The 72,089-nt window shown below is 36.1% G+C and overlaps 7 protein-coding genes and 1 pseudogene across 7 annotated transcripts; 7 read left to right on the forward strand and 1 right to left on the reverse strand.

Annotated features, from left to right (window-relative positions):
- The first annotated feature begins 2,282 nt into the window (after positions 1 to 2,282).
- On the forward strand, positions 2,283 to 5,426 carry LOC109150424. The gene is made up of 9 exons (XM_019298352.1): positions 2,283 to 2,435; positions 2,513 to 2,780; positions 2,870 to 2,966; positions 3,964 to 4,088; positions 4,163 to 4,247; positions 4,325 to 4,454; positions 4,541 to 4,825; positions 4,947 to 5,171; positions 5,256 to 5,426. Exons 1-9 carry the CDS (start codon positions 2,283 to 2,285, stop codon positions 5,424 to 5,426), a joined length of 1,539 nt encoding a protein of 512 aa, XP_019153897.1.
- Positions 5,427 to 10,371: 4,945 nt separating this feature from the next.
- Positions 10,372 to 12,951, forward strand: LOC109150501. Its single transcript, XM_019298461.1, has 4 exons — positions 10,372 to 10,472; positions 10,568 to 11,493; positions 11,603 to 12,820; positions 12,905 to 12,951. Exons 1-4 carry the CDS (start codon positions 10,372 to 10,374, stop codon positions 12,949 to 12,951), a joined length of 2,292 nt encoding a protein of 763 aa, XP_019154006.1.
- A 1-nt stretch (position 12,952) lies between these two features.
- LOC109150585 (ATP-dependent DNA helicase pif1-like) lies at positions 12,953 to 15,293 on the forward strand. The gene is made up of 3 exons (XM_019298570.1): positions 12,953 to 14,258; positions 14,453 to 14,484; positions 15,012 to 15,293. The coding sequence occupies exons 1-3, from the start codon at positions 12,953 to 12,955 to the stop codon at positions 15,291 to 15,293; spliced, it is 1,620 nt and encodes a 539-aa protein (XP_019154115.1).
- LOC109191692 lies at positions 14,779 to 18,780 on the forward strand. Its single transcript, XM_019342368.1, has 11 exons — positions 14,779 to 14,958; positions 15,205 to 15,440; positions 16,081 to 16,148; positions 16,295 to 16,346; positions 16,546 to 16,698; positions 16,996 to 17,062; positions 17,199 to 17,263; positions 17,463 to 17,615; positions 17,856 to 17,948; positions 18,147 to 18,484; positions 18,570 to 18,780. Exons 2-11 carry the CDS (start codon positions 15,297 to 15,299, stop codon positions 18,589 to 18,591), a joined length of 1,155 nt encoding a protein of 384 aa, XP_019197913.1. The 5' UTR covers positions 14,779 to 14,958; positions 15,205 to 15,296; the 3' UTR covers positions 18,592 to 18,780.
- A 956-nt stretch (positions 18,781 to 19,736) lies between these two features.
- LOC109150667 lies at positions 19,737 to 20,760 on the forward strand (annotated as a pseudogene).
- Positions 20,761 to 24,515: 3,755 nt separating this feature from the next.
- LOC109191772 (cinnamoyl-CoA reductase 1-like) lies at positions 24,516 to 47,551 on the forward strand. Its single transcript, XM_019342469.1, has 8 exons — positions 24,516 to 24,519; positions 41,024 to 41,035; positions 44,084 to 44,228; positions 44,344 to 44,498; positions 45,194 to 45,379; positions 45,834 to 46,186; positions 46,836 to 47,235; positions 47,296 to 47,551. Exons 3-7 carry the CDS (start codon positions 44,108 to 44,110, stop codon positions 47,017 to 47,019), a joined length of 999 nt encoding a protein of 332 aa, XP_019198014.1. The 5' UTR covers positions 24,516 to 24,519; positions 41,024 to 41,035; positions 44,084 to 44,107; the 3' UTR covers positions 47,020 to 47,235; positions 47,296 to 47,551.
- Positions 25,485 to 28,521, reverse strand: LOC109150749. The gene is made up of 4 exons (XM_019298759.1): positions 28,160 to 28,521; positions 27,199 to 28,016; positions 26,497 to 27,111; positions 25,485 to 26,185 (listed from the first exon to the last, which is right to left on the reverse strand). Exons 1-4 carry the CDS (start codon positions 28,519 to 28,521, stop codon positions 25,485 to 25,487), a joined length of 2,496 nt encoding a protein of 831 aa, XP_019154304.1.
- Positions 47,552 to 52,750: 5,199 nt separating the features above from the next.
- Positions 52,751 to 53,313, forward strand: LOC109150824 (protein phosphatase 2C 37-like). The gene is made up of 3 exons (XM_019298820.1): positions 52,751 to 52,792; positions 52,843 to 53,178; positions 53,266 to 53,313. Exons 1-3 carry the CDS (start codon positions 52,751 to 52,753, stop codon positions 53,296 to 53,298), a joined length of 411 nt encoding a protein of 136 aa, XP_019154365.1. The 3' UTR covers positions 53,299 to 53,313.
- The last annotated feature ends 18,776 nt before the right edge of the window (positions 53,314 to 72,089 follow it).

Below are 72,089 nucleotides of genomic sequence, written 5' to 3' on the forward strand. Positions count from 1 at the left end.
CAATAATATTACACAATATAGTACATCAAACCATAATTATGTCATAAATCTTTCACAATTTTAAAAATGGAACAGAAATATTTCAATAATAATATTTTACATCATCAAGTAAACGTAAATTAAAAATGAAAAGGAAATATTTAAATAATAATATTCTACATCATCAATAATAAAGGCATATTCTAATCAATAATAAAGTTAAATTAAAAATGCAATGAAAATTAAAAATGAAACGGAAATATTTTAATAATAATATTCTACATCATCAATTAAAAATGGAACGAAAATTGGGTAAAATATCACTACATCTGATATTCTAATTGACCAATTGACTGAAAATAAAAAAGAATAATTGGCTGAAAATGAATATGATATTATTAATTAACTGAAAATATAAAATGAAATGAATATTAATAGTTGACTGCAAATAAAAAATGATCTATAATTAACTAATATGAAAAAAATAAATGGTTAGATCATTGCATTTTAATTAAAAATTGATGAAAACTAAAATTTGACGGAAATATTTCAACAATAATATTCTACATCATAGATAATAAAGGCATATTTTAAACAATAATAAAGTTAAATTAAAAATGCAACGGAAATATTTCAATAATATTATTATACATAATCAATTAAAACTCGAACGAAAATTAGGTAAAAATATCATTGCATATGATATTCTAATTGACTAATTGATTAAAAATAAAAAAGAATAATTGGCTGAAAATGAATATGATATTACAAACTAACTTAAAATATAAAAAAATCCCTAATTGACTAATATTCTACCATTATATATTTTGACTCGAGTCACCCATCATGATGGACTGAAGGTGTTAGCTATAGACGATGATGGACAAGATTGTGTTGCTACTACCAATGTCGAAAGATGTTTCAATAATGTGTACATACAATCGTTGATATTTTTTTTTAAATGACAAATTTGCTATATATCTAGACAAAAAAATATATATCTTCCATACAAATGAATTAAGATAGTAATTCATTCCTATAACTGAGTTGCTTGAGAATGAGCACATTTGACTAATTTATAAAAAAAAAAAAAACTAAACAATGATAAATAAAATCTCCAAAATTACAGCACCGCATGCGTACATCTACACATTAGCTATTAATTTGAGCAATCATTTGCTCAAATTTAAGCAATGATAATATCAAACCACATAGATAATCCAAACCATATGTTCAATTGCACTATATAATATTTGATGTTCTAATTTAAATAATTATATATTGATCCAAATATTCTTAATATATTACAACAAATTCATTCTGTGCATCGAATGGGTGAAAATACTATTATTCTAATAATTTTTCTTTCCTTCTTTTGTGTAATTACCAGGACTATGTGGTCCAATGGTATCCGGGTTGGACTTCAATTTGAAAGGTTGTGAGTTCGAGCCTCAGTGGAGGCGTTATTAGCTCTTTGTGTTTCAGTAGGTTGAGAAAGTATATGAACAGATACTACAATGTAATAGAGCTAGTAGCATTCAAAAAAAAAAAAAAATATTGAAAGAGAATTCTATAAAAAGGATTCTTAACTCACTAAAATTCTATATTATTCTTAAAAACAAAACCCCCATTTTTTACTTACCCGCCCAAACAATAAAAAAAAATTACCAATTAATCTCTCTATATATTAAAGCCATAAGATTTCGGCCAATGAAATGGCTCCATTTTCCCGCTCAAACTATACTACGTCGTTTTGGTTGAATCTCGGTATCAGAAAAAAGAAATAAAAAAATAAAGAATACAAAAAATCATTTCAGTTTGTATCTTAATTGAAGAATAAGTAATCTATATCAATAAATATCTATAAATCTATGATTACAATCAATTTTTTAAAGTCCCAATTATCTTGGAATGTGGTCAGTCGCATTTTATATTAATGCGGCGGCCAACAATTGAATTCCAACCATTATAAACAAATAAATAATAGAAGAAATACAATACGATACAAATACAAATACATACAATGATGATCTACATATAACGGATACAGGATATATATATGAAGGGTAATTGCATTTTCCCAAGTGTCGTTTGTTCTTCCAATGTGCAGTCTCATTTAGGAGGCAACCGAGAGATCACGGCTCATTTGAAACTTCTCTACCACCTTCTATAAAACCTTGGTATTTAGTTGTTTGCTTTCTACCATTGTTCTCTTGCGTTTTCTACCATTGTTATTTTCTTCAGTCTAACTTGGCCATTCATCTTTTTCTTCATTGCTTTCAAAATTCTGGCCGAAACCTGCAATGGCTCCTGTTTTTATTCTAGGCAAAGACATCAAATTGTCTACTTACAAAAAAGCTATCAGGCTACGGTTGATTCGTACCTATACGGTACCCGAAGGTCGCAACAGTTCGGATAGCATCAAGAGCCAGGAATGTGTCTTTCATGATTTTGAGGTAAGTTCTCTTTCGATTTCAATTGCCTGCAAAAAATGTAAAATTTTACAGTCAATATATATGTTCTTTGTTGATAGGGTACATACATTCATGGAAACATCCCTAAAGAGTGTGTTGAAAAGTATTCTAAACTTTTGAAAGAAGGGAAGGTTTATGCCATCAAAGATTTTGCAGTTATATCCCACTACTACCAATACAAAACTACTGATCATAGCTATATGATCAGATTTAGTCATGAGACTACTGTTGAGAGGCACAGGCGCAAGGGGTTTCCCTTACTAATGTTTCAGCTTAAGTCTTATATTGACTTAATGAGTGGCAATGTATCTGAAAAGCATCTCATTGGTATGATTTCTAATTGCTCTTTTCTCTATATTATATATCCTATATCCTATGTTTTAATTTTAATTTGTTTTGTTCTATTCACATTTTAGATGTGATTGGTAGAGTGGTGGAGTACTACACTCCCAAAGAGATTCTTATAGCTGGATTTCCCTCCAAATTGGTGGATTTTCTCATAGAAGATGGCCAGTAAGTATGCTTACTTTTCTAAGTTTATTTCCATATAAAACTGCATAAGATTTACAGTTTTTTTCCTAATTCTAATATGCTTAGAAAATGGACATGTGTGTTAAATATTTTTGTCACCAATACAGTAAACATAGACCTTAAAACTTTCTATCAATAAGCTTTCACTTACCTATTGCATATGTGTAACATTACTTGATGAATTCAAGTTTCTGGGCTGCCACTATATAGTTGTGCGAATCTCAATCCATTTTTTATGGATTCAATCTGTGGTGAGATAAGAAATCTGCTATTATTTAGTTTCAATTAAATTTTAAAACTGAAATCAGTAAATAATTGAAGTTTCAATAAACTATATTTAACTTAGCTCTTACATATTGTTATTAGGATTGGGACTGATTGAACCCAATTTTCTGCTCTCCCAAGATATATTTCTGCCAAACTCCAACCACTGTATAATTGTGCCAATCTCACATCATGCTATTATGTATTCAAGCTGTGATTAAATCGAAAATTGCCTATTAAGCAGATTCAAATAAAATTTAAAACTCAAATAAGGAACTAATTCAACTGGTAATCATTGAGCTTTAATTTACAAGCAATTAGCTTTAGCTTACCTCTTACATATCTGTATTATCCCTTTAATGAACCCAAGGTTCTGATCTCCCACTGTATATTTTTGCCCATCTCAAACTATTTTCAACAACCAACTCAATATAAATGTACATCCTGTATCTCAAATAAAGTAAATCATGCTAAAGTAAACTGTGCATATGAAGTGATTAAGCTAAAACATATATTATTCAAAAATACTTATCTTGGTCATTTTCTGACTATACTGCTTACAGACTTCTTTATATATCACTCAGACTTATAGTTCAGTTTCACCTGCATTTAATGAACTGTTATATAATAAAAAAGCATTAAACAATCAACTCAATATAAAGTTAATCAGTAGAATATATTCTATCTACTTACAATCTATTTTACTAATTTTTAGGGGCAATCGTCTGAAGTGTACTGTCTGGGATCAACATGTGGATACAGCCATGCATTATTTCAAGACTCATGTGGAAGGTCCTTTGATTGTTTTACTCCAACTCTGTCGAGCAAAGAAAGTGGATAGTAAGTTCATGATAATATATTCTTTAACATCTGTATTAATTAGTTCTAATCAAATTTGTGTTTGTAATATGTAGATGAATTCAGGATTTCAAGCTCATACAACGCTACACAACTATGGTTTAATCACCCTTGCAAGGAATTCCAGGAATTTAAAGACAGGTAATTCCAAATAATTTGTATTTCTAATCACTTTTCCTAGATCAATGATGAATTAATCTTAATTCTTTACCTTGCAGTTTGAAAGTTGATACCAGGCCACCTCTAAGTGTACAGACTGTGTCTCACATGTCTCATGGCAATGCTGCTGATAGTTCAAAAACTCCTATTAAAGTAACTACAATCGAGGATCTTTATGAAAGAGCCGAGGTACATTGTAACTTACTTTAACCTTAACATTCTATTTTCATTTTTTTAATCCTAACTTAACAATTTTATTTAATTTGAACCACCAGGAGGGCTACTACTGGGTTCCTGGAAGGATTGTTGCTGTGGAGAGTATTACCAATTGGTTTTACCATTCATGTAGAAGTGAGGGATGCTTTAGGAAATTGCACTTGAAGAATGGGGCTTTGCAATGCCTAAAATGTGCCACAAGCTGGCAAGAGGGAAACTTAAGGTACAGGCTCACTGTGAGGGTAGGTGATAAGACCACAAATGCTCCTTTTCTGTTGTGGGACAAGGAGGGCTGCGAGATAATTGGAAAGACTGCATTCGACCTAAGGAGCAAATACTCAGTGGTATTTTATTAAACCTTGAGTCAAAAAAGGACTACTACACATTTTTCTAAATGTTGTTTTTTTTTTATGAAATACTTTTCTAACCTTTGAAAGCTGTCTAAACACTTTTGTTTTTTTTCAGGATGGGTCTCCTCTGCCAACCGGTATGGAAGAAGTCCGTAATAAGGCTATGGTCTTCAAGATTTCTGCTAAGAGTGATCACTTCAGGAACCGAGCAATAGCGATACCTGTGGTTGGAATAGCACAGGATGAAGATTTAATTGATCACTACTGTCCCTGTTTAAGTGATGAACAAGATCAGCAATCAAGGATGGTAAATGAAGAAGAACCAGAAGTCGAGTCTGATGTAAGTATTTAACTAATGGTCACTTGATTCAATAAACTAACTACTTCATGGTAAAACTAATTTTTTTTTTCTTATTTGTAACAGGAGTCTGAATCGGGTGATGAGGCAACCAGTCCCAATCCTATTCAAGCTAAGAAGCAAAAGCTGGATGAACAAGATGAACCATTGGAAGCAGTGTCATCAAAAAGGAATCTACTTGATAAGTTTTCATCAAGTAGAGATGTTAAGAAAGCAAAAGCTGTTTTGGTTAAATAGGAGTAAAATTAAGTTTGTGTTTTGTGGTTCAATGATGGACAATGTGATACTGGTGACTTGGGTGCTCATTTGTTTTTGTAATATGGATTTTGATAATATGTACTACTGAGTACATATTATGTTTGATTGTTGATGTTTTGACAAGGATACTATGCACTGTCTATTAGTGCTTTCTTTTACAGTGCATTATCAATGGTTTTTATATGTTTTTATGCTGTGGTTTGTCTATTTCCTAACTCATTGCAGGTATGAACAGGCAGATATCAAGTGGCAGGCACAAGAAATAGATTTGCAAGAAACATGAGTGGCTGAAATTTAAAATGACTTATCTGTGAGGCATAGTATCTTTATTGTTTTGGCCTTGAACTTCCAATACACCTGAAATAGAGGAATTTGTTCATTCATCAGTTGCATTATGTATTTTGATCCAACTGTTGAAGTTTTTTAACTGAACAATAAAGCTATGATTATCATTTGTTTCATTTCTCACCTATTTTACTTCAATGGCACCTTTTTGGCTGTGTTCTTTTTTTTTTTTTTCCATGAGTTCAGTTTTGTCAACATCTGAACTTGGCTTCACACTCTTTTCATGACATTCTAAAATACTAAACTACTTTATAGATCATATACAAAGTCAATAAACATTTGAAATTTAACCAAATCAAGAATATCATACAAAACATAAAGAATATCAAATTGAAATATCATGGCTTAATCATATATAAACATTAAGTAGTTTAAATATCTAAAAAACAGCTTAATAGTCAAGTACTTTCAATAAAGGACTACAACTTAATAGTCAAGTACTTTTAAGAACTAAAAAATAGGTTCTTCTCTATGAATAAATGTAATAAATATTTCAATAACGGACTACAGCTTAAATTAAAGTCCAAGTATATTGAGAAAAACATAGTAAACAATCAAAATAGTCATGTACTTTTAAATAAAATCTATATTCAAGTACTTTTAATAGTCATGGAAAACAGCTTAATAGTCAAGGACTACAGCTTAATAGTCAAGTACTTTTAATAGCTAAAAAATAGCTTCTTCTCAATCAAAATCAGCAAAGTATGTAATTAATACAAATATACTTTCGTATGCCTATTCTCTCTCTATATTAAAGCCATAATGTTTCTTCCAAATAAGGACTACAACAAAATTCCAAATCAAACATTCATTTATCAAAACATTTCTCCCAATCAAAACAGTCAAGTAGTAAATACTTAAGTCTAAACAAAGTCTTAGAACATACAATTTCAAACAAAAACAATGATTTTGATTTTGTATATTCAGACAAACATAGTAAACAATCAAAATAGGATTGTACTTTATAAATAAATCTATAGTCAAGTTGTGAAATCTTGAAGACTCGGTGCGCCAGGTAAGTAAGTATAACATGACGCCTTCCTTTGTTGTATTTGCCCTGAGTGGAATGCAATAGATCACCTTAAATTAAACTTCAAATATAGTAATATGGTATATCGTAACTCTGAAATGTAATGGCATCAGAAATTATTATCATCATGTGCCATTTCCTTGAAAACAAATGTTAGAATCTGAATAAATTAAGACAAACAGAATTGTGAACTATTTTCAAAAACAGAAAATAATAAACATATCAAACTGGTAATCAAAAACAGTACTGGATCTAAAATTTTGAAACAAAATACACATATACTAATTAGGTGACTGTTGACATCAAAATTAAATTTAATCAGTAATGTTGTAAAGCTAGAAACCATAATAACTGTTTTGACACCAACATATGCCAGGATAAAGAATGGGAATAAATACTACCTTTTCAAGGTGTGTCTTTTCTGCTTCCCAAAAGAAGTAATCATTAATGAATTCCAGCCAAATTCTAGGGAGTTTCATTGGGCTTTTATGTTTTAAACTCAGTTACAATCAGATAATCACATTTAAATGGAGAGTACACAATTCATTCTCAACTAAACACACTACTTACAGAGAAACACTTTCCAAACATTGAGCAGATCAAGCAAATGAGGAAGTTAACTAAATCAACTGTCATTGGGTCCAAAAGGAAGGACACAATTTCAAACAAAGGTACATTGAACATTTATCTTAACTTCTACTATTCTCATAGCTTTTGCGTCTTTCTTATTTTCTGTCTATAAACCTTCTCCTATGAAATTTGATTTTTTTCTTTCTTGCAATTATCAACTGTATAAACATTTTTTACAAATCATTTCTGTTTAAAAAGCATAAATTTTCATAGGAGCGCAAGGATAACACTATAGTATCCCCATATTCAAAAAACAATTTTCTGGGTAAATATAGGAAAGCTTAACGTTAGAAAATGCAAATCAATATAAATCAAGTGCAACATACAACACTCGGTCGCTAAATTAGTCAGGTTCAAACCCTAATTATACAAATATACATTTTAGCAAGGATAGAGAGATTAAGTAAGAATGAGTACCTTACAGTCTTACAAGTAACCACCTTGAGTGTATCCGTACAAACAAACAACCATCTCAGTAGATCTTCCTTCAAATAAAAGAGTATTTAAAACCCCAAACACAAATTTAGGGTTTCCCTAAAATCGGCCTCTTCTATCTATCTCTCGAAGCAAATCGCAGTATAGTCTGCGATTGGATCAAGAATGTCTTTTGTGTATAATGGCCGATACAAAATTCAGACGCCATTAACGCTTAAGACGTCTGGATTACAGAGATAGATTGAGAGCGATAGAGAGAGATAGACGGAGTGAGAAATCGTAGGGAGAAGAGGGAAGTAGACAAGTGTGAATTAGGATCGGGTTGTGTCCAGAAGTCTCACTTCTGGACACTCCTTTATATTTTTTTTTATTAAATAAATAAATAAATAAACACACACACACACACACACACACACACACACACACACACACACACACACATATATATATATATATATATATATATATATATATATATATATATATATATATATATATATAAAATGCGCAGTAGATAACATGTATATATATGTGTATAATATATAGTATGCCTATCTATTATTAGTAGCTACTATATATGTGGTGGAATAAATTATCTTAATATGGTTATTTTATTCATTTTTGTTAAATTAGTATTATATATGGTGTTTATTATGATTCATATATTGTATTTCAATTTTGGAACGACATATATGTTTTAATGTTTGTTCAGTCGAATTGTTAATTTTATGTAATCGTTGTATTATTTAATTCAAAATCATAAATTATATTCATGCTTATTTATCTTATTGGTTATAAAATCTTTATTTTTTCATGATAGAAAATGAGTGTACGGAAAGTGGAACATTCAACACACCGAAACGAACTACGATTGCTGGTAATTCCTTTATTTCTAATTGCAATATAGGTATTATTTTATAGTACATTTATTTGTGATATTCATATTATATTATAGGGATATTAATGTTAGCTTTTTGTACTTTTTTTTTTTGCTTAGAGTGCTCAATGGCAGTCGAAGTGTCAAATGATAGATCTCAGCTTACATTTGTTACTGAAATATCTCAAAATAAGAGGCGTTTTATTGGGACACGGTGTGGGGGTCTTTCTACACAACATTTAAACGTATACAATGGTATGAGATGTTATGGTTACTGATGGTTAATCAGCCATAATTATACATGCGCTTATTTATATAGGAACCTTTGGTGTGGTGTTTATTGTTTTTTAATTTAGGAATGTTACATATATAGCATTTGTTTTTTTGGGGTAAATTTGTTTATTTAATGTGATAATCTATAGGGTGCAATATAGATTTATTGTCTTTTATTAGTACATACAACACCATTGTATTCTTTCGTAAGATTTATTAGTAATTCTTTATTTTATTATCTAATTGTACAGAAAATGCAACATTCAACACACCAAAAGTAACTGTAATGGATGGTTAGTCCTCTTATTTTAATCAATATTGTCGGTAATATGGTATAATAAATTTTATTTTATTTGTTTATATTATAGAGATTAATGTTAGATTTTTTGAAATTCTTTGTTTAGAGTGTTCAATTGCACTACAATTGGCAAGTGATAGAGAGAAGATTACACATGTTAATAATAGCCGTTTTTTGGGTGGACAAAGTGGAGGTATTAATAGTCAAATTTCTATTATAAATTATATATCTATATATAATTACTATATTATTTTTGGATTTTTTTTTGGTCCATTAAAATTGATTTTTTTTTCCTAATAGTTTTACAAAATATGACTCAATCAATGACATTGCAATCTAACGTGCTCGAAACTACCCCTATGGTGTCCCACGAAAGGCGAGGGCCTTTGTCAAATCTAACAAATGGTAAAGTTGCGCAATTAAGTAAATCCTTTTTAAAAATATAAATGTATAGTGTTTAGTTTATGAATAATAACGTTTTTTATCATCTTATAGTAGGAACAACAAGATCGTGCGTTGTGGATGACAATAGCTCAACACCAAAGGCGTCAATGCAATTTAATTTGTTGTCCGCTTTTGATAGTGTGGTCCATGATACACCGTCAAACTCGGCAAATGTTAATGGTGAGTATAGGTACGAGTAATAACCTTTATTATTTTTTTTAGGTAAGAGTAATAACATTTGGTTTCTTCTAGATTATTACAGTGATATTGGTGATCAAACGTACTCATGCAATCATTGTGGAGCTATGTTTTGGTTAGAGGAGCGAGTAAATAAATCTAGCGGTGTTCGGAATCCCAAATATTCACTATGTTGCGGTCATGGAAAGATAAAGTTGCCGCATCCTAATATTCCACCAATGGCAATCAGGCAGTTGTTCTTTAACCTAGATCAAAAGAGTAACCATTTCCTAAAGAACATTCGGTGCTTTAACAATATGTTTTGCTTTACTTCCATGGGTGGAAAAATTGACAGAACGGTCAACAATGGTAGTGCACCACCGACTTTTAGGTTACATGGTCAAATTTTCACTTGATGGGTAGTTTGCTCCCACAATCTGGCGAGAGACCAAAGTTTGCTCAATTGTATATTTATGACACTCAAAACGAGATCACAAATCGTATAACGGCACTTGGGTAAGTTATGTACGTTTATTTATTTTAAATAGATTAACATCATTTTTGTAACAATATACATTATAAAATTGTATGGGTTTTTATATTCCAAACAGGGAAGATGAGTCAAACATTACAATCCATCGTGAAATTGTTAAAGACATTAAAGATGCACTGGATGAAAATAATGTTTTGGTTCAGAGTTTTAGAATGGCCAAAACAGAGATGGAAAGTAACCATAGAGCTGATATTAAAATCAAACTCATCGGTAAGAGGACCAAGGATGCAAGGACATATAACTTGCCGCAGGTGGGGGAGGTGGCTGCATTGATTGTTGGTGATTTAGACCCAAACATGGGAGAAAGAGATATATTGGTGGAGTCCAAAGCTGGACATTTTCAAAGAATAACTGAATTAAATCCGGCATATCTCCCACTGCAGTACCCATTACTCTTTCCTTATGGTGAAGACGGATACAGAGACGACATACAATTTACTACTCTTGAAGGCAGGAGTTCAAATGCAAGGAGTAAACTTAGTCCCAGGGAGTATTTCTCATTCCGTTTGCAAGATAGGTTCAATGAAATGTCAACTTTGCTTTATGCTAGGCGGTTGTTCCAACAATATTTGGTTGATGCTTATACCATGGTAGAATCAGGACGCTTGGTTTATATTAGGTCTCATCAAAAGTCACTTCGATGTGAATCATACAAATGTTTGACAGATGCGTTAACACGTGGCGAAGTAGATCCTACTGCCCAAGGAAAACGCATAATTTTGCCATCAAGTTTTACCGGGGGGGCAAGATATATGGTGCAGAATTACCAAGATGCAATGACTATTTGTAGATGGATCGGTTATCCAAGTCTATTTATTACATTCACATGTAATCCTAAGTGGCCAGAGATTGAAAGATTTTTACAACCAAGGAAACTCAAAGCTGAAGATAGGCCGGATATAGTATGCCGTGTGTTTAAACTGAAATTAAATGCACTAATTAAAGACATTCAGAAAAAGAAATTTTTTGGAGTGGTAGATGCATGTAATTTATGTCATTTCATCAATATATTTGATTATTTTTGGTTGTTACATATCTTTTAAAATTTTCAACGATTTTAAACATCCATGTGCATATTGTTTGTTTCTTGCAGTAATTTACACCATTGAATTTCAAAAAAGGGGACTGCCACATGCTCACATTCTGATATTCTTGAGCAAGAGTAACCCTTACCCTAATCCTAAAGATATTGACCGGATCATATCTGCCGAGATTCCAAGCCCACTGTGCGAACCCGAGTATTATCAAGCTGTAGCAGAATTTATGATTCACGGTCCATGTGGTGCAGTTAGGAAGAATTCACCTTGCATGATAAAAGGTATGTGTTCTAAATTCTTTCCCAAAAAATTTGTGGAAAACTCAACAGTGGATTTTGATGGATATCCAATATATCGGCGTAGAGATAATGGTCGTACAGTTCGGAGGAATGGGATTGACCTTGATAGTAGATATGTTGTTCCACACAATCGACATTTGCTTATGAAGTACAGGGCTCATATTAATGTGGAGTGGTGCAACCAATCTAGGTCAATAAAGTACTTATTCAAGTACGTCAACAAGGGTAATGATAGGGTCACGGCTGAATTCTACAACAGTGGGGTGGAAGAATCTACTGGAAAGATTATAGATGAAATCAAGATGTACTATGACTGTAGATATATTTCACCCCCTGAGGCCGCGTGGAGGATTTTTGCGTTTGACATACAATTCAGGAATCCATCGGTTGAGCGGTTGAGTTTTCATCTCCCCAATGAGCAATCAATAATATTTCATGACGACGATTTGGTCAATGATGTTGTAAATAGACCGACAGTAGCTCAAAGCATGTTTACTGCTTGGTTTGAGGCTAATAAAAAGTACGCTGCAGGGAGGCAGTTGACTTACTCACAGATGCCAACCAAATTTGTTTGGAAAAATGATAAAAGAGAATGGCAACCTAGGCAGAGAAATTGGGCAATTGGTCGAATCTTTTATGTGCCACCAAATACTGGTGAGATTTTTTATCTTAGATGTTTACTTAATATAGTTCGTGGACCGACTTCATTTGATGAGATTAAACAAGTAGATGGTGTTCAATACAATTCATTTAGAGATGCATGTTATGCACGCGGATTAATCGAAGATGATAAAGAGTATGTTGATGCAATCACTGAGGCAGCATCTTGGTCTTTACCCCATTCTCTACGTAAGTTGTTTGTTACACTTCTGACATCCAATTCAATGTCCAAGCCAGAAAATGTTTGGGAGATGGTTTGGCAATACTTATCAGATGATGCTCAATATATTTGTAGAAGGAACCTCTCAGTCCCAGGTAACATTTATTGTTATATTATTAATTATTCATATCCATTCTTTAAAGCATTACATCTTACGGTTTTTTCTTCTTATATTGTAGATTTAAGTCTAAATGAATCTCAACAAAAAAAATTTTGCTTTGATTGAAATGGAGAAGTTGTTGAATGCTTGGAACAAATCTCTATCAGATTATCCACCTATGCCAATGCCAGATGAAAACAACGATTTGTTTTCCGGTAACAGGTTATTGTTCGAGGAGATGTCATATGATAGGGAAGCTCTATTGCATCAACATAATTCGTTGCATCCGAAACTAACCGATGAACAGTTAGTCATATACAATAAGGTGATGGCAGATGTTGAGACAGAGAAAGGTGGAATGTATTTCGTTTATGGTTATGGTGGGACAGGAAAAACATTTTTGTGGAGGACTATTTCAGCAGCTGTACGGTCCAAGGGCGAGATAGTTCTAAATGTAGCATCAAGCGGTATAGCTTCGTTGCTGCTGCCTGGTGGTAGGACTGCACATTCCAGGTTTGCTATACCAATTGCTGTTAATGAGGACTCCACTTGCAACATCAAGCAAGGCAGTGCGCTTGCTGAATTGATAATCAAATGCAAACTCATAATTTGGGATGAAGCTCCGATGATGCACAAACATTGTTTTGAAGCATTGGACCGAACAATGAGAGATTTAATGCGTTTCAAGAACTCAAGGAGCTCATCAATGACATTTGGCGGGAAAACAGTGGTGTTGGGTGGAGACTTTAGACAAATTTTACCCGTTATCCCAAAAGGTACTAGACAAGATATTGTTCAAGCCAGTATTAATTCATCTTACTTGTGGAATAATTGTGAAGTTCTGCGTCTAACCAAGAATTTAAGATTGCAAGGGCTTACTAATGAAGATGATGTTCAAAAGTTAGATAGTTTTGCCAAATGGATTGCGGATTTAGGTGATGGTAATCTTGGTGAAGACAATGGTGTTGATTGCAATATAATGATACCGTCTTCATTTGTATTAGAAAACGAGGTTGATCCTATTAGGCAAATTGTTGAAAGCACATTTCCTGACTACCGTACTGGGAACATGGATGAAAGTCAACTGGAGAATAGAGCTATATTAGCTCCAACCTTAGATGTAGTTGATGAGGTCAATGAATACATGAATGGTATTAATCAAGCTGCTTCAATGACATACTTGAGTTGTGATTCTGTTTGCAAGGCAGATTCAAACTTTGATATGCAATCCCAAGTACACACAACAGAATTTTTAAATAGCTTGAGGTGTTCGGGTGTACCAAATCACTCTCTAACGTTGAAAGTTGGAACTCCAGTTATGCTGTTGAGAAATATAGATCACTCTATGGGGTTGTGCAATGGTACAAGGTTAATAGTAACACAGTTGGGAAATCATGTTATCGAGGGAAAAATTATAGCTGGGAATAACGCAGGTACAAAGGTTTTGATACCGAGACTATCTTTGACTCCTTCAGACCCAAGACTTCCATTCAAGTTTCAACGAAAGCAGTTCCCACTGATGTTATCATATGCAATGACGTCAACAAAAGTCAAGGTCAAACGCTTTCACATGTTGGTTTGTTACTGAAAAAACCAGTTTTTAACCATGGACAATTGTATGTTGCAGTTTCTTGGGTCAGTAATCCAGATGGTCTTAAGGTCTTAATATGTGGCGAGTCTAGGGGTCTTTTAAATAAGACTCAAAATGTAGTTTATAAAGAAATCTTTAATAATTTGTAATTGTTGTTTCATTATTTTACAATGAAATATTTTATTTTGTGTATTTGTGACGTCTATAACCTTATTGACCATATAATGAATAAAACAATTTTTTTTATACATATCGGCATAATAATATGGCCGTGCATCGCACGGGCGCAACTACTAGTACTAGTAATAATAATATTAAAAATTAAATTTACACCCCTACCCCAGACCCCAATTACCTAATCGTATACCTTTCTATCGCTTCCCCAACTCCCAAGCCCTAACTCAGCCGACAGCAACACCGGAAGACTCCGCCTCCGCCCTCGCCGACGAAGAAGCTGCTGCCCGGTCTCCGCCTCAGCCCCTGCTGACGACGACGACGAAACTGCTGCCCGTTCTCCGCCTTAGCTTCCCCTGTGAACCAAGGTAACGCCTTAGCTTCCCATGAAAACTGAACCAGTGCATTTGCTGCACAAAAGAGCCTCAGTCCTCCAACTAGGAGAAGAGGGCGTAAACCAAATTCTTTGATAATGCCAGAGGAAGGGTATGGTGACACTTGGATCAGTGTCGAAGGAAAATCTGATAAAACACCCTGCAAAGGGAAAGTGAGCAAAAAAAGAATTGCTCGTCCTCGTAAACATTTGGTTTCTAAGGGATCACATTTTACATCAGGTATGAGTGAGGCTGAGATCTTAAAGCCTACCGCATCTCAAAGTCTCAACACTATTGAAGAGGAAAACAAACCAAGTGACGGTGAATAATTGATGCCAGTTTCAGATTCGCTAAAAGGTTCAGAAGAGGAAAAGAAACCAAGTGATGGTAGTTATCGTTCTGCTTCTACTAAAAAACGGAGCAACAGTGGTGAAACTTCAAAAAACTGTAAGAGGGAGTGTTCTCTTTCAGAAAAGGTATGGAGTTATTAACATTTATTGGGCTGTCACGTACCCCTTAATTAGAGCATATAATTAGTTGATATTATTAACTGATTGTAGAAAGATGATTGGTAAATTAACAGTTAGTTTATAGCTTTTTGGTATAATTTCTTCTCTCAAAAAGTTAATTGAAAAAGTTGTTTTGAGTAGCTTTTTGAATTTTAGCATTTTAGAGTACAAAAAGCTAATTAATCCAACACTTATATTGATTTTTAAACCAAATCAAACAACTAATATTGGTCAAATAATTGGCCGCTAACTATTTTAGCAAACAGGTTTAGTGTTTCAAGAGTTTTTGTTCAAACAACCTTTGAAAATAAGAAGAGGTTTGTTCATCTCAACCAAGCAGTAGAATATATATAAATGGACATTTTGACAATTGTCTAACTTCCTTACTGCTTGTGATATGTGGATAATGGGTTAAACGTGTTCCTTAATGAACAAAAGCACCTCAAGAATATTACGATATGCTGTTTTTGCAACACAAAGAATGTGTCAATGTGCCTTTTTGCTCCCCTCTCCCCTCATCTACCGGTTTATCTACTTCTACGCTTTTGAGCTAATGTTTATCTACTTTCTACGTTAAATTCACTTCTGCTTGTATTTTTTTCCCTAGGCGGCAAGAAAGCAAGCTGAAAAGCTGGTTGGTAGGAGAATAAAGGTTTGGTGGACGTTTGAACAGACGTGGGTACATTTAGTAGACATTTTTTTTGCAGCTGATTATATGCCTTCTGTTCACAGACACCTTTAAAAAAAAACATTCTTGCAATGTGAAACTATGTTTTCTTAGATTTTTGAATATTTTCTCACATGCCACTTTGTGTTTCTAGGTTCTATGAAGGTAGTATCACTTATTTTGACTATTTCAAGAAGAAGCACGAGGTAAGAAGATTGGGTTATTACCAATCTGATCAAAACTGTGTTAATTTTTCATTAATTGTTTGTTTATAAGCACTTGTACATTTTTGTGTCACTTGTTGCTACGATTTCTTTTACATTGTTCATATCATTTTTAGTGCTGTACGCCGCAACATTGATTGTGACTTTCTATTGTTTCATTTGCCATTTTTCCCTTTTCAAGGTCATTTATAACGATGGAGATGTAGAAGTTTTGAATCTTTCAAAAGAACGCTGGGAATTAATCGGAGATGGTGCTGAATTACCTGTAGTGAAACGAGAAGTTGAACAGCGCATGGTTTCCAGAAGCAATTCAGCACCATCAACATCTGAAAGGGTAAAATTTTCCTGTCACTATTGTGTATCTAAAATCTGCTTCTTAGAACAGTTTCAGCAGCTGAAAGCAATTCGCGTATTATGCACCGCCTTTGCACGCCTAAATCCTGATTGCTTAATGAACAAAAGCACCTCAAGAATATTACAATATGCTGTTTTTGCAACACAAAGAATGTGTCAATGTGCCTTTTGCTCCCCTCTCCCCTTCATCTACCGGTTTATCTACTTCTACGCTTTTGAGCTAATGTTTATCTACTTTCTACGTTAAATTCACTTCTGCTTGTATTTCTTTCCCTAGGCGGCAAGAAAGCAAGCTGAAAAGCTGGTTGGTAGGAGAATAAAGGTTTGGTGCCGGTTGACCAGAGGTGGGTACATTTAGTAGACATTTGTTTTGCAGCTGATTATATGTCTTCTGTTCACAGACACCTTTTAAAAAGAAAAAACTTTCTTGCAATGTGAAACTATGTTTCTTAGATGTTTGAATATTTTCTTACATGCCAGTTTGTGTTTCAAGGTTCTATCGAGGTAGTATCACTTATTTTGACTATTTCAAGAAGAAGCACAAGGTAAGAAGATTGGGTTATTACCAATCTTATCAGAACTGTGTTAATTTTTCATTAATTGTTTGTTTATAAGCACTTGTACATTTTTGTGTCACTTGTTGCTACGATTTCTTTTACATTGTTCATATAATTTTTAGTGCTGTACGCTGCAACATTGATTGTGACTTTCTATTGTTTCGTTTGCCATTTTTCCCTTTTCAAGGTCATTTATGACGATGGAGATGTAGAAGTTTTGAATCTTTCAAAAGAACACTGGAAATTAATCAGAGATGGTGCTGAATTACCTGTAGTGAAACGAGAAGTTGAACAGCGCAAGGTTTGCAGAAGCAATTCAGCACCCTCAACATCTGAAAGCGTAAAATTTTCCTGTCACTATTGTGTATCTAAAATCTGCTTCTTAAAACAGTTTCAGTCACGTATTATGCACCGCCTTTGCACCCCTAAATCCTGATTGCTTCTTGACTTGAATTTTTTGTTCACAGTATCATAAAAGCAGTCAATTTAGAACAATATTTGCTGTTCTTTAAAGAAACTTACACGATTTTCATTCACAAATTGATTTGTGTAATTTAATGTTAGTAATCTTCTTTCACAGGTTCGGGATGCTGCTGCTGAATTACCTGTAGGGGAAGATGGTGAAAAGCAGAAAAACAAAATCCGTAGATTCTCAGTCTTTGATAGCGAAAAGGTGAATGTTAAAGGCTACCAAGTGAAAGCCAGTGCTGCTCCTATATTGGAGGAGATTTTCGAAAAACATGGTGATATCGCTGCCAACTGTCCCTACCCATCGCGGGGGTTTAGGGCCTCCGTCTTTGAGGTAATCTGTGATGTCATCAGACAACTGTGAACTAATGATTTGGGAACCATTGTTTCGATGGTTGGACAGATGAAGACTGAAGTCTCGGACACTGCAGCTGCTGCTCATCTCGAGGTATCGTGGCTGAAGCAGATTCTCAATGATATTCCAACCGAGAATGATGGCCAGCTAGCAAGAGTAATCAGAAACACCGCACTTGTTAGTAAAGCAGCCAGGAAGGACTTGACACAGAGAAAAGCCGAGCTTGTGATTGCAGAGCGCAGCTACGAGGAGGCCAAAAGACAGCTTGAGCGTGCTGAACAGAGTAAACGAACAGCAGAAAGGGCAGTCGAGGTTCTTGAATCAGTGAAGAAAACGGCCCAAAATGACATGGAGTTGAACTTCAAACGGAATGATCTGCAGAACAGGTTCTTTACTCTCCATTAACCTCCCGGGGCCCCTCCTCTATCCCAAACCTCCTGTGCATGATACTACTATGTATCAAGTTTGCAGACCTTCGAGGGCTTCAGAGTAAGGGAAAATAATGGCATGGTTCGAGTTCATTGTGAAGATTCGGGGAAAGAGCTGTTTGCTGAGAAATCCCAACGGTGTTGTTCTGAGCCCAGTAACTGATATCACAGTTTGCCCATGGTGGTGGATGAAGACCCATTGTTAATCTAATGAATATGAATATAGAGAAGATTTTGCAAAAAAAAAAAAAAAAAAAAAAAAAAAAAAGAATCAGTTATTAATCATTTAGATTAAAATTAAAGGGTGTTATTTTACTATTAATCTAATGAATATAATGAAAATTTTGCAAAAAAAGAAAAGGAAAAGAATCGGTTATTAATAATATAATATATAATAGTATGTAAGGACAGCAGCAGATTGGAGATGGAGGAGGAAGAGATGGATCTATATTATTCATTCGGTCCGTGTGTTACAAAGAGAGGGGAATTTATAGTATCAGAAATGGAATAAACAAATACATTCTTTGCATAGAGAGGACACGAAGCACAAAGAGTGAGGAGAATTTATAGTATCAGAAATGGAATAAACAAATACATTCTTTGCATAGAGAGCACGAAGCAAAGCTAGCCTAACTGGTAGACTTGATGACTATGTAGCTCTGTGGTATGTTCGACTCTCACCATCATTAGTCAGTTCTTTTCTTTGGAATTTACTTATTGCATGTATGTCTTGACATAAATGTGCTAAACTTGGTCTCTATAAAATGATGATCTTGAGTTTGAATCTCAACTTGGACATTCGCACCTTTTTGCTCTATTTCATAACAAATTTTTATTTTTAACTTTTTGTCCAAATATTTAATAATAATAAGGGTAGTAGTAAAAAAGGGAAAAGAATCTATAATTTGAGAAGCCACAATGTTTTAAAATTATTTGGCTAAAGTGTTATCCCGCACCATGAACCATTCTCGATTATTCATACCGCACCATGATCTTTAATAAGTGATATTTAGATCCATAAATCATTATTTTTTTGTCGCCTAGAACTTTTTATAGGTTTCCCGGTAATCCTGATGACATGGCACGGTAATAAGCTGACGTGGCCTTATTTCTTAGTCCATGTAAGTAATTTTTATTTTTTATTTTATTATTATTTAAAAAAAAAAAATTAAACTGTTTCCCTATTTCCTACCCCAAACTCTAATTCGGTATGGTCGGAAACGGCTTTGCGCTGGTGGTCGCTGACACCTCCGCCGTGCACAGCATCCTCGTCCACAAATTCAACGAGGATAAAATCATGATCCTCGATTCTCACAAGCTAATGGGCGCTAGCGGCGAAGCCGACGACAGAGTTCAATTTACGGAATACATTCAGAAGAATGTAGCGCTGTATTAGTTCCACAACGACATTCCTTTGACGACCGCCGCTGCCGCGAACTTCACCAGAGGCGAGCTTGCCACTGCCTTGCGAAAGAATCCATACTTTGTGAATATCCTCCTGGCTGGCTATGATAAGGAGACATGCCTTTCTCTATACTCTGTAATCGGCATCAAATGCAAGGATGGAATTGTCATGGGTGTGGAGAAGCTGATTGCTTCGAAGATGATGTTGCCAGTATCTAATCGGCGAATCACTCCGTTCATCGCCATTCCGACATCGCTGTCGTTGGGTTTGCTGCTGATGGGAGGCAAATTGTTGCAACAACTAAATCTGAAGCAACCAGCTATGAGTATGTCTATGGTGAACCTATTCCAGTGAAAGAACTTGCTGAAAGAGTTGTTAGTTAATAATTATGTACATTTATGTATACTTTATTGGTGGCTCAGGCCTTTTGGTTGTGGGGTGATTTTGAAGGATATGATAGAGATGGACCACAGTTACATCGTACATGCTTGAACCTTCTGGAGTTTCTTATAGGTACTTTGGTGCTGCCATTGGAAAGGGCAGGCAAGCTACTAATATTGAAATTGAAGAACCTTTTGGCCTCTCTTATTCGTTCTATTCTGGTGCTTTAAAAAAAAAAAAAAAGTTGAAGCAGAAAACGTAAGGCAACAGAAAACCAGTAAAGCAGAAATTGAAACACCTTCTGCCATAGACCTGTTATTGAAGAAGTTAATACTGAGAAAAAGCTTCTGAATGATGATGAGCCTGAGCCAGTGGTGGAAAGCGTAAAGGAGGAAGACGACCACAACCTAATGTGTTCAACAACCCGAATTCCGATACCTATGTCATATTTGGAGAGAGACAAAGATTGAATATTTGAGCTCTCAGCTGCAGTCCCAGGCATGAAAATGAAAGCAGGCTTCGCGTGCAAGGTAGATAGTCCACGCTGTCAGCAAGAAAAATGAAAAAAGAAAAAAAAAAGTCCATGTCAGCATATGATAACCTATAACCGGTAGGCAACCTATAAAAAGTTCTAGGCGAACAAAAAATAATGGTTTATGGATCTAAATATCACTTATTAAAGATCATGGTGCGGCATGAATAATCATGAATGGTTCAGGGTGTGGGATGACACTTTAGCCAAATTATTTCTACGCCTTATTTTACTATTAATATAATGAAATGAATATAAGGAAGATTTTGCAAAAAAAAAAAAAAGAATTAGTTATTAATAATTGAGATTAGAATTATAGGATATTATTTTACTATTAATCTAATTAATCAATACTATTATTAAAAACAAAATTCTCCATTTAACTAGACCTGGCAATTCGTGTATACAAGTTCGTTAACGGGTCGACACGATAACGACATGAATACGATAAGGTTAAACATGGACACGACATTAAGGTTAACGGATTCAAATTTTTTAACACGAACACGATTTGTTAGGGTTAAACGGGTTGGCACGATAAACACGTTTTGTTAACAGGTTTTGAGTTGTGTCGACATGATATGACATGAAACCCGTTTAAACTCGCTAAACCTATTAATATATATTTTTTTAAAAAATTTAAAGTTATGTTATATATATATATATATATATATATATATATATATATATATATATATATATATATAAAAGAGATAAAACCTACAATTCAATCCATCAAACAAATTAAAAAAGTATTCAATTTATAACATTCATAAAATGATAAAATAACATCCAAAATTCATAATTAAAGAAGTCAATGCTAGTTTTTAGAATAAAATTAAACACAAAAAAAATTCAAATTTCAGATTATTAAACATCAATAGTTGGTGTAGGATCTTGGTCTAATAATGTAAATTCATCCTTAGTCATGACAATGGTTCTTAGCGGATTATAAACAGGTTTGTATAAACGGGTTAACATGATAATATTAATGAGTTAAACGAGTTCTTAATATGTTTAACAGGTTGACCCGTTAGGACACAAAACATAACGAGTCCTTAACGGGTCAACTCGTTAACGACCCGGGACACATTAAGGCTAAACACTAACCCGTTATTTTCGTGTCCAGTTTCGTATCGTGTTAACCAGTCGTGTCCATAATTGCCAGGTCTAGATTTAACTTCTCGCCCAATATATATATATATATATATATATATATATATATATATATATATATATATATATATATATATATATATATATATATATATATATATATATATATATATATATATATATATATATATATATATATATGGAAGCACTCAGGTGCGAATAAGTGTCGAGGAAGGAATATGCAAACGAATCAACGCGCGACACGTGTCCAGATCTAATAGCTTAAGAAAACGCGGTGGCATTTTCGTAAATAATTGAACATTGAAAAGCCAGTAAAATCACTTACAAGTGCACCTACTTTCACCTATAAGTGCATGTAATTTTGTCTTGTTAGCATTCACTTCCCGCAAACATTCATGCACCTGAGTGTGCTTATAACTATAGGTGCAACTATTTATAACTATAGATGCAACTACTTATAACTATGGGTGCATCTACTTTCACCTATAAGTGCATGTAATTTTGTCTTGTTAACATTCATTGATCTAAGTTCAGCGGGTAGTAATACCCCTGAAAACCACCCGCAAGCATTCATGCACCTAGGTGCAACTACTTATAACTATTTGTGCAACTACTTAGAACTATAGGTGCAACTACTTATAACTATAGGTGCACTTAGTATTGATGCTCAGTGTAAATTTTTACTTTCACCTATAATATATTTTACATGCACTTGTAATACTTTTTTTTTTTTTTTGAAAGTTACTGGCTCTATTACATTGTAGTATCTGTTCATATACTTTCTCAACCTACTGAAACACAAAGAACCAATAACGCCTCCACTTGTAATACATTTTACTTGCACTTCGATGTTCAATTATTGACGGAAATGCCACCGCGCTTTTTTTAAAAAATCAGTGTTTCTCATCCATTAGATCTAGACACGTGGACGGACAGAATCCATTCCTATTTCGCGCTTGGGCGAAGCATTCGCACCTGAGTGCGATTATATATATATATATATATATATATATATATATATATATATATATATATATATATATATATATACACACACACACACACACACACTAATAAGAGCCCAAAAGAGTTAGGCCTATAATGGGTAGAAAAAATGGCGGTCAAATTTTTTAATCAAATGAATGGCTCAGATTGATCAGATTCTAATTTTTCCTTAAGATTTCCTAATTTATCCCTAATGAATGTGATTATCCGTTAACTTTTCCGTTAAATATTATCTTTTCCGTTAATTTCGGTTAGTTTACCGTTAAATTACTTATTGATTTCAATAAGAAAGGTCTTAGGTTCGAACCCCATCCCAATCAAAGTTGGCATAATTAGTACTCTATTTTACTGTTATTAAATAAAAATAAAAATTTTGTAGCTACAACAAAAAATAATACATATGCGTTTCTTTAATTTAGAATTATGTGTCTACAATATCTTTATTCAAAAAAAAAAATATTCATTATCAATAAATTAAATAAGAGAAATAATTTCATTAGTTATATTGTATTTATTTTTCTCCAATATAAAAATTCTTTACATTCAATTCATCGATTGATTATATTCGCTACATTGTCCCTACAATATCTTTATTAAAAAAATATTCTATTATTTTTTTTTGTGCACTATTTTTTAATTAAATATCAAAGTTATAATAAAAAATAATACTATATATTTATTTACCAAGTATTTTATTAATACCATGAAAAAATAAAAAATATATAATTAATAAAGTCAATCATATTAACTACTTGAGGGATTTGTTGACAAAGAGAGTATTCAAATCACACAACAAATTGAAGTGAGAACTACCTCGCAATGTCCTTGTTTGACAATTAGCAGTTAGCGGTTAGCGTTAACGGATTATATTGGCGAATTTGACCAGCGAATTATATCAACAGTTGGTAAAAAGATATTTGAAAAAATTAGCTGTTTAAATTAACATGTAAAATTATCTAAGGGTATACATAATAATAATAATAATAATAATAATAATAATAATAATAATAATAATAATAATAATAATAATAATAATAATAATAATAATAATAATAATAATAATAATAATAATAATAATAATAATAATAATAATTGTTTTAAAAAAATAAAAAAAAAATATAATTAAGCCACTCATATTAACTACTTGAAGGATTTATTGACAAAAAGAGTATTCAAATCACACAACAAATTGAAGTGGGAAACTAGCTCGCAATGTCATTGTTTGACAATCACCCGTTAGCTCTTCACTATTAGTATATATTTAATATTTTATGCCATAATTTTTATTTGCTCTCCCTTATGTCCCGTATTTGGTTTCAACCATATCTAAATAATTATTTTATTGACATTTATAATCAATCTTGACTATATTATCTTGCATTTGTAAACTTAGAATTGCCTATTTAAATACGCAAATTTAATATTCAATTATCTATGCATGAACAATTCCAATATAATCTTGTATTGATACACTTTAAAGTAATTGTTTAAAAAGAAAAAAACATTGGGCATTACCCCAATCGCAAAATGCGCGTAAAAAACTAGTGTGTGTGTGTATATATATATATATATATATATATATATATATATATATATATATATATATATATATATATATATATATATATATATATATATATATATACGCGAACGAATCAGCGCGCGACACATGTCCAGATCTAATAGCTTAAACAAACGTGGTGGCATTTTCGTAACTAATTGAACATCGAAGTGCAAGTAAAATCACTTAAAAATGCACCTACTTTCACCTATAAGTGCATGTAATTTTGCCTTGTTAGCACTCACTTTCCGCAAACATTCATGCACCTGAGTGTGCTTATAACTATAGGTGCAACTACTTATAACTATGGGTGCATCTACTTTCACCTATAAGTGCATGTAATTTTGCCTTGTTAACATTCATTGATCTGAGTTCAGCGGGTAGTAATACCCCTGAAAACCACCCGCAAACATTCATGCATCTAGGTGCAACTACTTATAACTATTTGTGCAACTACTTAGAACTATAGGTGCAACTACTTATAACTATATGTGCACTTAGTATTGATGCTCAGTATAAATTTTTACTTTCACCTATAATATATTTTACATGCACTTGTAATGCATTTTATTTGCACTTCGATGTTCAATTATTGACGAAAATGCCACCGCGCTTTTTTAAAAAAAATCAGTGTTTCTCATCCATTAGATCTAGACACGTGGACGGACAGAATCCATTCCTATTTCGTGCTTGGGCGAAGCATTCGCACCTGAGTGCGATTATAAATATAATCAGAACATCGAAGGTGATGTGGTTGAGTTCACATCAGAACCACAATATATAGAGGACTGTGCGGACTGTTTACGGGCACGCGATAAATTAGTATCAGGCACAAAACTTAATACACAATGGCACACAAGAATACATGTAAACATCAGGTTTCGGACCCAGGCTCTTTTTTATTTTTTTATTTTTTGAAAATATATGTGGTGCTTTATTAAAAGTATGTCGAAATAATGTCTGGTGGGAGAATATCCCAGTACATAGCAGCCGATTGCTGGTATGCTGAAGTAGCTAAGGCATGAGCTATAAAATTGTCTAGTCTAGGAATAAAATGGAAAGAAAAAGACTGAAAATAAACTGTGGCTGCTCTGCAGGCATCAATGGCATAGCCGACGTAAGTGCAAAACGTAGTAGACGGTGTAGTAAGATAACGCTGTAGCATTAAACAATCAGTATATATTTCGATGTTCTGTTCCCCTCGATCCTTTAACCATGACAAAGCCTCCTTGCATGCCAATGCCTCGGCTATAAGTGGTGAGAAATAAACCGGGAGGGGTGCACTGAAGGCCGCGACATACCCTCCATTCATGTCTAAGAGGATTTCCCCAACCGTAGCCTTGCCCATATTTTGTATAAACCTTGCGTCGATGCGGCATAGCCTCCGAGGTGGCTCCTCCTGTACAGTACCGTGAGGCCCGAGTGGCGCATGAGAGCCAAGATGATGAGATTGCGTTGTAGGCAGTGGTGCGTGACTTTGGACTGCTGGTGGGTTTGCCCTCTTCCATGCATGCAATGCCGACTTCACTGCTGCCAACAAAGATTGTGGCTGTGGTAATAGAGCATTCCAAACCGCCCCGTTCCGTGCTCTCCAAATATTGTAGAGGATTGATGCTGCATATAACATCCCATCAAAATCTAAAACATTTAGGAGCTCACCAAACCAAATATGAAAAACATTCGTTATAATATTGGGGATTGGAAGGTTGGATCGGTCCCAAATGTTCTTTGCAAATTCACATAGCACTAAAGCATGCATAGTGTCCTCTTGAGATGTTCCACACATGGCACAATATGGGCTTACTTCTACCCTCTTTATAAGCAAGTTAGAAGTGGTAGACAGAATATCACAAATGGCTCTCCATAGGAACATTCTCCATTTTGGGGGATTTTGAGTTTCCACAAGGTTAACCATTTTGTAAAGGTCCCATTCTCATTGCCATAATTACCAACTATTAATCTGTATCCGCCTTTTACAGAATAAACTCCTCTCTGGTCCCCGGGCCAATACCAAGTATCATCATAATCCGGAGAAACTGGTATTTTTAGAATATTTGCCACATCACTAGGATGAAAAAGATCAGTTAAAATTGAAAGATCCCAAGTCCGTGTTTGTTGATCAATCAATCCCACCACCTTGGCATCCTGTAACTGTATTGGCATCTCTGTTTGTATCATGGGGTCTTGGTCGTCCTGTAACCAGGGATGGGTCCATATGAGTGTAGACTCCCCATTTCCAATCCTACGTCTTACCCCACTGCAAATTATACTCTTGGCTGCCATAATACTCCGCCAGCATAAACTAGGATTATTCCCCACTTGTGCATCAAAAAATGAGCCTTTGGCATAATACCGTGCTTTATATATACGAGCCACCAGGGACTCAGGTTTAGTAAGCATTCGCCACGCCTGTTTACCCAACATAGCCAGGTTAAAAGCACGCAACTCCTTGAATCCCAATCTCCCATATTTCTTAGGAACACACAGTTTGTCCCAAGCCTTCCAATGTATCCTTCTATCAGTTCCAGAGTCCCACCAGTAATGATTCATAGTCCTCTCAATCGCTGTACACACAGAAGTTGGCAGCAGGAAGACACTCATTGAAAAGGTAGGCATGGATTGTGCTACACTTTTCAATAAAATTTCTTTACCTGCCTGTGATAATAACCTCTTATTCCGTGACCCAATTCTTTGCCGGATTTTATCCTCTATATATGCAAAAGCTGCCTTTTTGTTTCTCCTTACAAATGAGGGGAGTCCCAAATACTTGCCAAAATTAGGAGCCTGACCAACTCCCAGAACTTGCTCCACCACTTCCTTACTTGCGTTACTCGTGTTCCTACTATAACATATGCTTGACTTGTGGTAATTAACCACTTGCCCAGATAAATCCTCATAAACTGATAGACACCTCTTGACCTCACTGGCCTCTTGAACATTGGCTTTAAAAAATAGAAGGCTATCATCAGCGAAGAACAAGTGAGAGATTGGGGGAGCACCTCTTGCCACTCTACATCCATGGATCAAACCCCTATTGTGAGCCTTCTGTAATAACAAAGAAAGGCCCTCTGCACAAATAATAAAAAGATAAGGAGATAGTGGGCCTCCCTGCCTTAAACCACGTGTGGGTAAAATAGGATCACTCCTAGAGCCATTCACCAATAAATTATATGAGATTGTAGATACACATTTCATGATTAACTGCACCCATCCAACATCAAAACTCAAAGCTAACATCATTTTTTCCAGGAAAGGCCACTCCATCCGGTCATAGGCCTTTGCCATATCAAGCTTCAGAGCACTCCACCACAGCATGCCACACTGTTTCCTGTTCAAAAAATGACCCACCTCCACTGCTACCAAAATATTATCAGTTATAAGCCTATCTGGAATAAAGGCACTCTGCAATTCTGATATGACTCCTTCCATCAGCGGTTTCATTCTATTTGTTATCATCTTTGCCATAATCCTATAGATCACATTACTGAGGGCTATAAGACGCAAGTCAGTTACTAGCTCAGGGGTATTTTTCTTTGGGATCAAAATAATATCTGTACTGTTTAAGCTAGGTGGTAGATCGCGTGAGTTAAGACATCCTATGACAAAACTCACAACATCCCCCCTACCACATCCCAAAAATGCTGATAGAACCCTGGGTTTATTCCATCCGGGCCCGGTGCCTTATCAGGAAACATTGCAAACAGGGCCGATTTCACTTCATCAAATTCAAAAGGCCGTAACAACAACTCATTCTGTACCTGAGTGACCCGCGGGACAATTCCCTCAAAAAAACTCTCCCCAGATCCCGGATTTTCAGAGCAAAAAATACGATTGAAATATTCCAAAATAACATTATTCATGGGTTCCCCTTCCACCCAATCCCCATTATCATTCATTAGTCTGGCAATAGTATTCTTCTTTTTACGATGAGAGGCGTACCTGTGAAAGAACTTGGTATTGGCATCAGCCTCCATGAGCCAGTGTTGCTTGGCTCTCTGCCTCTAGTAGGCATCCTCCTGGGCTTCAGTACGGCATAGAAGTTGTTCCAGGGATTGAAACTCAGCAAGCGAAGCCGGGTCAGTGCATCCCCTTAGTCGTTGCTTCTTCTTCTTAAGATCAATAATCTGCTTACCATACTTATGGTGCCGATCTCCACCCCATCGTGTTAATCGACTACCACAGTATTCAATACAATGCTGCAGACCCTGTCCCCTTCCTTCCTGCCATGCCTGCTCGACCACCCCTCTACACCCCTCCTCATATAACCACGCTGCCTCAAAACGGAATCCCCTCCTTCTCGTTCCATTCGTCCCTAGGGATTCATGGATACCCAGATAGATAGCCGAATGATTAGATTTTCGGGTTCTCAAGTTCACCACCCTGGCCATTGTTACCATACTACGCCACTCATCTGTTGCCAGGACTTTATCAAGTCTCTCCTCAATCCAATCAACTGTTCCCTTCCCCTTCTCCCATGTGTATGGATAGCATTCCATAGGCATTTGAGTCAAACCATAGTCCCCAATAGTATCCCCAAAACCGCGAAGGAGGCTATTCGGATGTGGATTTCCCCCTCTTTTCTCATACTGGAATAATAGATCATTGAAGTCTCCCACTACGATCCATGGAAGGCCGGATCTAGTTGATAATGCCCTCAAAAGGTCCCATGACTCAGAACGCCTGGTTCGTTCCGGGAAACCATAATAACACGTCATACGCCACATCGGGAAGCCGGTTATAGTTACCTTAATATCCACATAGTTCTTTGAGTAACTAAGGAGCCTTGCCGTATTATTCTTCCTCCAGAACAATGCTAAATCGCCACTTAGTCCTCTGAAACCACTGCTATCAACATAAAATAACCCCTCAAATCCAATCTTGATCCGAAGACGCTCAGCATGATCGCGTCCACCTTAGTTTCCATCAGAAATACAAAGTCGGGTTGCTTACGGGGCACCATGTCCACCACCTCCTGAACTGTCCGTGGATTACTTAACAAACCTATGCACACGACATATAAATTATGGCACACGACTACATTCGGCCATGCACACAACATACATACTAATGACACACGACTACATTAGTTCTCACGGTGAAAATGTTTTTCTTGGTGTCTTTAAACTAAGGCAAAACCCTGTTTAAATAATAGAGGCCAAGCAATTTAGGCCTCATATTATTTAAAGTACCTTAACCACTCATTAATTTGTGGTAAATGTTAAACCACTACATAATTAAGGAGTGAATTGCATTTTTCCCAACAGCAATCATTACCAAAATCTCCATAAGATATTCATCTGTAGGAGGGCAAGAAGGTTGAACAAGACATACATCACAACCTCTGATGCTTTCTCGGATGTTGACATAAACTTCACCATCAGCAAAACGTTTTATGGTGACATTTCCAAGTTGTAAATCCGGGTAAGTAGCTGTAACACCCCACTTTTCTTAATCTTAATTACAATTCTAAAACACCATTAATATAAACTAAGCAGCGGATAAACAACTTAATAAGTAAACTAGTGGGAATGTCACCGCCACAACCACCACTCCATGGTGATTGCACAGGCTAAGGATGGAACTAGAATAATAAAAGTAACTAACAATCATATTACTTAATCAAAACTCATAAAGGGAAAACATCCCGAAGTCTGACATCGAACATAAACATCAAAGTCTACAAATCCACAAAACTAAACATCATGATAATAAAGAGAGTTCAGACTACTAGATCTACTAGACTAGTCTAACTCGATCATCTCTCAAACGCTGGGTCCACCTGAAAGGGGTTTTGCAAAACAACACATAGACAAGCAGGAAAACACCCGTTAGCACGAAGCTAAATATAACCACACTTAACCCTGTAAAGTACTACAGTATATATTTTGGAAAAACATTTGTTCACAAACTCTAATCAAGCAATCTCAACACTTAGACAACTTTAAGATACATCACAAATTTTCTATATGCTTACAACCTATAATATCAACAAGCATGCCTCAAATATATATAAAACTCATCAACATAAACACCCCAACACATATTTCTCATAACAAATCTCATCACAACGAACTCAAGCTATCAATCAATCTCATACTAACAACCAATACAAAATTATCTTCATGCTTTCAAGTTCTCATCATGCAAACTACTAAACTAGATATATAAGACATCAAAATGCAACTAGAGCAATCATACTCGATATACAATCTCGGTTAATCATTCTCAAATGCAATCTAGTGCAATACTATACTCAAATGCAATCTCGTGCAAACATTCTCATTATGCAATCTCGTGCAATACTATAAGTATACTCATACACTCGTTTGTAAAATAGAATACTTTTCTGTGGAGGTTTCTTAGAGTCACAATGACTCACTTTCTTTCTCTTGAGTCTCTTGACTCGATTTCTTTCTTGCTCAAACTTTCTCATACTTCTCATTTCTCTTCTTGTGCGATGCAGGTACTCCGCCGTAGCGAAGCCCTAGCGTACGGTGCAATCTCGTGCATCCGCCACATGCGTAACTACGGAACCTCTAACTCGTGGGGAGGTAGGTCTTCACGAATCGTGAATGGACCTAACCGGCTCGGCAATCTAGTCGGCCACATACTCAACTCGCCCACAGAACCACTCTCTTGGTTCTATATCTTTCTTTCTTGCTTGCTTTCTCTGTGGAATTAGGTATCGTACTTTTAGTGTGCACACCCCCTAACCAGGATTCCAAGCCTGGCGGGCAGTCTCCAACCTCGTACGTGGGAATACACCGCGTTACATGATAAATCTGTCGGATCGCAATATCTGTTACTTCCTCTTTTACTCCGAAAGGACATAGTCCCAACGGACCCTCCAAGACTTCACTGATATAGATAATATATATATATATATATATATATATATATATATATATATATATATATATATATATATATATATATATATATATATATATATATATATATATATATATCTCATGCACCAAAATGCATGTCACATCTCAACAACTACTCGATGCAACAAGGCAATGACATACCATATGCTCATGAATTTTAGAAAATAATACTTAGTCTCACGTTGGCCATTTATGCACTTATAAAACATGATATGCTTGGAATCTAATTTACTGCACAACATACTTCAATTCTATATTAATGTGAATTTCTCAAAGAACACTTATTCATGCTTGGAATTCAAACTAACATGTTCTGTACACCTCATCAAAAGACTACAATTCCCATTGGACATAAAACACATTCTAGTCATGCTTCTCTAACAATTCTCATTCACAAAATGCTCATGCTTTTCTATTCAATACTCAAATAGAATCAGGAAGATAACAAGAAATTCCCACAGACAGTATAACTCTTGATACATCACATTTGCAATTTGCTGTAAACAATTCCATCACAAATTCTATCATAACATGCTCATTTCTAATCTAAATTCCACAAAATCAAAGCCAAAATGTGCGTCAAGACGATCCCGAGGTACCGAGCCACAAGGGCCTGTGACACCTGGTCCGAAACGACACGTAGCTGAGCCACAAGGGTCCGGCCACTGCACATGAAGCTTGCAACGGTCCTGGAGGCGGGGCTAGGAGAGGCCCGCCGCCTAGAGCCGGCCAACGGCGGCCTAGGGCCACGGCCCTTGCCTAGGGTCGTGCCCTAGGACCGTCCCATCACGGCCCTAGCCAGCGACTCCCCTCATGGGCTGTTGGCTAGGCCCGTAACTCTATCTGGTGCACACTGTGTTGTGCACCAGAATCTTCTTCTTCATTTGTAAAACATTTCCAGACAAAATTTCACTTCCAAATCTTCACCAACACATTATACAACAACAACAAGTCATCTAATAGCTCAAACACACAATAATCAAGCATTTCTACTCATTTCTAACAATATAACAGTGGCTCCACAGAGCCAAAAAGAGATTGAGATTCCATGGGGTTATACCTTTGTAGCTTTCTTCTTCTTCTAGCTTGGATTCCACCTCTTCTTTAGCTAGCTACAACCTCCTTCACCTCCTAAACATCCCCAATAAACCAACAACAACTTGCTACTAAGTTCTCGGAGAAAAAAGGGGATGAACAATGGAGGAAAATGGAAGGCTAAGGTTGAAGAAATACTTAATGTGAATTCCATTTGAGCTGTGGAGCTATGGTATGGTAGCCAAGAAGGGAATCAGGAGAAAAATGAAAGGGTTCTTATTACTTTTATATGGGTTCAAAACCCTGGGATAATACTCAATGATTGGTGGAGGGCAAAGTAGTCTTTTGGTTGATTCTAAAGAAAATATCAGACAAGGGGTTGAAGGCTTATGGTCCACCTTGCAACATGGACCATAGTCTAGAAAAGTGATTTTAAATAGTTTGGGGTCAAAATAGATTTTTCCAAAGATGATTTCTAAACAAACACTTGGTTCAGGTTTCTTCCGATCTCACTCATATTGGTTTCTCAGTTTAAAAACTTGGTACGCGAAGTACCTGAAAATTTAGGATTTTAGATTTAAAAATAAGTTTTGGTGTAGAATTTACTTAAAAGTGGTTCAAAATAATTTATTCAAACACCAATTTCATCGCAAAAATTTTTATAGAGTGAAATGGCTATTTTGGAATTTTTTAAAAACCGAATTTATAAAATTAAATTTTGGGTTGTCACGGTATACCGAAACCGATTTCATCGCAAAAATAGTTAGTTGGATTAGACTTATTTATTTTGTCAGTTAGTAATCTGAAATTATTTTATCAGAGATTGGAATAAAGTTGGATGTTGATTTAATTTTTGATTTAGCATTTCGTTTGGATATAGATAGATGTCTCAACGTGGCGGAAGTACCTCAATTTTTTTTTTATTATTATTTTTTTTTGTGGTTTATGCTTCTACAATTTTAATAGATGTTTAATTAATTCGATTGATCCTTACTAATTTATTTTGGATTTAAAAATGGAGGTGCTACAAAGTTGTATAAGAGCTTAGGTTGTGAAATCTTTTGGGCATAGAAAATATAAATAATTAGGCTCTGATACAAAGTGGTATCAGAGCTTAGGTTGCGAAATATTGAGCATATAAAATAGAATTGATTAGGCTCTGATATAAGATGGTATCAGAGCGGTATGAACCTTCCGTGGCTTAGATCTTAAGAGATAAATTCAAAGGCCCAAGAGAAGATTCTTCTTCAAGCATAAATAGAAGCTTCAAAGAAGCGTGAAAAGGATTTACAAGAAGAAGTTGCAAAATTTAAAAAAATCGCAAAAACAGCTTTAGAGAAATAAGCTGCTGAAATCAAGAAAATTTTTGCTTACTTAGCAAGCAATCAATAACTTCGGAATATGCTAAGCAATGCATCTCTATCAACTACCTCAAGTGAAGAATAATTATGAAATTTAATTTTTAAAAGTTTTTATTTCAATTCTGTTGTATTTCTTACAACGTATATTTGTTAGACAATAAGGCTTATATATATATATATATATATATATATATATATATATATATATATATTAATTTGACGAGTAACATTTGTTGAATGAATAATTTTATTCCAGATAATAATTAAATTAAACCATTTAATTATGACAAGATTTTAAAATAAATAATTTTATATTGTGTGCATTTGGCTAGTATTATTTGGAAAAAAAAAAAATTGTGACCAAGTAATGGTCACTTATAAAAACATTAAGATTTGCAATAGTGACACTATTTCAACTTATTTTAGTGACACAAAATTCGCCACTAATTTCCAGTATTTTAATGAAAAATACGCTGCCACTATTTTTAAAGATATCAGTGACGAAGATAGATGATAAGTTCAAAAAATTGAATTGTTGTATGACTTTAGTTAACACTAATGATTGTTTTAGAGTTAACTTCTTTTGTCACAAATAAATATAACATTTGTTACCGTTTTTTAGGTCACTGATAATCATTTTGCGTCAAAACAATTCTCACAAATAGTACAATTATTTTGACTAAACTGTTGTCACATTAAAATAATTAATTGCAACGATTTTAGTTGTCACTAGATCACTTTTTTTGTAATAACATATTTGGTCACAAATTGTACATTTATTGTGACCATTATTATTATCACTCAAATACTACTTTTAGTTTAAGTAAACATTGCCACAAAAGTTTTGAGTAATTGTGAAAACTTTTCAAAAGTCGTCACTAGTACAATAGTGACCACATGTGACGACTTCAAAATTGATCACTAATTTCAATAGTGATCAAAACTGATAGTACAGTTTTGGTGACAACTTTTATTGTCATTAAATGTGAAATTTCATGTAGCCAATCATGTGTCTCATGGTATTTGTAGCGATATTGACATATTTTCACCGCATATAAGGGACATTTGGTAGGATTTTTTTAAGTCTTTAATTTGTTCCTTTTAGATCACGAGGTATCCTGACCCTAATTAACTACAAGAGGCACGTTTAAGTTCGTACCATACTCAAAACTAATTTGCTCCTTTTATAGTGACATATATACTAGTAACCTAATATTACTTTAAAAAGTATCTTTTATAATTACCTAAGAAGAAAAATAATACAAATACCATTAAACTATTGCATATTCCTCTATCATGGAAGATGCATTTCAAATATCATGTTTAGTGTGTGGGTGATTTAATTTGACTTTATTGTTATATATCTTAGAACAAGTTGTTCCCAACAAACTAATTTTTAAGACTATAATATTTGATTAGTATGGGAAAAAAAAATTCTTAACATTTAATATAAAATTTTAAAAATTAAAATTGCTATACAAATTATACGCACAAGATTCTTTATATTATTCAAATGCTAGTGTGACCTCTAACAGTGGTTAGATAATATTTTATATTATTTTTTAATAAAACTTAACATGTGATCTTTATTATAATTAAAAGTTTATTATATTTAAAATTAATACTAATTAGCATTTGATACATACCTGGAAAGTTTGTGAACAGAATATGTTGACTACAACAGAGTTTAGTACCAACGGTTGGCTAAACGCCATGGACGACCCGGTCGGCATGCTCTGACCAAGTCTCAATGCATATGAAAACTACCTATTCCAAAACGACAGCGTGACTACAATTGACCTCACATGCATCTTCTTTGGCTTTAACTCCCGTCGGGAGTCGGGACTAGACGAATGAGTAGAATATAATTTTCGTATTTAAAAGTAATGTGTTTATTTTTTGTCAATACCTCCCTGATCGAGTCTGATTGAACAAGATTTGTCTTATGCAATAATTTTTTCGACATCTCTACTTCCAACTCAAACTGTTATCGGTACAAGTGATATTTGTGTATATATGTAATAGATTTTTTAATCAATTTTTTTTTTTGAAATTAATGCAATCAAAATATATAATATATTATTGTATATAAAAGGATATTAATGATTGATGTGGTTTTGTTGGTAGTAGGTATGTTGTTATTTTAAGAGATATAGGAATCAAAATTTGTCGACTACACATTAATTGTATTTTTATTTGTGAATTTTTTAATTATTTAAATGATATGAAATATTTTTTGTAATTTAATTATGATTTTTTTTAAAAGAAAATACAATTTTTATAAACTATCTAGTAAATATATCTATATAGGGTCAGGTTCCTGTGAGGTTAAGTTTTTCCGTGCGGTCAATGCGACATACACCATTAGGTATGCATAAATATTGCACCACACAGTGTTCGTAAATACACCATTATGTGTGGTGTATTTTTTTTGTGTGGTGTCTTTTTTGGCATTTCATTCTGGTGTATTTTCGAACACTGTATGGTGAATTTATGCATACCTAATGGTGTATGCCGCACTGACCGCACGGGAAGACCTGACATCACAAGAACCAATATATATATATATATATATATATATATATATATATATATATATATATATATATATATATATATATATATATATATATATATATATATATATATATATATACACACACACACACACACATCTACAATTCCAATAATTTACAATTCTAATAAAAGTCAATAATGTTAGGCCTTTAACTGGAACAAAAAAAATGTCGGTACTATTGTTTTCTTAAAATGAATGGTTCATATTATTTTGATTTTAGTATTTTTTTAATGATATTCCTTATTTACCCTCTATTATATTATTTTCTTCCCTTAAATAACCTAAATTCTGTTAGTATAAACTTTAGTAACGGAATATTCCGTTAACTATTTAATATTTTTAACTTATTAATTTCTATAAGAAATGTCTTAGGTTCAAACCCCATCACAATTAGAGTTAGAATAATTGTTAAACATATACTACGGATATGTTAAAATGTATTTTATATATATATATATATATATATATATATATATATATATATATATATATATATATATATATATATATATATATATATATATATAATTTAACATAAACTTTGGCCAAATAATTAGTCCGACTAAATACATAACATTCAAAGTTAAGCATCAAAGATTATAAATCAAGAACTTTAGAAATTATTTTATTTTTATGCATTTGATTTTTAGGTTAAGTTTTTTTTTTTTTTTTTTTTTTTTTTTTTTTTTTTTTTTTTTTTTTTTTTCCGTTTAATTAATTGTCTTTTGATTATTTAGATCAGAACAAAACTTAATATTTCAATTATATTTTTACATTATTGGTATGATTTAGGTCGTTATGGTATTAATATTTGTTGTATGTATTTTTATAATGGTACAATTGTACATTACTTTACAAATATTATACTATTATTTTTTTTATCAGACAAAATTGTTCTTACATCATTGTCAGACCTGCGCGACCTAACTACAAAGTTGTTATCATAAATACAATTACACCTGAACTCTAAAGCGGTAGGACCATTTCCAAAGAATTGACAATGTTGACATCCACTGACTCCAATTGAACAAGTTTACACATCAGAATTTTATCAATGCATGAAAACTTGAAAAGAAATTTGTAAGTTAATTTTACTATATCGTTATAACAATATCTGTTGTAACTATATATTTTGAATTATTTATTATCATCCTCTATTGACAGTAATTGTAACAATTGTCATTGACAAACTCTCAAAACAATTTGTCTCAACAACGAATGTAAATTTTTTTAAAAAATCAATGATTTCATTATTGTTGATGAAAAGTATGTACGTCAATTTATTATACTTATTAAATTAAATAAATTAGTAGTTATAACAAAAAATAATACATATGCATTTAATTAATTTAGAATTAGATGTCTATAATGTCTTTATTTAAAAAACTGTTCATTATAAAAAATTTTAAAAGAGATAATCTCATTAGTTATATTATCTTTATTTTCTATAATTCAAAGATTTATTACCTTCAAATTTATTAATTTATTATATTCACTATATTGTCCATTGTCTTCTTTTTACATTATCTTGTAATTAAGTATCAAAATTATAATACAAAACATGATATATATATTTATTTACCAAGAATTTTATACAAATATAATAAATATTAATATTTTGTTCAATACGTTCACATGATAATCTACGACACACATCTCACAACGCATGAAACATGTAGGAGAAAAACTATCACTATCAAATATCAATAAGTACTTGTACGATAAAGCGTTAGTAGTACAACTAAGATCTCATCATATACACAATAAGGCAAATCTAAAGCTTCCTACACCATAATCTCATTGCACGACGAATCCATCTATGCTACTACCAGTAACCCAATTGCACATGACACACTACTAATAAAAAAAAAAGAGGACATGTACTGAAGATGAAGACAATGAATATGCTACCCAAAAGAGAAATAAGAGGAATTAGAGAAATTTAAACCAAAAGTAGTATTTATTTAGACTATCATTTTGAGACTAAGTATTTAGACTAGCGTTATTACAAAGTTGCAAACATTTATTTTAAGGACAATATAATCAATCTCTCATATATTATCTTGCATTTATATACTTTAAATTACCGATTTAAATAAACAAATTCAATATTTATTTACCTATGCATGAACATCCCGATATAATATTGCATTGATATACTTTGAAATACTTATTTAAAAATAATCATTGTGCATTATTCCATTCGCGCAAAGCGCGTAAAAGAACTAGAATATACACACTAATAAGAGCCAAAGAGAGTTAGGTCTATAATGGGTAGAAAAAACGACGGTCAAATTTTTTAATCAAATGAATGCCTCAGATTGATCAAGATTTTAATTTTTTCTTGAGATTTCCTAAATTATCCCTAATTATATGATTATTCGTTAACTTTTTCGTTAAATATTATCTTCTCCGTTAATTTCTGTTAGTTCACCGTTAACTTACTCATTGATTTCAATAAGAAATGACTTAGGTTCGAACCTCATCCCGGTCAAAGTTGACATAATTAGTACTCTATTTTACTTTTATTAAATTAAATAATAATTTAGTAGCTACAACAAAAAATAATACATATGCATTTCTTTAATTTAGAATTATGTGTCTACAATGCATTAATTAAAAAAAATTATTCATTATCAATAAATTAAATAAGAGAAATAATTTTAGTAGTTATATTGACTTTTTTTTTTCCAATATAAAAATTCTTTACATTCAAATTCATCAATTGATTATATTCGCTACACTGTCCCTAAAATGTCTTTATTCAAAAAAATTATTCATTATCAATAAATTAAGTAAGAGAAATAATTTCATTAGTTATATTATCTTTATTTTTCTCCAATGTAAAAAAAATATTCTTTACATTTAAATTCATCAATTGATTATATTCACTACATTGTCTATTATCCTTTTTGTGTGCACTATTTTTTTAATTAAATATCAAAGTTATAATACAAAATAATGCTATATATTTATTTACCAAGTATTTTATTAATACCATGAAAAAGTTTAAAAAATATAATTAAGTCAATCATATTAACTACTTGAGGGATTTGTTGATAAACAGAGTATTCAAATTACACAACAAATTGAAGTGGGAAGCTACCTCGCAATGTCCTTGTTTGACAATCAGCAGTTAGCGGTTAGCGCTAGAGGATTATATTAGCGAATTTGACCAGCGAATTATATCAACAATTGGTAAAAATATATTTGAAAAAATTAATTGTTTAGATTAACATGTAAAATGACCTAAGGGTATACATAATAATAATAATAATAATAATAATAATAATAATAATAATAATAATAATAATAATAATAATAATAATAATAATAATTTTTAAATAATAATAATAATAATAATAATAATTTAATAAAAGAAATAAAATTAAAAAAATAAAAAAAAAAATAAAACATATGAGGAGCCGAACGTTCAGCTCCCCTTAGTTTTGTTACTTTTCCCACATCGGTGGAAAAAGTGGCATGGGAGCATTGAGGCTCCTATAAAAATAGCCTTAAGGCTCTAATTTAAAAATTAAGTTTTCCCATCCGTTGATGGACAAGCAGTGAGCCAGCGAAACTGGCTCTTATTATTCAATGAGTCAAAATAGCTCTACAGTAAACTTATTATTATTATTATTATTATTATTATTATTATTATTATTATTATTATTATTATTATTATTATTATTTTAAATATAAAGGTGTTTTGGAGAAATCATTCTCAAAAACGCTAAGTGAAAATATTGTAAGTTGCAATGTTTGTATTTTCAGTGGTTTGGAACAAATTGTTGCTTCAAACTATTGAATAACCAAACACTTTCTTTAGCATTTTGATCTTTGAGTTACATAAGATTTACCAATCATATCGTCCAATATCTTTGAGTTACATTACAATTAAATTTTTTAAATTTTTACTACATCTAAATTGTTCAAATTAGGAATTTCTTTATCCATAATAATTTATTCAACAATAATGGTTGAACTAAATGAACACTGAGCAAAATATCTAAAAGACTAATACCGTTGATTCATTCGTTGATATTGTATATATGTACATTCATTAAATATATTAGAACCCTTTGCAACAAAAATACTTGTTACTATTTAAAAAAAGTTTAGTAACAATTATAATGAACCTCATATATTACATTATATCCACATACTATGAGTTACATATTTAAATAAACAAATTCGACATTAAATTACTTATGTATGAACTTCTCATATATAATCTTGTATTGATATACTTTCAAATATTTATTGAATTATAAACATTGAGCATTAACTCATTCGCGCAATGCGTGTGCAAAACTAATATATATATATATATATATATATATATATATATATATATATATATATATATATATATATATATATATATATATAAAAGTTTCAATTGTGTATCATCATATTCAAATTAATCTAGAAATACATAGAGTTGATATAATTAAAATAAAAATTATTTATGAATATCGTATTGATAGAGACGATATGTAATGTATTCTAACCATTTCATATTTTATCTATAAATATTTTTATCGCATTTTGAAGATTTTTCAATTTTAACCCCTAGATTACTATATTTATGATTTTGCCCTTTTATTAGCTTATCCTCCTTGTGGTCATTTTTCCAACTAGGATAACAAAACATACTTCATTCAGAGCACACATTCAAATAATGACGGTGTCCTTTCACATAAATCAAGCTATAAATAGCAAACTCTTGTAACATTTTTATGAGTGTCTAATTTGAAATTCAGATTACTTACTATATCCAATAAACAAAAATATATTACTACCACTTTCGATTAATTATTTTCTTTAATATAAATAATTTACGTACTAAATTTAATACCCAATTTGCAAACACAGTACCAAGCTAGTATTCTCTCATTCTATAGTTATTGTTTGCCCACTGGTCCATAAATTAAAGCTAAACCCACTGCCCAAATTTGACTGGAGTTTGTAGTACTATGAGTATTTGGTCAATTTTGACCAATTGTCATTTATTCATCTATCATAAATTGGTTATTATTATTATTATTATTATTATTATTATTATTATTGAATGACAAGAAATCCGTAGTCACTATCAGAAGAGGTGCATTAGGTAAATCCCACTCATGTGTAATATTCTGTAAACTATACATGACAGATAAGTCGTACTAAGAAGATCCTATGCGACGATCTCGACAATAAGATTTGGAAAGAATCGAATTTGTGACATGTACAATTTATTATTTTGGTCCCATATAAAGTCTTTCCATAATTATTTAAATAATAAGATATTACTTTACTATTTATTTTTCAGTTATCTATTTATTCATATCTAATTGTTAATAAGTATTGACATATATTGATTAATTAGATTACATATTATTATTTGCATTCAAAAAAAGATTACATATTATTTGTTAACCACTCTGTGCTCAGATAGCATGTAGTGGCTTCTCATATCTCTTATATATATGAGAAGTCATGAGATTGAGTCTTGGTGGAGGTGTTGTTGATTTTTTATGGTTGAAAAAGTACGTTTGAACAGATACTGCAAAAAAAAAAAAAAAAAAAAAAAAATAGCCAGTAGCATTCAAAGAAAAAAAGATTTTTATGCGACTTAAAAATCAAATAATATCTGCAAAATTAGTTAGTTTTAAATTTACTACTATTAAGCCCATTGAATTTGTTGTTTACTTTAAACTTTTCAAGGGTATCGTAAAAACTTGTGTGAGACCGTCTCATAGATTCTTGTCAATGAGAAGGGTCGGGTCAAGATGAAATATAATATAATATTTATAATAGAAAATGTAATACTAATTAGGAATAAAGTGTTTGTTACTTATAGGAGAAAGCACAATATTTTTTAGGACAAATATAATACGCTTACATTTTGATGTAAAAGTATAATTTTTTTCATCAAAAGTATTATATTTTCCTTATAAATAACAAGCACTTTATTCTTAATTAGTACTCCATATTACATTTGCTATTATAAGTATTACATTGACATATTGACCTGACCCATTATCTGTGAGACGGTCTCACACAAGTGTGACCCTTTTTTATATTATTTATAACAGAATTTATTTTGTTTCAAAATAAATAAAATAAATTTTTAATTAAACATTTTCAAAATTTTATGAAAAACTTTTAATAAATATATGACACAAACTCAACCAATAAAAATTTTTAAAATTATTTTAGAATTTAAAAATAATATCTAATAAAATCCATGACACTGTAAAGAATCTAATTAATACTACGTACTAATTTTAGTAGAAAATCTTTAACCATTTAATGATTTTTTTTTTTTTTTTTTTTGATTGAGAGGCATTTAATAATAAAAAATAATTTATAGGGAAAATGACACTTTTTCCCCTGAGTTATATACTTATAGCACTTTTTCCTCCTCAATTATTTAGGTAAGCACATTAACCCCTTCAATTATTCTAAAAGTGGTTGTTTTTCCCCCTAATATATTAAATTGACATTTATACACTTAAATTAAAATAAACATTTTATTTATTTTATTTCTCCAACAAATTATTGCGTATACGTAAGGATGACTACGATTCGGTTCGAACTGAATCGGACACTATAGCAATCGAATTAAAAGTTTCCGGTTATGATTCAGATCTAGAACCCAATATTTGGATTGCAATTTATTAAAATTATGAATCAAAAAAATTGGATCCTGAACCGTGAACTGGCGGTTCCGGACCCGATTCGCGATTTTGAACCGTTTTTATTTTAAAATTTTATTTTTATTTTAAAAATAGTCTAAATTCAACAATAAATGTATTTTATTTTTTCAGTCCGGACACATGAACCGTCCGTTCCGAGATTTTAATAAACTCTAAATATCGAGTTTTGATTCTAAATTGTAATTGGAATATTTCGGTTTGGTTGCTATAGTGTTTATTTGGTTTGAACCAAATTATGGTCATAATTTGTTGGAATAGAAAAAATATTTATTTTAAGAGTAAATATGTCCATTTAACATTTTAGGGGGAAAAACAGCCACTTAAATAATTGAGGGGGAAAAAATGCTATAAATATATAACTCAGGGGAAAAAAGTGCCATTTTCCCTAATTTATATTATCTTTATACGCAAAATATCAATTTCAGTCCCTCAATTATTGATTCTTTAATTTTTCATAAGTTGACGATTTTATTAGTAACTCGCCAATGTAGACTATTAAATTTCATTACCTTTGTTTGCACATATAGAACTTGTTAATCAACAATTTAGTCTAGAACTACGTTGAACTACCTTGGTCATTCTCTAATATTGACATTACATGTTGAAAAAAAAAAATCATAAAAAATATCACATTCTAACAAGACGGACCAAAATGCGTCACTTAACTCACTTTATGAAAAATTAAAGGGTCAATAATATTGTTATCAACAATCAATGGGTTAAAATTGCTATTATTTATAAACATAAGGTTGAAAAATGCTATTTTCGCATTTATTGACGTTTGGTTGTTTTTCTTAAAAAAGAAATGTATGGCGTACTAATGCCGTAGTGAGAATTTTCAACACTTTGTAACTGCGGTAGGTGAGTTGGTAAAGAAGATGAGAGGGAATTTGAGTCAGCATAAATACCTCTCTATCTGACTGACTATCTCTCACCCATCAAACACTAAGCCTTTTTCTCTCTAACAAAATCACCGGAAAAAGCCAAACATGCCGTCCGTTTCCGGCCAAGTCGTGTGCGTCACCGGCGCCGGAGGCTTCATCGCCTCATGGCTCGTTAAGATCCTACTGGAGAAAGGCTACACAGTCAGAGGAACTGTTAGGAACCCAGGTAGGTTTTTAATAATTTTTATGTTTTTTTTTTTTTGGTTGATTAATAGTGTGGGTTATTATTGATTTCTTGAATTTTAATTAATAAAATTAAATTAAAATAAAACAATTTGCAGACGATCAAAAGAATTGTCATCTGAGGGAGCTTGAAGGTGCAAGTGAGAGGCTAACTCTGATAAGAGCAGACCTTCTTGATTACCAGAGTTTACGTGAAGCTATCAACGGTTGTGATGGAGTTTTCCACACTGCATCACCCGTTACAGATGATCCAGTACGTCCCTCTTTATTCATTTCTAATTATTTATTTTATGGACGACGAGAAAACAGCCGTCACTATCCATAATAGACAAGTAATCATTTGGCCTGTCTGCTGAGTCATTCATTCACATTCTCCTAAATACTCTATCGGATCAGGTGTGGAATCCTTTGAAGTTGAAAATTCAACCTTTTAAGAGAAGAAATTACACACAAAATTCATTCACAAGGGTAACCCTGAGTGGATACGAAGTTTACTTTAGTACACCTTTTAAGTAGTTGGCAACGCGTCATCTTTGTCATCCAAAAAATTGAAGATAAGACTATAGATTATTTTGTTTTTATTTTCTGGTGGAGTGGTTGTTGATTTACCTAATGACCATCTTGTCTACTAACAAACGCAACATTAAACCTTAATAATCCTCGTGATTTCATGCTTAAGCAAATTGATTAATTAACAATAGGTGGATAATAACATAATATATTAATTTATCTATTTTAGTACTATAATATTGGATATTGGGCGTGATTAATTTAAGGTTAAATTATTGTTGGTCCTTATAGTAGATAGTTCTCTCATTGTTTCTTAATCTATTTACAAATTTGGCGTATAAAAATACCTAATTGTTTTCCTTTTGATAAAATCAAAGATGGAGACTTTTCTTTGCTTTTGTATACTTAACTAAAAAGTGTGGGATGGAATGATTAAAGGAACAAATGGTGGAGCCGGCGGTGATAGGGACGAAGAACGTGATAACGGCAGCGGCGGAGGCCGGCGTCCGGCGTGTGGTATTCACTTCCTCAATTGGTGCGGTGTACATGGACCCCAGTAGAGACCCGGATAAGGTTGTGGACGAAACTTGTTGGAGTGATCTTGACTTTTGCAAAAGCACAAAGGTATGAAAATTTTAAAACATGTTTTTGTTTTTTTATTGGATTTAGTTGGTAGGGTCATAGCTAGTGGATCATATTCTTTAATCTTTACCTAACCTACCAATAATCTCATACATGAGCGTTTGCATTGAGTAAACTTGCTTTATAACCCTAACGGATAAAGAATCACGAAATTGAGGTAAATCAATCTAGATTGTCTATTTTTGATTGACTCAAACTACACCTTAGTGGATAAAGAACCACAAGAGATAAATCAGCCTAAGTTGTCTATGATTGATTGACGACTCAAACCAAGAAGGTCAATAGGTCTATCCTATGAGAGTTAATCTTAGAATAGTGTGGTTATCAAATTACCAGTCCCACCAACTTGATTAGGGTTGTCTTCGTCAAGCAGAATTTATACATTAATTATTAGTGAATAGTAGATTCTTATTGGCTTTGATATTTGGATATGTAGAATTGGTATTGCTATGGGAAGATGGTAGCAGAGAAAACAGCATGGGAAGAGGCTAGGGAGAAGGGAGTTGATGTGGTGGTGATCAACCCAGTATTGGTGCTAGGGCCATTGCTACAACCCACCATCAATGCAAGTGTTCTTCACATCCTTAAGTACTTGACTGGCTCTGCTAAAACCTATGCCAATTCAGTCCAAGCTTATGTGCATGTTAAGGATGTTGCCCTAGCTCACATACTCCTCTTCGAGACCCCGTCCGCTTCTGGCCGCTATCTCTGCGCCGAAAGTGTTCTTCACCGTGGCGATGTGGTTGAAATTTTGGCCAAGTTCTTTCCCGAGTATCCTATCCCCACCAAGTAAGTTCTGTATGCTATTCTTATATTACACTACTTTAGAATTTTCTATTTACAATTAACAATAGTATCATTAAACCTAACAAGCCAAACTTATAGATTTAAATATGAAATTTCATCTAAATTATAGACTGGACCATCAATATTTTTCTTTTCATATATAGTGGCATGATATCATATTATTATATGGTTGTGGGTATACCAACTTTGACTACCAATATATGGTTGGCCTCAACATTGATGACAATGAAATAGTGACACTACAACCTACGAAATAATGTTCCTAAGCTTATCAAAATTCCATGGTTCTGGATTAACCTTACCTACCACAAGTCACTTTCTTTTCTGGTCCCCACTCATCCCCAACTTTAATTTGGTATTCTTTTTCAATACCATTTTTTTTATATAAAAAAATGATGTATTAACTAATCATATATCTTTAATGATTGTTACTTGCCATTAGCTTGTGATGAATAAGTTCGTAATTAGATTTAATATTAAGTTCATCCCTAATGTAAGTAACGGATTTGTTGTCACTTTTTGTTTAACTCTTAGCCTGATCACTTGTTAATATTAACATAAAATATGTTGATGTATTGTTAGTTTGTTACGGCTTGCAATAATTGAGTTTGATTTTATGTGTGAAATGCAGGTGTTCGGACGAAATAAAGCCGAGGGTGAAACCATACAAATTTTCTAACCAAAAGCTTAAGGACTTGGGGTTGGAGTTTACTCCAGTGAAGCAATGCTTGTATGAGACGGTAAAGAGCCTTCAGGAGAAAGGTCATCTTCCTCTCCCCGTCCAAAATGATGAACCAATTCGAATTGGCTCATAACTCATAAACTTCTCTAAAAAAAAACTCTAAAATTTGGTTGTGGGTAAGATTTAAATGGAAAAATGAATATGAGTTTGTGTTGATGATGTGTACCATGATGTCTACCAATGAAATCTTTCTTGTATTTTGTTAAATGTTCTACTTGCCCTTACCTATAAAATAGTAAATTTCAAGTTGGTGGATGGGCACCAGCAGGTTGTTGGTGGACTTGGCAGAATATATATATATATATATATATATATATATATATATATATATATATATATATATATATATATATATATGTTGTCCAATGATGTTGACCTTGAATCTCCAGCTCCCAAGATTCCATTAGCAATCCAAGTAGGTGGCCATATCATCCAGGCCACTGGTTTTATTTGTTGATCTATATTATATTGTATTTGTACAATGGTTATATTAGTGGATTTGGATCAACATTTTGTCCAATGATGGTACTTGAATCTCCAGTTCACAAGAATTCATTAGCAATTTTAGTTGACATTATATTAATGGACATATTGATCTAAATAATGCAAAGTTGCTCCCCACTTTCTAAATCATTTTGTGTAGCACTTAAAAGCTCCATTGATGGTGAGGTTGAAATGGATCACTCAGGTCGTTTTTATGTCATTGAAATTGTGAATTATTCCAATTGCAATTCATTGACTCTTTGTCCTAAATATTCTTACAAACACATCCTTTGACTATCTCCCATCCAAATCGCTAAATTCTGTACGAAGAAGTATTACGAGTCAAACTTGTAATCTTGTAATTATAGTCAATTACTCAAACAACTTGATTGGGGTTTCCTCAATCTAATTTATTTTTAATAATACAAATGTTATGTTATGTTTTTAGTATATAGCATGTAAATACATCAAAACAAAATAAAATGATGCTTTCCCGTGTTCGTTGGAGCTGCCTTTAGAAAGCAAATTCATCTGCTATCAAAATAACTTTTTATATAATTTTTTAAAACCAACAATGTACTTAATCAATCCTTATACGATGGACAAAGGTTTACCATGCATTGTGGACTCTAATGCATGTGAATGTATTTTATATTGTAAATTTTTATGTGTTGTATTATAAAATTTTGTATTTTAAATATAAATTATGTACCTGAAACAAATTTTAAGATAATATCAAGCATTTTAATTAATTTTTCTTATAAAGTTATTTTCCTTAAAATATTTCTTGAAAATGTTTTTTAGGAATTTAATTGATGGGACATCTAAAACAAATGGAGAAATGTTTTGCGGGCCAGCCTGTGATGTTTTGCAATCCTCTAAGGTCCTACAAGGTATGAAAATGGTACTCACGATATGAAAATTTAATTAATTTTGGTAAATTAGAGTCTACACAGTATTATATGAACTATAATAAAAAGTCATTTTTAATATACTAAATGTATATTATTTTTGTATTGAACGTACATTATACAATATAATGTACACTCAATACAAAAGTAATGTACCTTCTCTGAATACAATGTACATTATTTTTGTTATGAATGTACATTATTTTATAGTATACAAAATATGGTCCACACAATAATGATTTGAAACTTCCACAATATGAACTAATTAGGAAGGAAAGGAATTACCAAGACTATGTGGTCTAATCGTACCTGGGTTGGACTTCTATTTGGAAAGTTGTGAATTCGAGCCTCAGTGGAGGTGTTATTGGTTCTTTGTGTTTCAGTAGGTTGAGAAAGTATATGAACTTTATGTAGAATTATTGGAGATGAGAAGGAAAAACTAGTATAAAGACTAAAATATCCTTGTGTGGTAATAATAACAATCAACAAGGGTATAGTATTTTTGTCATTTCCTCCATTTCTTCCTTTTCCCAAGCATTGTATTGAATTGTAATTCATGGAGTACCCCATGAATTGCAATTCAACAAAAGGAGGGAATTGCAATTCATTTCAACCAAACACTATAATTGAGGTTTTCATTGAATTACAATTCAATTACAACTAAATTACATCCAACCAAACGCTAGGGTGTTTCATTCGCAGATGAAAATCGGAATCGGAATTGGAATCAAATACTTGGTAATGATATGTGTTTTTGTGAAACTATTTTGTATGTTTGGTTATTTTGTATGACCCTATAATCAAAAATCAAGGCAATTGATCATAATATAATGACATCCAAAGCACCAATATGCAAAAAAAAAAAAAAAAAAAAAAAAAAAAAAAAAATCAAAACAAAAATCTAAACACTAATTCAAAATTAAAAATCATATTACCAATGAGATGGAATGATACCTTTTTTAATTAGGGGATGTTTTTTTTTTTTTTTTTTTTTTTTTTTGGTAGGAGGGGATGATGTTTTTATTTGAAGGTGTAATCAAATCCAATAGTTTTGTTTTAAAAAATTGTCAACCGAGCACTAACTATGATTTTGATTCTCAATCCTAGTGTGTAAACCAATGAACCAAACAGATCGTCCTAAATTGTTATGTAAATATGAAGGGTTCTCATCATAGTCGATCAATCCTCTAGAACAAAACTTGAGGTCAATAATGTTTATTTTCACGACTGTTTAATTCAAAATCATTATTTTCTTCCTCCAAAATTATTTTCAAGTCTTCTACATCGTCATAAATAATCTAAAATTAAATGTTACCTAACTCTCTCAATTTTAAATAATATAAATAAGGAATCCGTCAAAATAATTATAATAAGGAATTGGTCAAGAATCATGGACAATATTTCTTCCCTGATATTATTATTACCTATATGCATCAATCACAATCATGCGACAAACCATATCAAATTAAGAAAAATATTACGTGGATTCTATTTTATATTTTAATTTTTTACTTCTATTCCCAAAATTTTAATATAAATACTTCTCTTGATAAAAATATTTTCTCATTATTTGAAATATCAGGGAGTAAAAATTGAAAGCATATGTACTAAAACTTTTAAATTAAAGAATTTTTTTAAAAAAAGTTAATTCAAATGGGAATGATGTAATGAGTTATAGTACTCTTCGGACTCGAATTTATATTGGACTCATTTTGGAGGAATTATATTGACACATGTGTTGGTTTCGTGACTCGCAGTAGTCACTCAGCGGGCCAACATAACTGATTGAAAGAGAAATAAAATCCAAAACATAAATAGAGACAATAACTTTAACGTGGAGACCGAAAGGTAAAAACCTTCCCTAATCCGATTAGTGATCCCGTCGCGCTGGTTGGAGAAGAGATATGTCATTTTCCAGGCTTACATCCACAAATAGATCAAAGTAATCGCAACTGACACGATCGGCCTACTGGGTGCCCAGGACTTACTTTCGACCTCACGCTCCGGCTACGCTACTGGTTTCCTTGGATTATAGAATTCGAATTTGGAAAAAAACATTATGGGGTCGTTTACTTCACTTCTCTATTTTTTCATTTCCAGTTTTCCATTTCTCCAGTTTTCCTTCTCCATTTCTCTAGTTTCCTAATTTTCATTCTCTATTCTTCTAGTTTTTCATTTCTCAAATTTGTTTTTATTTCATTTAATACAATCATCCCATATATCATTTGTACATTTCTACAACAAAGATAAAGATGATAATAATAATGATGATGATGATGATGATTATGAGAATGGGGAGGAGGAGGAGGAGGAGAAGGAGGAGGAGGAGGAGGAGGAGTTAGTTCCATAGTTCCATATATGTGTGTGTGTGTGTGTGTGTGTGTGTGTGTGTGTGTGAGCTCATATGCGGTTAAGACATTAGGTACGACACTGTGGCATTATCTATGTCATTCAATGTGTTTAATCTAACGGCAGCAGCACAACGTCTGAATTAAGGAAGGCTTATTTCGCGTTTGGTAAGTGGGGTGTTTTTGTAATTTTATTAGTTGGTTGCGTGCATTTATATAAGTCGCTTTGGAATGTATTGTGGAGTGTCACTTGTTTGAACGGATGCGGTGTTCACTTGTAAGATTTCAATAGGACCATTTGTGATTACTTCCCACATTTCATCTTGTAATGCGGATAAATGTACCTGCATACGAATTTTTCAATCATCAAATTTTTCTAGAGAAAATAATAGATTCTGGGCAAGAGCCATATCTCTTTTCATCATCTTGATTTTTGAGATCTGTCTAGTGGTTCGGAAGTGGCATAATCTTCCTAGTCCACTTTACTCCTTTCGCGTCTAGGAGTAATTCACTATTTTCCACGCACAGTTACAATAGTGAATAAGTGCTGCACAAGCACTTCTTCGGATGTCTTGCACACAGCTACACCCAACTCCGAGTGTCTTGCACACAACTACACTCAAATCTGAGTACTTCACACACAGCTATACTCAAACGCCAACTAAGTGTGTTGCACACAGATACACTTAGCAACTACGAGTGTTTTGCACACAGCTACACTCTCTAGAGTATTTTGCACACATCTATACTCTTTTTTACAATTACAAATATGACGGTAATTGTATCTCTCTCCAACTATTTTTGAGACTATTCAGACTAAGTCTCTCTACTAGATATCTCAAGAATATTTAGACTTAAGAGAATTTTGCTCGTATAGATCGCTTTGCTTGTCTCTTTTTCGCACTCCTCCTTCTTCTTCAAGTCTTCATGACCTTTTTATAGATAATCAAATATATCCGTTGGAGTGAGATAATTTGATATTTGAAATTTGAATTTTGTAGCCTGATATTGTTGACAATAGTAGGTCTTCAATTTGATTTGATTGTCAACTTGCCTTACAAGATAATATTTGATCTCAACTTGATTTTCAAGTTGTTTCTAAAATATTATTATCTTTGCCAATTTTGAATTTCTAACGTCACTTGGCAATAAATCCTTATGACATGATTTATTTCTAGGATAAGGTCTTTATCCATGTCTTCATAAATTTTCCACCGGTCTGATCATATCTTCATGCAATTTGGACTCTTGTGACATGTGAGATGAACCAAAATAAATTCATTCGAATTTATTTAATATTCTGATCATCTTTCTTATTTGTCACATTTTGCTTCTTAAAAGACACATTGTGCTTAGCTTGTTTTGCCTTTCTTGCTTGTCAAAATCAGATCTCGCTTGTTTGACTTGGTCACATTGTGCTCCTTTGAGACATTGTGCTCATATGTATGCAAGGACTTCTACCATTTCGCCGTGAGGCTCATCCGGTCATATATTGTAACATTTAAACTAAATGCTTGTCTTCCAGATGAATACTCGTAGGACCAAAATTAATTTTCCAAATTAATTTTGTTCTTTCATGTAGTAGTATAGTCTTTCCTTTGCTTTGTGACTTATATTCTGAATTATGATGCTTGTAATAAAGTCCTAAATTCTAAGGGGATCTAAAGTACATTTGGCTCATCAAAACTTTATTACAAAAATATTTCTATCAATAATAATAATAATAATAATGGGATAAAGGTCAAATAAGCCATCAAACTATACCGAAATATGCAATTAAACCCTTGAACTTTAAAAAGCTCCAATTAGATCCTTGAACTCACAAAAATTGAGCAATTAATCCCTTTTTACCTGTTTTTACAAGTTCTTTACAAGTTAGTGTCATGTCATATTTTTTATTTTTATTTTTATTTTTTATTATAAAAAATATTTTCCATTTCAGCCACCATTGTCTCCAGTACCGCCGCCTACTTGCCAGTTTCCGCTGCTTTATTTACTTGCCGACGTCGATGCCTTCTTCTGGAAAGAATTTATTTGGTTGAATTTATTGTTTGTTCTATTAATGGCTACGAAATTTGGAGATGAAACGGAGACTAGTACTCCAGTTGGGCCCAACTCCGGGGGGCTAGACGGCGACGGGTGGAAATTCATCAGTTTAGGTTCGTAGTGGCGGATGTCACCGTCACTCCGTCGTCAGAAAATGGACAGAAGAGGAAACGGGTTGAGGTTTCGCCGGTTTATGCGGAAGGGGAAAGTGAAAAGTCGGGGAGTGAGAAAAAGGTAGTGAAGAACAAAATTTCCGGAAGTCCGAAATCTGTGGTTTCTGGTGGTGTTTCGGATGAGCCGAGATTCAGTATAATGTCTGTTTGTGGGAGGAGAAAAGAGATAGAAGATGCGGTGGCGATTAATCCGTTTTTTAGCCGGAAAACCTATGGGAATTCAAACGACTTGCATTTCTTTGGCGTGTATGACGGCCACGACTACTTACATGTGAGTTTTTTCGCGAAGTTAGAGATGAGTTGAAATTTTGTGAGCTTGTAGCTTTTTGATGATCTTTGTGGCTTCAATGCTTCTCAGGTTGCCGTGAAATGCAATGATCAAATGCATTAGATAGTGAAAGGGGAGCTTGAGCGCGACGACGAATCTACGTGCAGTGGCAGGAAACGATGTCTCGGAGCTTCTCTAAAATGAATCGAGAAATCACTAACTTGTCTACCGGCGGAGCGCGCTCCAACTGCCGGTGTGAGCTCAAAAGTCTCCACTGCGGCGCAGGGTCCACTGCCGTCATCGCCATTGAAACTCCGGAGAACACTAGCCAATAAAATTTAGAAGATTTTTTTTTTAATTAATGATTATTATTAATTACAAATTAAGTTTAATATAATATATCAATTTTTTTAAAAAATATGTGAAAGCCACATCACCTAGCTAAATCAGCTTAAAAATTTAATCATCAAGTTATTGACCAGTAACCTGAAGGCAACCTACAAATAGTGTTAGTTGCTCAATTTTTGTGAGTTCAAAGATCTAATTGGAGCTTTTTAAAGTTCAAGGGTTTAATTGCACATTCTAGTATAGTTTGATGGCTTATTTGACCCTTATCTCTAATAATAATAATAATAATAATAATAATAATAATAATAATAATGAAAACTAGAAATCTCAGCGTGGCTTTTAGTTGGCAGTTACCTGATGTGTCAACACGTGGCTTGCTTAATAGCTTGAGAAACCATCCAACTTTGATATTCACAGGGATAGGAAATTTGCATATTTGTCAGCATTTACAAGAAATTAATAATCTGCAGATTTCTTTCATCAATAAAATTGGAGAGAGGAAGTAGTTGTAGTTACGTTGTTTGACCATTCTCCAATAGCTTGAGAAAGAATCTCATATACGCTATAAGATATCTTTGTTGAATCATAAATTTGGATTACATTTTTTTCCTCTCAAATTTTGCCCAGTCATTTAAATAAAGAGGACATAATTTCTTTTTTATTATATGAGAAAAGACACGAGAAGTTACGTAGGGTCGGTAGGGATGTTGACTCATTTTTAAAATAATTAAATAAATAGAAAAATCTACAGGTAATTGACTAGTCAACAAACAAAAAGAATTGCATTTTTATCCCTATATTTATATGAAATTCCTCAATTATTGACGTAAACTTCATTGACCCTTTAATTTATTTTTATTTTTTTATAAATGAACTTGGTTTACCTTCTTCTTCTCTCAAAAGGTCGAATCCTCACCAACAAAGACTCTCTACGCCCCGACCTAACATAGCATTTAGAAGAATGTAAATTACGGCAACTTAATGACTCAATAAATAGAGCCAAATGTTGATGCGCACAAAGAATTTGTTCACTTTAAATATAATCCCTATATTACCGCTACCAAAGTTCAAACCTTGATCTTTTTTCTCAAATATTATCTACTGAACTAAGTCGGTGCTAAACCTTAGTCTATCTTTCTATGAGGTGCCAATCGTGCTAATTTCAATGATTTTGATTCATTGACCTATTTATAGAGCCTTAGCTTTAATATTTTATTATTATAAATTACAAATTTGTCTCTATATTAATTAACAAGCTCCACGCGTGCAATACAAAAGTGATAGATTTTATTGGCTCTCTTGTTGAGAGATATAAACTGCCAACTTATGAAAAAATAAAGAGAGAATAGGAAATCTGGAGGATGTGGTTGAGTGGAAAGTACTCATCTATCCTTAATCAAAAATCAAGGGTTCGATCTTAGGTTTTGAGAATGGAGCAGCCTTAAATCTCCAGGCCAGCTGTCTTATCCACCTAGCAGCAAAACCCTGGGTATGAGAAAGATTATTAGTTAGAAATTTTGCAAAGGTTTTTTGAATGGCCATCAACAAAAGAGGGGAAACGGAAAAATAAAAGAGCAAAAACCAATTTTGGTCTTACGAGTATTAGTAAAATGACAGTTTTGGTTCATATGTTTAATTCTTACCAATTTTCATTCATGATTATTGTTTTAGTACCAATTTTCATCCACGATTATTATTTTAGTGTCAAAATTCATAATGTTGGTCACCCCTTCGTTTAATACATGTCGAAATATGAAATTATTAAGAGTATTTACATTTTTTTCAAATTAAGATCACAATTTCAGAATTAATAAAGAGATTTAAGTCCTAAGATGTATCCCAGTTCGTAGTTCTCCTCATAAAATTAAGGTAGGATGAGGAGGAGAACTGTGAATTGAGATTGGTCTTAGGATATTGATGGATTTAATTAACCCGGGGTGGCCCAAATTATTAAACCCGGATAAGAACGCAATATAGATAATGAATAAATAAATGAAACGATGTCGTAAAGGCCGTGAGACCGTCTATTATATTAAATGCCGTAGAATTGGCTATTACAATAGTATTTTAGGACAAAGTGTGTAGAATAAATGTTAGATGTCCTAAAAGGACAAGGTGGGGGGTTTTATACAACCCCCACCCCCTAAGGTGGGGGGTGGTTAGATCCGCGTTGACCGCGCCTCTTTGACCGGATCTAGGTCGGCCTCGTTCATGGCCGATCTCTCCAGGACGACCTCTCCGCGGACGACCTCTCCGCGGACGGCCTCTCCACGGACGACCTCTCCACGGACGACCTCTCCACGGACGACCTCTCGACAGACGACCTCTCCCGGACGACCTCTCCACGGACGACCTCTCCCAGACGACTTCTCTAGGCTGGGTCGTCTGAATGATGGCAGAGGACCCAAGGCCGAGGCCTCGTTGGTCGATGCCCATAAGGCCGAGGCCCTGTGGGCCGGGGCTTCGAGTCTTGCTCCGATCGTAATATATCCATCATGAGTCCCCCACTCTCTTCGTTGTGATACGTCGACAACGAAAGAGAGTAAACATGCTCTGGCCTGACCTCCTGGCGAGTATGTCCCGGGCCTGAAACTTGGACGACCTCGCCCGCTCACGGGAGCTACTTCGCAGCTTGGTCTCCTCTAACGTGCCGGCGACTATCGATGTGGGTGACCTATACTCCCGTCTCTTGGAGGAAAGCTCTCTTTTTCACCCTTCGCACTTTCCTCCGACAGGCCGCCCCCCTCGGAGGTGGGCATAATTTATGCTTCCCCTCTGGGAGGTGGGCACATTTTATGTTCCTCCTCGGGAGGTGGGCACATTTTATGTTCTTGCCTCCGGGAGGTGGGCACACCTTATTCTCTTGCATCAGGGAGGTGGGCATACTCTATGCTCTTGCTTCCGGGAGGTGGGCACACCTTATGCTCTTGCTTCCGGGAGGTGGGCACACCTTATGCTCTTGCCTCCGGGAGGTGGTCATATTATATGCTCTTGCCTCCGGAGGTGGTCATACTCTATTCTCTTGCCTCCGGGAGGCGGGCACACTTTATGCTCTTGCTTCCGGGAGGTGGGTACACCTTATGCTCTTGCCTCCAGGAGGTGGACATACTCTATGCTCTTGCCTCCGGGAGGTGGGCACACTTTATGCTCTTGCCTCCGGGAGGTGGGAATACTTTATGCTCTTGCCTTCGGGAGGTGGACATACTGCTGAGGTCCGCCTCGATGCACCCTGGCATGTTGCCGAGGTGGTGCCATGGTGCACCCCGGTGTTGTGCCGGGGTGCGCTAGGCCCTTTTTTTTTTTTTTTTTTTTTTTTTGGCCTTGTATTAGCCTCCTTAGCATAGTCCCATGAGAATACGCCACCGGGCTCTCCCGTCGGGGTTGGTCCGCGAGGTCGGACCTCGTGCCCCCTTAGGGTACGTCAGCCGCTCGAGCTAAGCCCTTCCGGACTGCGCTACCGGGCTCTTCCATCGGGGTTGGTACGCGAGGTTGGACCTCGTGCCCCCTTAGGGTGCGCTCTAGCCGCTCGGGCTTAGTCCTTTCGGACTATGCCACCGGGCTCTTCCGTCGGGGTTGGTACGCGAGGTTGGACCTCGTCCCCCCTTAGGGTGCGCTTAACCGCTCGAGCCAAGTCCTGTTGGACCCAGACCCCGGGCTCCTCCGTCAGGGTTGGTACGCGAGGTTGGACCTCGTGCCCCCTTAGGGTGCGCTCTAGCCACTCGGGCTTAGTCCTTCCGGACTATGCTACCGGGCTCTTCCGTCGGGGTTGGTACGCGAGGTCGGACCTCCTGCCCCCTTAGGGTGCGTCCTCCGTCGGGGTTGGTACGCGAGGTTGGACCTCGTGCCCCCTTAGGGTCCGCGGGGGGAAATCGGGTGAGCACTCGTTCCCCCTCCTTTTACGTGGTGGTGTTTTTTTTTTTTTTTTTTTTTTTTTTTTTTTTTTTAAAGGAAAAAATAAATGAAACCCAAGCTTAGTAACAAAGGTCCACCTCATAACAAGTTTTGTAACAAGGAAAATTATTCCGCTTATTGCTGTCCACTAAGATATTATTGGGGGAGGGGAATGGTCCTCCTCCTAGAATAGTAATGCCTTCTCGGCAATGGTGTGGACCTGGAGGTCCTTCTGACCAATTTTGCGGCACGCCTTCAAGTAGCAACTGTGGCCCACCATTTGGTCCCCCCGGGCGACCCCGACCCCGGTCGGTGTCGAAAACTTGAGGCACAGGTGCTCCATGGAAATCACGCACCTGAGGTCTTCAAGGGCGGGTCGGCCGAGTATGATGTTGTGGGCGCAGCTGCTTTTGATGACTACGAACTCGACCTCCCACCTCCGGGTGTGAGGTGGGGTGCCTATCTCCACCTCCAAATTGATCGACCCCTCCATCTCAATTGAGTCCCCCGCGAACCCGGACAGGGGGGTCCGTACTTGCTCCAGTCGCCCTCTTGAGAGTCTCAACTGGGTGAAAGTGTCGTAGTACATGATGTTCACCGAGCTACCCGTGTCTATGAGCACTCGGTGCACCACCACGTTGTTGATGTCTACCTTGACCACCAGGGCGTCTCGGTGAGGGAGGGGCCCGTCTGGCAGGTCGGCATCGGTGAACGTGATGGGCTCCCTCTTCGGTTTCTTCTCGTGGGGAGTTCGTGTGACCTCCCCCACGTACAAGCTGCTTGTCTATTTCTTCTGCTCGGCTGGTGAGTCCCTTCCCTCGGGCCCCCCAAAGATGACGTAGATGGCACGTTTCTTCGGGGGCTAGGAGTCCCTCGTCATCTCCTCTTCCTCCTCGGAGCTGTGGTCGTGGTCCTTCTTACGAGGTGCCGAGGTGGATGGCGCCTGGCCACCCCCTTCCTCCATACATTGCCTTGCTTCTAGCCTTGCCCCTGGCCGGGTTTCTTAATGAACTGGCCGAGGTAACCCATTTGGATGAGCCCCTCGATTTGTCTCTTTAGGAGGATGCATTCGTCTATATCGTGTCCCTTCTGCCGGTGGAACCTGCAATACTTGTTGGGGTCCTCCCTCGACGATATCTTCGTGCATTCCTCCTTCAGGAATACCACTATCCCCTGGTCCTCCGCGTGCGCCAAGATGGTTCCCATAGGTTATGTCAACGGGGCGAGATAGCGTGTGGGGTTCAATCGGGGCCCCTCGGCATATTCATGTTGGTGTGGCTGCGGTGCCTTGCGCTCCTCCTAAGGTGCTTTATCTTTTCGACCTCTCCCTTTCTCCTGCTCCTTCTTCCTCTTCTCGGCAGCCTCGGCGTCAGCATACCTGGCTGCCCTGTCCATCAGGTCGGTGTAGCTCCATGGGGGGTACCTGATGAGGTCTTGGTGGAAAGCGCCCGACCTCAAGTTGTTTCGGAAAATCGCATGGCCGCCTTCCCATCAAAGTTGGCGGCCCCCATGGCCTCTTTCTTCCACTTGCTGAGGTACTCGGCTAGTGATTCCGAGCTCCCCTGCTTCAAATCACATAGGTCGGCAATTTGCTTTTTCCGCTGTATGCTGGTGGCGAAATGGGATAGGAACTGCCGGGTGAGGTCCGCAAAGGTGGAGATGGACCCCTCCGGGAGGGATCCGAACCAGTCATGCACCTGCCCGTCCAGGGTGGCGAAGAACCCCCTTCATAGGATGGCGTCTATCGCCTCGGTGATCATCATGGCGGCCCTATACCTGGTGAGGTGTGCCCGCGGATCCGTGGTCCCCGAGTACGCTTTAATGGTGGGAAAGCGAAAATCTCGAGGTAAGGGGCCCTCCATGATGACGTTTGCGAACGGGGAGGACAACACATCCTGGGGCTCCGAAGACCCGTCCCTCTCGTCGATCTTCTTCTGGAGCTCGTCCATCCTCCTCTGCAGCTGCTCGACCTCTTCTTGATGGGAGCTTGGAGCTCTATCATTCGTATCACCTGATCGTTCGACCCGGGATGCCTGTTCATGCCGAGGTGGGGCTTGGGTCCCCTGATCTGGTGACTTCCGCGAGCCCGCCTCTTGTCGCGGCTGGGCTCGGGATTCGTGGCTTGGCGACCTCTGGGTGACTGGCTGTCATTGTGCTTGCCTGCGGGAGCAGGATTCTGCTGGGGGAGGCTCGTTGGCGGCAGGCCTTGGGCCCAACCTCTCTCGGGCTGACACCCGGCTGCCCAACCTCTCCATGGCGGGCCTGGTTTGGTTTGACCTCCTTCCGTCGTCCTCCTGACGTCGGTCACGTCGTGAGTCCCCTCCTCCCCGTGTGTCCGTCCGGCGGGGCGAATTGACCTCCCCCTGGGTGATGGGTGCCTGGGGTGGCCGGGTGCTTGGACCGCTGCGCCCCCGGGTGGGAGGAGGTGGAGGAGGTGCCGGCAGCCCTTGGTTGACGCCTGGGTCGGTAAGCATACGCGCTCGGAGGTCCGCCACGACCCGGGCCAGCCCTGTGGAGGCTTGCTCGAAGACCGCCATCCCATCCCAGATGAGGGCTAGGTCCTGAACAGGGGGGAGGGAGGTGGAGCTCCACCACTGCGGTGGTTGGTGAGACGGTCCCTCATGTCTCCCCCTGATCTGGCAGAGGTGGCCGGTTGAAGGCTGGGGACCCCGTTGAGGCCGTTCCTGATTGCGACGAGCTGGGTGCCGCGGGAACCATTGGTGTGGCGCGAGTTGGATCTCGATCTTGCCATAGTAGCTGGTCGTGGTAGACCACTGGATATAGAACACGCTTGAGCTGGTACAGCAGCTCTCAACAAGAACACCAATGATGAATTTAATTAACCCGGAGTGACCCGAATTATTAAACCCGGATAAGAACGGAATATAGATAATGAATAAATAAATGAAACGATGTCGTAAAGGCCGTGAGACCGTATATTATATTAAGTTCCGTAGAATTGTCTATTACAATAGTATTTTAGGACAAAGTGTGTAGAATAAATGCTAGATGTCGTAAAGGGACAAGGTGGGGGGTTTTTATACAACCCCCACCCCTAACCGCCACCCCCTAAGGTGGGGGGTGGTTAGATCCGCGTTGACTGCGCCTCTTTGACCGGTTCTAGGTCGGCCTCGTTCATGGCCGACCTCTCCAGGACGACCTCTCCGCGGACGACCTCTCCCGGACGGCCTCTCCACGGACGACCTCTCCACAGACGACCTCTCCCGGACGACCTCTCCACGGACGACCACTCCACGGACGACCTCTCCCAGACGACCTCTCTAGGCTGGGTCATCTGAATGATGGCCGAGGTCCCAAGGCCGAGGCCCCGTGGGTCATAGGGGTGTGCAAACTTCGGATAATTTTCGGTTAACCGACCGAACCGACAAAGTTCGGTTAACCGTTTTCGAACCGAACTTTTTCGGTTCGGTTAATGGTTAAAGGAATTTTAAAACTTCGGTTAACGGTTAATTCGGTTCGAAAGGTCGGTTAACCGAAGTTTTTAATATATATATAAATAATAATACTAATTTGAAGTTACGGATGTTTGGAGTTTATAATTAATGTTTTTGTATATTTTGTTATGAATTTATTATGATATGTATTTTATTTTAATTGGATTTATTATTTTAGGTGTTATTTTTAGAATTTTAAATTTTAGCTTTAAAAAGTTCGGTTAATCGGTTAACCGACCGATTAACCGAAAAAAATTTCGGTTCGGTGAATTCGGTAGAGCAAACTTCAGTTCGGTTAACGGTTAAAGGAAAAAAAACTTCGGTTAATTCGGTTCGGTTAAAACGGTTCGGTTAACCGAACGGTTAACCGATTGAACACCCCTAGTGGGTCGGGGTTCCGGGTCTTGCTCTGATCGTAATATATCCATTAGATATAAATCCATTTATTCATGCTCAAATTGAAATCTTAAGCTGAAAAGGACGAAAACGCCTTTAAAATTTTTAGATTTCGGCATGTCTTAAATGGAGGGATGACCGGCGTGATGTATTTTGGTACTAAAGTCGTGGATGAAAATTGGTACCAAGACAATAATTGTTAATGAAAATTTATAAGAATTAAACATGTGGACCAAAAGTGTCATTTTGCGAATACTCATGGGAGTCATGGGACCAAAATTAGTACTTGCTCAAAAATAAAACATAAAGGCAACCACCCAACACTCCGATGAGCGCGTTAGTACACGCAACATATGAAAAAATTTGAAAAAAAAAGAAAAAATGAATAGTGACACTTTAATAGGGATGACAATGTGTCCCGTTCCCGACGGGGATACCCGATCCCCGCCCCTGATGGAGACAGAGATGGGAAAAATTTCCAGGGAATGGGAATGAGGATGGGCCGGGGAATATGTGTGGTTCCCCATCGGAGACGGAGACGGGGACAGGGACGGGGATATCCCTCCCTGGCCCGTCCCGCCCCGCCCCGTCCCCGAATATATATAAGTGCCCGTATGCACTGTACTATATAGTATATATACATGCAGTACACAACATAATATATATATATATATATATATATATATATATATATATATATATATATATATATATATAGTGAAAGGTTCCAGTGCAGTTGGGTGCTTCCCGTGCGGTTGTGCGGTTGATTAATGTGCGTGAGTTTTGTACTTAATGTGCGTGAGTCTTGTGCTTAATGTGCGTGAGTGTGTAATGTTAATGTGCGTGAGTTTTGTATTTAATGTGCCTGAGTCTTATGTTTAATGTGCCTGAGATTTGTACTTAATGTGCGTGAGTGTGTAATGATAATGTGCTCCTGTCGTTGAACAAACAGAGACACCTAAACAACTTGAGCTTCGTCGTAGGGAGAAGGGCTCTAAAGATAAGGTTGGTTCGGGTGGAGCATTGCCATATTAAATTACTTTGGAATTAAATTTGAAGGTTGACATAGTCATCTATCTTCATTAGGTCGTGAAACGTGAGATATGTGGATGCGCATAATTTTCACAACAGTGGGTGAAGAACACACTCACGCACCTTGAGCACACAACTCACGCACCTTAGGCACAAGACTCACACACCATAAGTACAAAACTCACGCACATTAACATTACACACCCACACACATTAAGTACAATCTCAGGCACATTAAGAACAATACTCCCACACATTGAGTACAAACCTCACGCACATTAATCAACCGCACAACTGCACGGGAAGCCACAAATGCACATGATCTCTTCCCTATATATATATATATATATATATATATATATATATATATATATATATATATATATATATATATATATATATATATATATATATATATATATATATATATATATATATATATATATATATATATATATATATATATATATATATATATATATATATATATATACTAGTTTTTTTTTACGCGCATTGCTCAATTGAGATAATGCCCAATATTTTTTTTCTTAAAAAATAATAAGTACTTTAAAGTATATCAATGCAAGATTATATTGGAATTGTTCAGATAATTGAATGTTGAATTTGCGTATTTAAATAGGTAATTCTAAGTTTACAAATGCAATATAATATAGTCAAGATTGATTATAATTGTCAATAAAATAATTGTATAGGTATGGTTGAAACCAAATACGGGCCAAAAGGGAGAACAAATAAAAATTAGGGTGTAAAATATTAAATATATACTAATATTGTTTGAGGAGATTCCGGCAGTAGGATTTTGTTAACCATAGTATAGTTATTATTATTATTATCTTTGGCTAGTCTTGTAACAAGTTTATTTTGATATGGTCTCCCTGTTAGATAGGATAGTATTGCGTTAGTTGTTATTGGTTTTATATTGTAACTCCTATCCTGTTGGGTTGAATAATCAGAAACACTTATCTCATCTGGTATCAGATAGACCGGGTACTCTCTCTCTCTCTCCTCTCCCCGCAAACCAATCGATTCCCCACCTACCTTCTCCGGCGACCGCCATGTCCACCAATTCATCCGAGCGCACAGTAACCGCCGGTGATGGTGCACCTCCGGTCGCCCAATCCTCTCTCTCAAATGCCCACCACTTTGTCTCCATAAAGCTCACATACCGGAATTTTTTGTTCTGGCGAACGCAGTTAGTTCCGTTTCTCCGAGGTCAAGAGCTCCTTGGCTATGTTTACGGAGAGACGCCATGTCCGCCACCCACGATCGACGTCACGCCGTCCGACTCCAGCTCCGCCGCGACGACCGTCGTCTCCACCTCGAATCCGGCCTACCGTGCGTGGGTCAAGGAGGACTAGTCTCTACTGTCTCTTCTGAATTCTCCATTATCTGAAGTAATGCATCTGGCGGTTGGCAAGACTACATCCAGGGAAGTCTGGGAGTCTATCGGAATGGCGCTTGGTGGCTCGACTCGGGCCCGATGCCTAAGCTTGCTCGGCCAATTCCACTCACTCCGGCAAGGGAACGCAACCGCGGCCGAATACCTAGGGCGTGCTCAGCTTCTGGTTGAGGCCTTGGCGCACAATGGTCGACCGGTGTCGCTCGACGAACATAATCTGTTCGTGTTTCTCGGATTACGTCCGGAGTTCTGCTCCATGGCCTCCTCCCTCACGGCGGCTGGATGACCTGTAATAATTCCCCAAATCTCTGATTTTTTACGAGCACAGGAATTTATCCGTTGTGGTGACGGCGGACGAGGCAGCTTCAACAATCAAGGCCGTGGCCGGAGCGGCTAGAATCGGGGCCGTGGTGGTTGAGGCAGTGCACTGCGATGTCAAATCTGCCGGGCATAGGGTCATACCGCGCTCTATTGTTATAAGAGATATGCTCCCGCACCACCGGCTCAGGCCAATCTTGTGGTCTCCGGCGAGGATGCGGCGACAACAGCTTCGGCCTCCGGGTGGTTCCCGGACACAGGAGCGACGACCCATGCCACACCGGACCAGTCCATGTTGACGCAGTCAGACGGATATAACGGAGGAGATGTCCTTCGTGTTGGCAATGGCGCAGGTTTGAGAATTTTGCGAGTTGGTTATGCATCTGTACCTTCCAAGTCTAAATCCCTTATTTTTTCTAATGTGCTTTGTGTCCCGCAGTTATCTGTTCCGTTACTGTCTGTGCACCGGTTTACAAATGAAAATAATGTTTTCTTTGAATTTCACAATGACTGTTTTATTGTGAAGGATTCAATAACCAGGGCGGTTCTGCTTAAAGGTCATACGTCGAGTGGCTTATACCGGCTTCCGATCTCGCAATCCCATTTTGTTTATATTACCGCTCGTGCATCTCCTACCGTTTGGCACCGCAAGTTGGGCCATCCACATACACACGTCCAAAATTGTGTTCTAAAGTCGTGCCCAATTGCACCAAATAAAGCCGAGTCAGCGGGACCATGCAAGTCGTGTCACCTCGGGAAAGAATCAATATTTTGTTTAGATAGAGTTTCATATTCTAGTAAAAATGTATTAGATTTTCTATATACCGATATCTGAGGTCCAGCTCCTCTAATCTCGGCTAGCGGGTTTAGATACTTTTTACTGTTTGTAGACGATTATTCGCGATTCTGTTGGTTTTATCCCTTACGGGTAAAATCCGATATATATAAAATTTTTGAGTCGTTTCGTGTCATGGTAGAACGCCAATTCTCGCGTTCTATCAAGTCTATTCAGTCGGATCTGGGCGACGAATATCGCAAGTTGCATCATATTTTTACTCAACTTGGTATTATTCACCGTCAATCTTGTGCATATACGCACGAACAAAATGGGATAGTCGAACGCAAAAACTGGCACATTGTTGAAACCGGGGTAGCCTTAATGGCCAAAAGCTCAGTCCCACAACAATATTGGGATTACGCCTTCGAAACAGCCACCTGCCTAATAAACTACTTTCCCACATCCGTCTTAAAATTTGAAACCCCATACACTCTTCTACATAAAACCCCCCCTCCATATACGTTTCTTCTAGTCTTCGGGTGCCAGTGTTACCCATATCTTCGGCCCTACAATCGGCACAAGATAGAGTACCGCTCGGCAACCTGTGTTGTCCTAGGGTATCCACCGTCCTTTAGAGGTTACATATGCATGGACCTAACGAGTGGAAAGATCTATATCTGCCGCCATGTGCGCATTGATGAATCTGTTTTCCCTTTTACAGGCTTAAATCAACAGGCTACAACGTCTATAATACAATATTCGACCCAGTGGGCCACTGGGCCGATAGTAACACTATCAGATACTGTGCAGCCTACTATTCAGCCAAGTCTAGTCAACCCCACGCCATTGGCCCAGGAACTCCCTGCCATGGCTATTTAAGGGCCCGCTGAGCCACGACGCCGTAAGACTGGAGTCTCGCCACAACCGCTTACTATGCGGCTCAGACACATGACGCGGGGTACGGGCGAAGAGTTTCAAGCCCTAAATGCAACTACAGAGCCAACGTGCTACTCACAAGCAGTTGGGCATCCTCAGTGGCGTGATGCTATGGATCAAGAGTTTAATGCTCTAGTACATAATAGCACATGGATAATTGTCCTGGCTGAACCACACATGAATGTCGTTGGTTGCAAATGGGTGTTCCGAACCAAGCGCACTGCAGACGGCTCGGTAGAGCGGTACAAAGCCCGATTTGTTGCCAAAGGGCTCAATCAAGTCGCTGGCGAAGATTTCTTTGATACTTTCAGTCCGGTAGTCAAACCGACTACAGTCCGGCTCTTGCTCTCTCTAGCCGTGACAAAGCATTGGACTCTGCGACAGCTGGATGTCCACAACGCCTTCCTTAACGGCCATCTGGCTGAAACTGTGTATATGAAGCAACCACCGGGATATGAAGACCCCGTTCATCCCGACCACGTATGTCATCTGCAACGGTCGTTGTACGGGCTTAAACAGGCACCTCGGGCCTGGTTTAAAAGATTACATGTCTTCTTATTAACTGCAGGTTTCTTGGCATCCAAAACTGATGTTTCCCTCTTCTACTACTCCGCTGGCACTTCGCGTGTGTACCTGTTGGTCTACGTCGACAACATCATTATGATGGGAGACGACCCGGCTCTCTTCTCCACTTTGCTTGACCGTCTGGTTACAACTTTTAAGATACGTGATCTTGGTACTCCGACTTTCTTCCTTGGGATTGAGACACTCAAGATTGATACCGGGATCATGCTCACCCAGTGGCGCTATATGAAGGACATTCTAAATCGTGCCAGCATGACTGATTGCAAGCCGTTGACCACCCCAGCTGCCGCCAGTCAACCAGTGTCTCCGTCTGACCAGCTGTTTGACAACCCGACTCAGTAGAGACGCATTGTTGGAGCGCTGCAGTACCTAACTATCACACGGCCGGACCTATCCTATGCTTTTAATCGCCTTTGTCAGTACATGCACTCTCCCACGGTTGATCATTAGGCTCTGTTAAAACGGGTTGTGCGTTACATTAAAGGCACGCTTGATTACGGCTTACAGCTTACAGCTCACTGCCTCCGCTTCCTCTACTATTCATGCTTTTTCATATTCTGATTGGGCCGGCTGCCCCCACGACAGGAAGAGCACGAGTGGCTATGCTGTTTTCATTGGCGCAAATCTTATTTCGTGGCTGTCCAGGAAGTAACGGACCGTCGTTCGCTCGTCTACGGAGGCTGAGTACAAGGCTCTCGCCGATGTCTCCGCCGAGGTCACATGGGTAGTCTCTCTTCTGCGGGAACTTGGTCTACACTCTGGCAAGCCGTCTACTCTCTGGTGCGACAACCTGGGAGCTAATTACTTGTGCGCCAACCCCGTTTTTCATGGGAGGACTAAGCACGTCGAGATCAACTTCCACTTTGTCCGGGATAAGGTTGCCTCCGGGGAATTAGTGGTTAATTTTGTGTCTACGAAGGATCAGCTGGCAGACATCTTCACCAAACCGCTGCACGGCCTGCGGTTTGCTATTCTACGTGACAAGCTCAATGTGGTTGCTCACCCACCTTGTGCTTGAGGGGGTGTGTTAACCATAGTATAGTTATTATTATTATTATCTTTGACTAGTCTTGTAACAGGTTTATTTTGGTATGGTCTACCTGTTAGATATGATAGTGTTACGTTAGTTGTTATTGGTTTTATATTGTAACTCCTATCCTGTTGGGTTGAATAATCAGAAACAGTTATCTCATCGATTTGTGGTTAGACTTCTATTAAGACATTAATATTATAATTAGATTAGATTAATAGTGTAGTTATAATTCTATATTAAAATTTAATATTAGAATTAGACTAATGGTGAATTAACGGTTTTTAACGGAAAAGTTAACGGATACTCATATAATTAAGGATAAATTAGGAAATCTCAAGGAAAAAATTAAAATCTGAACAATCTGAACCATTCATTTCATTTAATAATTTGATGGTCATTTTTTCTATCCAATGTTTATAATTAAATAAATATTTAAAAGTATATCAATGCAAGATTATATATGAGAAGTTCACACATAAGTAATTTAATGTCAAATTTGTTTATTTAAATATGTAACTCATAGTATATTAATACAATGTAATATCGGAGATTCATTATAATTATTACTAAACTTTTTTAAAATAATAACTACATATTTTTGTTGCAAAGGGGTTATATATTTAATGAATACACATATATACAAGATCAATGAATGAATCAACGATACCAGTCCTTTAGGTGTTTTGCTTAGTGTTAATTTAGTTCAACCATTATTGTTGAATAAATTATTATGAATAAAGAAATTCCTAATTTAAGGAATTTAGATGTAGTAAAAATTTAAAATTTTAATTATAATGTAACCCAAAGATATTGGACGATTGGTAAATATGATGTAACTCAAAGATCAAAATGCTAAAGAAAGTATTTGATGTAACTCAAAGATCCAAACCACTAATAATACAAATATTGCAATTTACAATATTTTCACTTAGCGTTTTTTAGAATGATTTCTCCAAAACACCTCTATATTAAACAAAAAAAAAAATTAATAAAGGGTCATTTCGACTCATTGAATAACAAGAGCCAGTTTGGCTTGCTCACTGCTTGTGTAACACCCCAAAATTTTAAAACTTTAAAAGCTTATGAGATAAAGGCAAATCTATTATAAACTCCCAAACAGAGCATAAACTAACATAATAGTCGGGGTGCTATGCCACATCTAAGCTGGAGATCTCAGATCCACAGGCTAACTATCCAAACATAAGAAATCCTCAATTCAACATTCAATGCAACTTCAAGGCACGCAGGCCGATAATTGAACTAATCTAACTAAGTCCAGTCTCTGACTAGCCCGCTCCAAGGCTAATGCTCAATACCTGAAAAACATTCGGTATAACAATCGTCAGCGAATAATGCTAGTAACCCACTCCAACGCGTTAAGTATAATATAGGTAGATATAAGAAACTCATTTGAAACTGGAATACATATATACTTAAGAAACTCTAATTTAAATCCGAGAACAGACTCGGTCAAGCAACAACAGATACATTCAATACAATAAGACTCAACCATAAAGATTCTAGCATGCATCCTAGGGTCTCATGACTACGCAATATCATTCATATCAATATCTAGTTATCATTACAGTCAAACCATCAACAATAAGACATGCATTGGTGTACACACATATGGTAGTGCCGCAGGACCATTCACAAGACCCGAACCTTGAGTTCCATTGCCAAGGGGTCAGTATATAGCTCTGACATGGCCCTGCAGCACTTTAACTTGTACCGCAACACAAGGAGATTGATCGCAACCAATCAATGAACCGCAGCTCATTTATATCATAAACGTTTGATCGCAACCAAACGGTAGACCGCAGCCCTATTATCATGTATATTTGATCGCAACCAGATTATGGACTGCAGCCATATATATATATATATATATATATATATATATATATATATATATATATATATATAACAGCCGATTGTTTTCAACCAATCCAACTGTCTGTATAGCCGACCGATCGCAACTGGTCGGGTTAATACCTGGTGGTTCTCAACCCACCAGATAGTCATTATAGCCAATTGATCGCAACCAATTGGGGTATCATGCACAATCAACATAGAAGCCAAACAACATGCAACCCACATTGACACATAACGAGGGGGAATCATCGGGGAACACTTGTCCTAATATGACTCATACGTAACAGACCATATTAAACCACTCATGACACTCCTACGGGATCATACACCTTCCTCCTAGGTCAACAAGATACCAATTCAACTAGCATGCAATACACAAGACTCTTTTATCCTAAGAACGGCACCCGAAACATCAAACTAGACTCACATACGACAAACGGGATACAACGGGACACATCGGCACATGGGGAAACATCAAACGGGAGAAAACACCATGAACTATGCCGGAATTCTATCGGATAGGTGGCGGGTGGAAGACCACCTGCCAACCACCCGCCGGTGACGGGCAATGTTCCAGCGGGTGGCCGGCGGGCAGTCCACCGCCCGCCGGCTGCCCGCTGGAATAGTAGCGGAGGGCAGTGGGTAGGTGGCGGGTGGTCAGTCATCCACCTACCCCCCACTGATACACAGGCAACTTTATGGCCCCGGGATCCCTTGTGGAACCCGAAACCATGTCTAAACACATTCAAACACATAATGACCACACCACGTATTCAATCAACGGAATTATACCAAGAATCACACCAAATACTTCCTAACACAATTCCTAATCATGCCAAGACTCAACACCCGATCATGCAAATTCTCACCCAAACATACCAAGAATATCATAATACGAAATCCATATTTATTACACTAGGGCTCTATGTGACACCCCGAAATCCAAATTCGGTTAAGGGATTAATTAAGTTATTAATCCTATTTCAATTTGTAATTTAATTCCTTAAATTCCTGAAATTTAATAGTCGAGGACTAGTAATTGACTAGTCAACCCCATAGTCAAAGTTGTACCTTGAGCTTTGTAAGGAGTTCCCTTGTTCCTTACACCTTTCCATGTTAGTTAGGGTATTCTTGACCTTTCACCTTGTGTTAGTATTGTAACCTAACCTAGTAAGAACACCTCATTTCTATCCTTACACTTTCCAAAATCCTAGATCCATCTTCTCTCTAAAAAGGTGGATAGCTTTTCTTCCAAGCCATGTTGAAGCTTTGTCAAGACTTCAAGAGTTGTCTCCAAGATTCTACCTTTCATACATTTGGGCACCTAGGAGGGTAAGATCTATGTTCATCTTGCATTTTTAGTGTTCTCTTAGGTGTCTTTTCTTAAAGATAGGGTCTTTATGATCTTTTGGTGTGTTCTTGAAGTGGGTTTGGAAGGTGAGCTTTGATAGGAGCTTGGTGTGGTGTAAAGTGAAGGTTTTTGGTCTACAAGAGGTAACCCATGCTCTACAAAACCTATTTTGCTTATCTATGTGAATATTTCTTGGATTCTACATGTGTTTTGCTATGAAATGTAAGTGTTGATGCATGATCTTGTGAAAATGCATATCTAGAGCTTGTGTTTAGGGTTTTTGAATGCCATTGCTTGGTGGGTTACCAGCATTATTCGCTGACTGGGCGTCGTCCCATGTTTTATATGCTTCTTCCAGGTGATGCTTAGACGAGTGCGCGGTCTAGTGCCAGCTAGTATAGCTCCCCTTTTATGTTTTGTGGCCTGTGAGCCAATCTAGACTTAGTACTCTGTTGGATGGTTGTAGATTTTAAACAATGCAGATTTAGCCTATGCGTTCACCCTTGGGTGAGCGTGGCATAGCACCCTGTTTCCTTGTTTTATATATATCTTCTCTTTCAGTCTTCCGCTGTGTTTGGTGTTTTGGTTTAAGTTATCTGCATGTTTTAAGGCTTAAAATAGCATGGTTTTAGGGGGGTGTTACAGTTGGTATTAGAGCCTAGGTTTTGAGCCTAGGAGGGTTAAGTCTAGACTTTCTAAGTGGCTAAGAATGGTTTGAGACCTTAAAGTGACCTTAAGAATCTAAGTGTTAGGCTTAGGACTCTAGGTTGCGCGGTGAGCTGAGTGTTGCTTTCAGTTATTTGCTTGCTTGTTGCCTTTTTGGTAACCGTGTTGTTGTTGTAGAAGTTTGCAATGCCTCCTCGTCCCCGAGCGCGCACCTCGGAGACCCCGATGAATGAGCAGCTTGCTCAGAACCTCCAGCAGTTAACACAGACGCTTAGCGAGGCGTTGCTGAACAACAACCATCCCGTGCCACCTCCTCAACCTGCTAGGCACCGGGTTATGGGCCGTTTGGTGTCAGGTCATAAGCCACCAACCTTCGCGGGTGAAGAAGACCCGGTGGTTTTGGAGGAATGGATGAGAGTGTTCGACAAGATCTTCGCGGTTGTGGGTTGTCCCGAGGAGAGAAGGGTAGAACTGGCAACGTTCTACTTCTGCCAAGAAGCTGATCTGTGGTGGGTCCCTGAGGGTCCGACCTTCCTTGAAGAGCCTGAGTTTGCTTGGTCTGCGCTTAAGGATAGGATGCGTGAGAGGTTTTACCCGGCGCACGTGCGAGCCGCCATGTTTGATGAGTTCCTCCACCTTCAGCAAGGATCCCTGTCTATGGTCGAGTACCACAAGAAGTTTTTGGAGTTGGCGCGCTTTGCTCGGATGCTCGTGCCTACGGAGCTCACTAAGGTCGAGAGATTCGTTGCCGGCTTGAATTATGAGGCACGAAAAGCTTTGACAGTGAGTAGGCCGAGTTTTCTTAAGGATGCGTATCTGAGTGCTGCGGA

The sequence above is a fragment of the Ipomoea nil genome, unplaced genomic scaffold (genome assembly GCF_001879475.1).
Source record: "Ipomoea nil cultivar Tokyo-kokei standard unplaced genomic scaffold, Asagao_1.1 scaffold0114, whole genome shotgun sequence".
In the NCBI taxonomy this organism is placed as follows: domain Eukaryota; kingdom Viridiplantae; phylum Streptophyta; class Magnoliopsida; order Solanales; family Convolvulaceae; genus Ipomoea; species Ipomoea nil.

Bases quoted from the DNA above. Each gene is read 5' to 3' on its own strand.
- LOC109150424 (XM_019298352.1), top strand. From the start codon at position 2,283: ATGGCTCCTGTTTTTATTCTAGGCAAAGACATCAAATTGTCTACTTAC. The intron at 2,781-2,869 runs GTATGATTTCTA...TTCACATTTTAG, and splicing joins ATCTGAAAAGCATCTCATTG to ATGTGATTGGTAGAGTGGTG. The intron at 4,455-4,540 runs GTACATTGTAAC...TTGAACCACCAG, and splicing joins ATCTTTATGAAAGAGCCGAG to GAGGGCTACTACTGGGTTCC.
- LOC109150501 (XM_019298461.1), top strand. From the start codon at position 10,372: ATGGGTAGTTTGCTCCCACAATCTGGCGAGAGACCAAAGTTTGCTCAA. The intron at 11,494-11,602 runs GTAATTTATGTC...TGTTTCTTGCAG, and splicing joins TTTTGGAGTGGTAGATGCAT to TAATTTACACCATTGAATTT. The intron at 12,821-12,904 runs GTAACATTTATT...CTTATATTGTAG, and splicing joins AAGGAACCTCTCAGTCCCAG to ATTTAAGTCTAAATGAATCT.
- LOC109150585 (XM_019298570.1), top strand. From the start codon at position 12,953: ATGGAGAAGTTGTTGAATGCTTGGAACAAATCTCTATCAGATTATCCA. The intron at 14,259-14,452 runs GTACAAAGGTTT...TGTATGTTGCAG, and splicing joins TATAGCTGGGAATAACGCAG to TTTCTTGGGTCAGTAATCCA. The intron at 14,485-15,011 runs GTCTTAATATGT...GCTGCACAAAAG, and splicing joins GTAATCCAGATGGTCTTAAG to AGCCTCAGTCCTCCAACTAG.
- LOC109191692 (XM_019342368.1), top strand. From the start codon at position 15,297: ATGCCAGTTTCAGATTCGCTAAAAGGTTCAGAAGAGGAAAAGAAACCA. The intron at 15,441-16,080 runs GTATGGAGTTAT...TTTTTTCCCTAG, and splicing joins AGTGTTCTCTTTCAGAAAAG to GCGGCAAGAAAGCAAGCTGA. The intron at 16,347-16,545 runs GTAAGAAGATTG...TCCCTTTTCAAG, and splicing joins ATTTCAAGAAGAAGCACGAG to GTCATTTATAACGATGGAGA.
- LOC109150749 (XM_019298759.1), bottom strand. From the start codon at position 28,521: ATGGAGGCTGATGCCAATACCAAGTTCTTTCACAGGTACGCCTCTCAT. The intron at 27,112-27,198 runs GTAAAGAAATTT...CTGTGTGTACAG, and splicing joins GAGGTTATTATCACAGGCAG to CGATTGAGAGGACTATGAAT. The intron at 26,186-26,496 runs GTAATTATGGCA...TAAATGTTTTAG, and splicing joins CGGATACAGATTAATAGTTG to ATTTTGATGGGATGTTATAT.
- LOC109191772 (XM_019342469.1), top strand. From the start codon at position 44,108: ATGCCGTCCGTTTCCGGCCAAGTCGTGTGCGTCACCGGCGCCGGAGGC. The intron at 44,229-44,343 runs GTAGGTTTTTAA...AACAATTTGCAG, and splicing joins AGGAACTGTTAGGAACCCAG to ACGATCAAAAGAATTGTCAT. The intron at 46,187-46,835 runs GTAAGTTCTGTA...TGTGAAATGCAG, and splicing joins GAGTATCCTATCCCCACCAA to GTGTTCGGACGAAATAAAGC.
- LOC109150824 (XM_019298820.1), top strand. From the start codon at position 52,751: ATGGCTACGAAATTTGGAGATGAAACGGAGACTAGTACTCCA. The intron at 52,793-52,842 runs GTTGGGCCCAAC...GAAATTCATCAG, and splicing joins AAACGGAGACTAGTACTCCA to TTTAGGTTCGTAGTGGCGGA. The intron at 53,179-53,265 runs GTGAGTTTTTTC...AATGCTTCTCAG, and splicing joins ACGGCCACGACTACTTACAT to GTTGCCGTGAAATGCAATGA.